Raw genomic sequence first — 72089 nt, forward strand, 5'->3', positions numbered from 1 at the left:
TGCAACCCGAAGTGGCCTGAGATTGAGTGGTATGTTGCACAACGTGGGCTTAAAGTAGAGGATAGACCCGATATTGTTTGTTGCGTGTTTAAGATGAAACTTGATGCTATGATTGAAGAGATCAAGACAGAAAAGCTATTTGGCGACATATGTGGATGTATTTGATTATCATACATACTTTAATGTGCCCTAATTAATTCTAAAATCCATGTAAAAAAATTAACTTTTTTAAAAAAATTTCATGCACAGTTATCTACACAATTGAATTTAAAAAAAAAAAAAAAAAAAAAAAAGATGAGGACTCCCTCATGCGTACATATTGTTATTTGCCAAAAGAATAAATCAGGCACATTCTGCACCGGAAATTGATGCCTCAATTTCTGCTGAGATTCCAAACCCAGATGCTGACAACGAGTACAATGACGCAGTTAGCGAATTTATGTTGCACGAACCGAGCGGACAACTCCGGATGAACTCGTCATGCATGGTAAATGGTAAATGGTAAATGGTAAATGGTAAATGGTAAATGTTCAAAGTATTTCCCGAAAAAATATGTTAGTTAGACGATTCTGGATAAAGATGGTTATCCAATCTACAGATGGCGTGATAATGGACGCACAATCAGTAGGAATGGAATCCAACTTGATAACCGTTACGTCGTCCCGCATAATAAACATCTGCTTCTAAAATATCACGCACATATTAACGTTGAATGGTGCAACCAGTCGAGATCGATCAAATATTTATTCAAATACGTCAATAAAGGAAATGATCGAGTCATGACAGAGTTCATGAGTAGTTCTACGAATGCAGCCGGTGGTGATGTGGTCGATGAGATTAACATGTACTACAATTGTCGCTATATATCAGCATGTGAAGCAACTTGGCGACTATTTGGGTACGTGATCCATTATCGCACGCCACCTGTGGAGAGGTTAAATTACCACTTAAAGCACCAACAGAACATTGTCTATGGGGAAAATCAAAGCCTCGACGAGATTGTCGAGAACCAAACGGTTAAGGAGAGCTAGTTCACAGCTTGGTTTGAGGCAAACAAAAAATACGAAGATGCTCGGTCGCTCACTTATGCAGAGTTCCCCAATAAGTTTGTTTGGAGACAAGACTTGCGTGAATGGCATCCAAGGAAGAGAGGATTCTCCATAGGACGATTGTTCTATGTTCCTCCAAGGTGTGGAGAATTATACTATCTAAGATGCCTTTTAAATATCATACGTGGACCTTCAAGCCACGAGGATATTCACACTGTTGGGGGGGTCATTCACAAATCATTTAGAGATGCGTGTTATGAATATGGATTATTAGATGATGACAAGGAGTACATCGACGGTATTACTGAATCTAGTTACTGGGCATCTGCGTCTACATTGCGAAGGTTGTTTGCTACGTTGCTCACTTCAAGTTCAATCACTAGACCCGATGTGCTGTGGAATGCCATTTGGCAATTTCTTGCTGAGGATGCACAGATTCATCGTCAACGTCTCATGCACAATCCAGGTAAAGCAACATGCAATCTATTTATTGAACATTATTATTTGCTTTTCATGATTAATACAAAAACCTATTCTTTGATTATGTTTTCGTTGCGTTTATAAACTATGTAGATTTAGTGTTATCGGAATACGATAAACAACAATTTACTTTGGTCGAGTTGGAGAAGTTACTGTCTTTGTGAGGGAAGAGCCTGAGTGACTATCTAGAAATGACGATTGCAGAAGAAAACAACATTGGATTGACGGAAAACATGTTGATATCCGAAGATGTGGCGTACGACAAGGTATCATTGAAGGCAGAGCATGAAACATTGGTAACTCAATTGACGGACGAACAGAAGGTGGTTTACAACTCTGTTATTAATGATATTGATTCTAATGATGCAGATTGTTTTTTGTATATGGTTACGGAGGAACAGGAAAGACGTTCGTCTGGAGACCATTATCTTCAAAGATAAGGAGCCGTGGAAATATTTTTCTGAACGTTACTTCAAGTGGAATAGCATCATTACTATTACCGGGTGGCAGGACAGCGCATTCTCGATTTTCTATAGCACTCTCAGTGAATGAAGATTCCACCTGCAATATCTCACAAGGCAGTGACCTTTGCGAACTTATAATTAAGTGCAAATTGATAATATGAGATGAAGCACCGTTGACACAAATACTATTTTGAGGCTTTACACAAAACCATGAGGGATATATTGAGATTCACCGTACCTTGTAGTGATCACAAAACATTTGGTGGAAAGACAGTAGTATTGGGCGGTGATTTTAGACAGATTCTTCCAGTTATTCCAAAAGCAACAAGACCAATGATTGTATGAGCCACTATTAATTCTTCATACCTCTGGAGGAATTGTAAGGTATTGAGGCTCACAAAGAACTTGAGACTACAGAGCTTAGCTTCAAACGAAGATAGACATACAATTGATTGGTTCTCAAGATGGATTTCAGACATCGGAGATGAGATTATAGGGTTTGTAAACAATGGTTTGTTTGAGATCGATATTCCACCAAGGTTTATGCTGAAGTGTGGACCTGATCCAATTGCAACTATAGTTGAAAGCATCTTCCCAACGGTGAAGTATGGAATGCTAGAAGAGTCGCACCTAGAAGGACGAGCGATCCTCTCACCGACTTTAGTAGTTGTTGATCAAATTAATTAGTATATGTGTGACATGAACACTGTAGAAGGTCGGATGTATTTAAGCTATGACGCTTTGTGTAAGGCAGAATCAGATGGTGATAATCTCTCACAAGTACATACTCCTTAATTTTTAAATAGCTTGCGATTGTCTAGACTTCCTAATCATTCATTGACAATAAAGGTTGGTGCACATGTTATGTTACTGTGGAACATAGACCACTCTCTTGGTCTTTGTAACGGTACACGCCTCATCGTTACAAGATTGGCGGATCATATTGTCGAAGCAAGAATAGCTAATGGAACGCAGCAAGGAACCAAAGTTCTTATACCACGAATATCTCTCACCCCTTCTGATACGAGATTGCCGTTCAAGTTACAGCGTAAACAATTCCCGTTAATGCTAGCATATGCAATGACTATCAACAAAAGCAAGGGTCAAACACTAACTCAGGTTGGCTTATTGTTGAAAAAACCAATCTTTAATCACGGTCAATTGTACGTGGCTTTTTCCCGAGTCCCTCATCCTGATGGCCTTAAGGTTTTAGCTCTAGACAAGGATAGACAAACTTCTGTTACTACTACTAATGTCGTCTACAAAGAGGTTTTCAACAATGTGTAATTCTAAACAGATATATTATCTATTCTGCATGCACCAATATAATAAAATTGTTACATATCTACATATTACGTAGATATTCCGTTACAAAAATTTCTAGAACTAACTTACTACACATAAAGATAATGACACCAATTAATTCAATTTCGAAACATTCATACAAACCTTAATTCAACGTCAAAATTTACACTATCGAATATGAAGCAAATTATAATTCATATATTATAACAAATCTATTCCGTGCATCGCACGGGTGCAAATACTAGTTGGTAATATAATAAAAATCATAAATGTGACCCGCCGACTTAATAGGTAATATAATAAATACCATAACCATAACCATAACCTACTTCTAATTGGTAATATAATTCTATATACAAAATCGCATATATAGAAAGCTAAAGAATTAATATTAAACCATGACCCGCCATTTTCTGCGACAATCCTGACCAAAAAATTAAAAATAAAATAATATAAAAAAATTCATACAATTAATAGTATTACTATTTTCTCACCTTTAATATATATATATATATATATATATATATATATATATATATATATATATATATATATATATATATATATATATATATATATATATATATATATATAAACACACACACACACAAATGAGAGAATAATTCTGTGAATCAATTAACTGAAGGATAACAATACAATAAAGATAATAGAAGAAGACCTATAAACTAGGCTAAGGAATAGACAACAGACTTAGACTAATGCAAAGACTAATAACAATTTAATATATCTAACACACCCCCTCAAGCACAAGGTTGGTGTGAAACAACATTGAGCTTGTCACGAAGAGTAGTGAATCGAGCAGCAGGTAGTAGCTTCGTAAAGATATCAACAAGCTGCTCCTTTGTAGATACAAAATTAACCTGGAAATCCCTGCCGGAAACTTTATCACGAACAAAGTGATAGTCGATTTCCACGTGTTTGGTCCTGGCATGAAAGATAGAGTTAGCGCAGAGATATGTGGCCCTAAGATTGTCACACCATAGAGTGGCCAGGCGACCCTAGTGCAGGCCTAACTCCTTTAGTAAGGACACAACCCACGTGACTTCAACAGCTACATCCATAAGGCCCTTGTACTCCGCTTCAGTCGAGGATCAAGCGACAGTCCGCTGTTTCCGAGATACCCATGAAACTAAGTTAACCCCCAGAAAAACAGCATACCCGCTGGTGGATTTGCGGTCAATTGGACACCCAGTCCAGTCCGAGTCGGAGTAGGCATGGATATCAGTGGATGATGACAGAGCCAACCGCAGACCGTAGTGCTTGGTGCCCTTAACGTACGGTAGAACCCGTTTCTGTAGACACCACTGCTCAACTGTAGGTGAGTGCATAAATTGACACAACCGGTTGACCAAGTATGAGAGATCAGGCCTGGTGATTGTTAAGTACTGTAGTGCACCTGCTAGACGCCGATACTGTGTAGGATTATCAAAGAGCTCATCGGAGGGAGTAACAACCTTTGAAACTGAAGCGTGTGTGGCAAGAGGTTTGCAGTCAGACATACCAGCGCGGTTTAGTAGATCAGTCATATACTTGCGCTGGGACAGCAAAAGATTCCCATCCACGGATAAAGTTTCAATACCAAGAAAGAAACTCGGTGTGCCGAGGTCTCGAATCTTGAATGCAGACGCAAGTCGGTGTAACAAAGTGTCTATCAGTCTGGATCATCACCAAGCATTATGATGTCGTCCACATATACTAGTAAGAAAACCCGAGATGAGCCTACAGTTTAGTGGAAAATGGAAACATCTGTCTTGGAAGCTGAAAAACCAGTAGTAAGAAGAAAGTCATGTAGACGCTTGAACAAGGCCCTCGGAGCCTGTTTCAAGCCATAGAACGACCGCTGTAGATGGCATATACGATCAGGATGGTCAGGGTCTTCATACCCGATGGTTGTCTCATGAAGACAGCCTCAGCTAGGCGTCCATTAAGGAAGGCGTTCTGGACATCCAGCTGACGAAGTGTCCAACCGCGAGAGACTGCAAAAGAAAAGAGTAAGCGTACCGTTGTTGGCTTAACAACGGGACTGAATGTGTCAAAGAAGTCTTCTCCGGCAACCTGGTTGAACCCTTTGGCTACAAGACGAGCCTTATGGCGTTCAATGGTACCGTCGCCCTTCCGTTTGGTACGGAACACCCATTTGCAGCCTATGATCTTCGTGCCCGGTTTCGGTGGCACTAGAGTCCAAGTGTTGTTATGCAATAGGGCATTGAACTCCTGGTCCATGGCATCCCGCCACTGAGGGTGTGCGACTGTCTGTGTGCAGTAGGTCGGGTCTGCGGGTATACTAGATGCAGTTAGAGCATGGAACTACTCGTCAGTGCCTCTAGTCATATGCCGAAAGTGCATAACGTGACCTCGCGGTTGTGGTTCTTCGCGCCTACGTCTCCTCATAGGCCCCTCTGTTGGTCCCTCAATGGCTAGTAATGGGCCGGGGTCCGGGAGCGGAGGTTCTATCGCAAGCGGTGTGGGCTCAACTACTGGAACAACGGGGCTTGAAGCCCACGATGTAGTGAACTGCTGTGGCGAATCTGTACCCTGCGAAGAAGTGGCAAAAGGGAATACAGTCTCATTAAACTGGACGTGGCGATAGATAAAGGTTTTCCTGGTATTGATATTTAAGCAACGATACCCTCGGAATGACGTAGGAAACCCTAGGAAGACGCATGGGGCAGACCGATACTCAATTTTGTGACGGTTATAAGGCCGGAGGTATGGGTAACATAGGCACCCAAAGACTCGTAGGAAATTATATGTGGGTGGAGATTTATGGAGGACGAAATAAGGTGATTTAAACTGCAAAACCGATGAAGGCAAACAGTTTATAAGACATGTGGCAGTTTCAAACGCGGTGTCCCAATATTTTAATGGAACCGACCATTGGGCTAGTAGTGCGAGGCCAGTTTCGAAAATGTGACGATGCCGGCGCTCGACACGACCGTTTTGCTCGTGCGTATAGGCACAAGATTGCCTGTGTACAATCCCGAGAGACTCAAACAGTAGACGGCGGAATTCACCCCCTAAATCGGACTGAATAGCCTTGATAAAATGGGAAAACAACCGTTCCACCATGACCCGGAAAACACTAAAGGCTTTATATATATCAGTTTTTACATGCAGTGGATAATACCAACAGAAATGGGAATGATCATCCACGAATAACGCAAAATATCTAAAACCATTTGCCGAAACAACGGGGGCAGGACCCCAAATATCTGAATACACAAGGTCTAAAATATTATTACTCGAGGAGTTTATTTTATCTAGGGGAAATCGACTAGATTTGCCTAATTGGCAAACAGAACAAAGACGCGGGAGGCTCGTTTTGTGTGGTTCAATGAGAGATGACTGTAAGACTTGCCGGAGGACTCGTGCATACGGGTGGCCTAGACGCTGATGCCAGATTTCAGACGACGCTCTAGCGGACATTAAGGGTTGGTGACACCGGGGAACCGTGAGTGTGTACAAGTCACCCAAAGCCGAACCTTTAAGGAGCACCGCCTTGGTGATGCAATCCTTCACAACGAAAAAATCAGGGTAAAACTTGAAAAAGATGTTATTATCAATTGTAAATCTATTAATAGATAATAACGAAACCGACAATTCGGGCGCATGTAAAATTTTAGAAAGATGCAAGTGTTTAGAAACTGAGGGTATTGAAGCATAACCAATTCGCGAGATACCCAAACCTGACCCATTTTCGACGCGAAGAACATCACTGCCCGAGTAGTTTTCGGACTGAGCCAACATGCCGGCGTCCGGCGTTGCATGGGATGAAGCCCCGGTGTCCGGGTACCACGCCGAGACCTCCGCGGCAGCTGCTTCTCCATTCACAGCGACGTGAGCTTGCGGCGGCAGCTGGTCGGGATAACGGCGGAAACAATAAACCGCCGTGTGGCCATGCGAACGGAAGATCTGGCAACGGGGTGATCCACTGCCACGGCCTCTGCCCAGATTGCCTCTGCCACGAGTTCCACCTCGGTTGTCGCCAAGGTTCTGTCATCCGCCGTGATCAGCACCATTCCAGTGTCCCCGGTTTGCCACCATCGCAGTCGCCGCACCACCAAGAGCCGACTGACCACCGAACGGATAATCGTCTGAGTAAATAAATTCTTACACCTGGAGGTAGTCCAACAGCTGCGGCAGGGACACTGGCGTTCCGGAGACGGTAAGCGAGCCGGCCATGGCTCGAAACTCACACGTACAAGTTCTATTCGTCTAACGAGATGGGGCGTCCGGCTTGAGCTAGATCTTCCACGATCAGTTGAGCCTCGCCGAGGTATTCTGCCGGAGTCATGTCACCTTGACGGAGCGCCTGGAACCTGCCGAGCAGATTCAAACAACGAGTGCGAGTGGAGGAGCCCAACGCCGACTCGATGGAGGTCCAAACATCACGGGCGGTGGTCCAGCTGACGGCGAGGTACATTACCTCCTCCGATAATGATGAGATCAGCAATGAAAGAATGCTTTGATCTTGTTGAATCCACACCCCGTATGCCAGATTGGTAGTGGTGGAGGTGGCTTCGTCCGATGGGGTGCCGGTGGTGCCGTGGTGGAAGCCGTGAGCACCGGCGGTGGACAGGGAGTTGTACCATCAACATAGCCAAGCAAACCCTAGCCACGGAGAAAGGGAATTAGCTGTGTCCGCCAAAACAAATAATTTCGTGTCGCTAATTTTATCGACACGAAATGGTGAGCGGAGTTGAGATGGTTAGGACCGGCGGCGGTTGCAGAAACAGTGTGTTCTGAGGAATTGTTGTTGGTTGTCATCGATAGAGAGGGAGAGTAAAGCGGGGGGGGGGGGGGGGGGGGGAAACCTATCACTATGATACCAAATGAGAGAACAATTATGTGAATCAATTAACTGAATGATAACAATACAATAAAGATAATAGAAGAAGACCTATAAACTAAGCTAAGGAATAGACAACAGACTTAGACTAATAACAATTTAATATATTTAACAACACACACATACACAATTGAACGAAAAAAGAAATGAATATATTCATATTTCACTGAAAATATAATCGACAATTATATAATTATAACTATATTAATTAATTATTTATTAAGGAAAAGGAAAATAAATATATTAATATTTCACTAGAAATATAATCTATAATTATATATATATATATATATATATATATATATATATATATATATATATATATATATATATTACTTATTAATTATATATAAATGAATATTAATTTTTTATGAATGAAAAAAGAAATGAATATTACACATACAAATTTGTTATTAATATTTTGTTATTAATTGACACAGAAATCAGACCAAATAAAAAAATTAATATTAAAAATTGACTCGAATTGAAAAAAAAATGTGCTTAATAAGTAAATAACTAACTAGCTAGATCGAAAATTAGGTTAAAGAAAAAAGGAAATGATTATTAAGAACGTACCATATTATTTTTATGATTGAAAATGAATATTACAAATGTACCAGATTGTTTTTATTACTAGAAATGAATATTAATTCTTTTTAAGAAGAAATATGAATGAAAATAAATATTAATTCTTTTTATGAAGGAAAAGGGAAATGAATATATTCATATTTCACTGGAAATATAATCTGCAATTATATTTTTCTAAAGGAAAAAGGATATTAATATAGTAATATTTCTTTAGAAATATAATCGTCAATTATATTTTTATAATTATATTAATTTTTAATTATATGGAAATGAATATTACTTTCTTTTATGAATGAAAAAAGGAAATGAATTTTACACACGGGAATCTATTATTAATATTTGTTACTAATAGGCACGGGAATCATGCCAAATGAAAAATGAATTTAATATTAAAAATTCATTGAAAATATAACACGGCTTTCCCACGAAAAAATTAGTAACCACCAAATGAAATATTAGGAAAAAATTATGAAGCAAAAAAAATGGAAATGAATATTAACTCTTTCTATGAATGAAAAAAAGAAATGAATATATCCATATTTCACTTAAAATATAATCGGCAATTATATTATTATAATTGTATTAATTATTTATGAAGGGAAAACGAAATTAATATATTAATATTTTACTGGAAATATAATCACAGTTTATGAAAAAGGAATAGAAATCAATATTAATTCTTTTTATGAAGGAAAAAATAAATGAATATATTCAAAAAGAAATTAAATATTAGATAAAACAAAAAATGAATATATTAATATATTAGTGGAAATATAACACAGTTTTTCCTACGAAAAAATTAGTAACCACCAAATGAAACATTAGGAAAAAAATTATGAAGGAAAAAAGAATGTAAATCAATATTAATTCTTTTTACGAAGGAAAAAGGAAATGAATATATTCGAAAAGAAATAAAATATTAGGAAAAACGAAATGAATATATTACTATTTCACTAAAAATATAGCACCGCTTTTCATACGAAAAAATTAGTAACCACCAAATGAAATATTAGTAAGAAAATTTGAAGGAAAAACGAATGCAAATCAATACTACTTTTTTATGACGAGAAAAAAGGAAATGAATATATTTAAAAGCAAATGAAATATTAGAAAAAACGAAATCAATATAATAATATTTCACTGGAAATATAACATAGCTTTCCCTACGAAAAAATTAGGAGTTAATGCCATTTTTGGTCCTAGACTTATTAGGCGTTGGACAGTTTTCGTCCTCCATAATAAAAATTGCCAATTTGTAGCCACACATATTGATCGTTGGACATTTTTAATCCTCCGTCACTTTAATCGTCTGTTGACCGTGAAAATGAAGGGCAATTCTGTCTTTTTATGACTTCTTCTTCTATTTTTTTTTCCATTTTTGCGTTTGCGGCTTTCTAATTATTCTTCTAATCCTTTCATTCCTTCATTAAGAGGTTGTCGACAAGAAGAACAAGTTTCAAGGCGTTCGAAGATGGCAGCTGTAGCGGTGTAGGCGGTGGTAGTACTGGACGTGGAGGTCTTCTCTGGCGGTGGTAGTCGGTGGCAGCTGCAACTATGAACAGCGGTAGCAGTAAGGAGATCCAGTTGAAGCAGTGAAGAGTAACAGGTGGTTGGCGTGCTGTGGAAGGCGGGAGTAGCGGAAGTGAATAAGCTTGACCGGCGAGATTGATGATGATGTTATTCCGGCGAGCAGCGACTCGACGATGGGCATGGGCAGATTGTGATTACCAGAAACAGATCAGAAAAAGATCCAATAGCTCTGGTCTTCGTTCTCTCTTTCTCTCCCTCGTCCACGAGCAGCAGCGGCCATCAGCACCGTCTACGGCACTACTGTGAACCCAAAGAAGGGAGATCTGGGCACAATTGAACCAATCACCTCTGGTTTCATTGTGGCGTTTTGCCTAATAAGTTTACCTACCCTTTTGTTCTTAAGGCATGTGCTGGCATTGGAGACTTGAGGCTAGGCGAAACGGTGCATGGGTTAGTGGTGAAGTTGGGGTTCGGTGATGATAGAAATGTTTTGAACACTCTGGTTCATATATACTGTTGCTATAGCGGTGGGGTGAGTATGGGAAAAAGGTGTTCGATAAAATGCTTAAGTGGGACTCGGTTGATTGGTGTGGGTCTTCAAATCAGATAACAATTGCTTCGAATTTGGTATGAAACACTTCGAATTAGCTAAATATTTACTTCGAACAGGGTTCTTCGAGTCTTTGGAGACCTTGTTCGCCATTCTCCGACGGCGGCGATGTTACGGAGTTCGTCGTGGGGTTCATCAGGCTGGTGATTGGCAGCGGCGGCGACCCCGGGAATGAGGAGGTGAAGCTCCACCATTCGATGTTGTGGATCTCCGTGCTGCCCTGAATGAAATCGTTAGCGTACTGGGCGAGATTGAACGGGATGGATAAGAATGGAAGCTTTGGTTGGAGATTGTCAAGATTTGGAGAAGAAGACATCAAAATACAGCAATACCCTTCAATTTCACGGTCAACTAACGGCACTCGTAACGGATGACTAAAAGTGTCCAACGACCAATAAGCGTGGCTACAAATTGACAATTTTTATTATGGAGGATGAAAAGTGTCAATGCTCTAATAAGTCTAGGACCAAAAATGGCATTAACTCAAAAAATTAGTAACCACCAAATGAAATATTAGAATAAAATTATGAAGGAAAAAGGAATGGAAATCAATATTAATTCTTTTTATGAAGAAAAAAGGAAATGAATATATTAATATTGCACTGGAAATATAACACAGCTTTCCCTACAAAAAAATTAGTAACCAGCAAATAAAATATTAGAAAAAAATTATGAAAGAAAAATGAATAGCAATCTATACTATAATTAAAAACAAAATCATATTTATTTGATTTCCCGCCCAAACAATAGTAAATAGTAAATGTAAATTAAAAAATGAATGAAAAATAAATATTCCACAATAATATTCTACATCATCAATTAAAAACGGAATGAAATTAGGTAAATTGGAAAAATAAATGAATATTAATAATTGACTGAAAATTAAAAATGGAAAAATGAACATAAATTAGGTTAATTGAAAAAGGAAATGAATATTAATACTTGATTGAAAAAAATGATCGATAATTGACTAAAATGTAAAAGGAAATGGTCACATCATTGCATTTTAATTTTTCACAATAATATTACATAGCATAATATATCAAATCACAATTATGTCATAAATCTGTCACAATTTTAAACAGTGGAATGAAAATTAAAAATGGAACGAAAATATTTCAATAATAATATTTTACATCATCAATAGTAAATGCATATTTTAAACAATAGTGAAGGTAAATTAAAAATGCGGCGACACATAAAAATGGAACAGAAATATTTCAATAATAATATTCTACATTATCAATTAAAAGTGGAACAAAATTGGGTAAAAATATCACTGCATCTGATATTCTAATTGGCTAATGAACTAATTGACTGAAAATAATAAAAAAAATAATTGGCTGAAAATGAATATGATATTACTAATTGACTGAAAATATAAAAAGAAATGAATATTAATAGTTGACTGCAAATAAAAAATATCCATAATTGACTAATATGAAAAAAAAATGGTTATATCATTACATTTTAATTAAAAATGGAACGGAAACTAAAATTGGACGGAAATATTTTAATAATAATTTTCTACATCATAAATAGTAAATGCATATTTTAAACAATAGTAAAGGTAAATTAAAAATTGAATGGAAATATTTCAATAATAATATTATACATCATCAATCGTTGATATTATATTTTTTTTTAAATGACAAAATTGTTATATATCTAGACTAAAAAAATATATATCTTCCATATAAATGAATTAAGATAGCAATTCATTCATATAACTGAGTTGCTAGAGAACGAGCACATTTGCCTAATTTATAAAAAAAAATACTAAACAATGATAAATAAAAGGCAAAAGTGTCAAATCGCACCACGAACCAATTGCGATTCTTCATCCCGCACCCTGCACTTTCATTACTGCCTATTCGATGCACAAACCGTCTATTTTTTTCCAATTAGTCATTTTTACAGGTTTCCCTGTAAACTTGATGACATGGAGCAGGTCTTAATCCGACGTGGAGGCTATGTTTAGCATTTTAGGCGAAGTTGTTGAATTTATGCCTCATTCTCGTCTTCTCCCTTTCGCACAACCACTGGGCAGTGTTTTTTGACAGCTTAATCAACCACAGCGATCTCCTTCGACGAACTAGAGGTGTCCGACGAAGATGTCATCTTCCTCCAATTCATCGCGAGTGAGAGTTAACATGGAGTACGAACCCAGTGTTTATTGTACGTGTGGATTGAAAGCTCCTATTTGCACGAGTAGAGAGTCGGGAAAGCAATTCTTCGGGTGTCAAAGGTGGAAGGTACGTAGTTGTTGAGCCAATTTTGAATGAATTTTGGGTTTAGGGTTTTTTTTTGGTTTCTTCGTAGGATAAGCAATTCCTGCTCTGGTTTTTTGGTTTTTTTTTTTGTTAATAATGATTCTATATGCTATAATAATGATTCCAGCAATTGTTAGGGTTTTGGATTCAATTTGCTTTGGATTTAAGTTAATTATAATTTAATTTGTTTGGCTTAAAATTTTTAGCTTTGGATTTATTAAAATTGTATTGTTTGTATAGGATGGAAATGGCTGTGGCTTCTTCCGTTGGAAGGACGATAGTGCAAGGAGGGGCGAAGGTGACCATGAACAACTAAAGAAGCTGGTGGTGTCTATGAAGGGTGAACTAGAAGGGTTGAGAGAACTAATTGTAAAAGAATATAGTGCTCTGAAAAAAGAAAACGAATTGTTAAGGATACTTCTCTTAGTTGTAATTGTTGTTCTTGTAGCAAGAATGTTAAGTTAAAAAGTATTGGTGTAGCAAGATTGTAGTGAGAATTGTGGTTGTAATTGTGGTTGTTGTAATGAAAATTTGCCAGCAGTTTCCAGTGAAGCCTTAATTGTTTAAATTTGTCTATGTATGGGTACATTTGTTTACTGCCAAAAATGGCTAAGTATGGCTAAGTTAATTGCTTGAATTTGGCTAAGTATGGAGAAATTTGTGTACTGCCAAAACTGAGTAAGTAAACTGCCAAACAACAATGTTTCCATTCACTGTCTAGTAAACTCACCAAAATACAAATGCAATTCACAAACATAAATTTTCAAAGGAGCTAAAATACACAAAAGCAAGTCTTTAAAATGGCTAAAATTAGTAGCCAAAATACATTCACCATAATATACCAAATGGACATTGTCAGTAGTCAAAATGCCTAAAAAGTAGCCAAAATACATTCACCAAATCTTCTTAAATAGTAGCCAAAATACATTCACCAAATCTGTTTAAAGAGTAGCCAACATACATTCACCAAATCAGCCTAAACTGCCATTCATTGTTAATTAAACTGCCAAAATACACTTCCACCAAAACAAAAGATAAACCCTTTCAATTGTTGCCAAAATACAGTTTGACCAAAGCTGCAACTCTTCACTGATTTGTGCAATCTACAAATATAAACAAAATATTAATATCATAATGGAATACAGTTTCTATGCTCAACATTAGATAAACCCTACAAACACAGTTACTTTAATGTAATTACCTGAGATTGCAAGATAACAGTCCAACACCATCAGTTTGAGCAGCCCTCCCTCTTCCTCTTTGAGCACTAGTAGGCCTTCCTCTTCCTCTTTCAGCACTAGAAGCCCTTCCTCTTCCTCTTTCAGCACTAGAAGCCCTTCCTCTTCCTCTTCCTCTTTCAGCACTAGAAGCCATAGAGGTACCAGCAGCAGTTGCTTCTTGTTGTTGGCTTGACAAACTAGGACAGAATCTTTTGTTGTGGCCTTTACCCTTGCATAGTTGACAGGTCATGATCCTTCCTTTCCTTGACAACTTTCTAACCTCTGAACTTAATTTGTTTTTGTCCTTGTTCTTTTCATCATCTTCAACCTTTTTTTTTTTTTTGGGCCTGCCAGTCATCTTCCTAGGAACTGGAGCTTGTATCTCATCTCCTTCTGTTCTTGGCCAGAATTGCTCTCCATTTATAGGCTGTATTACATGCCCATAGGTCTTCAAGTAGACTTCCTTGGTGTACCATTCATGGATGTACTGATCCGGTTGATGGCCCCTGTGAAATATGGCACAAATTGAATGAGGACATGGCACCCCAGTCAATTGCCAAAGCCTACAAGAACATGTCCTCAACTCCAAGTTTATCTTGAATTGAAATCTACCCCTTTTGACCTCATATCCATCAACTCCATTGAAGATGACTTCCCAATCTACACTGCCAAGTATATTTTCATTCAACTTCTTGAGGACATTTGTGCCAAAATTCCCACTCCATCTCTCTGCAATAGCTTTCTTCTTAGCAATCCTCTTCATCACTGCAACTCTAATATCTTCAAGCATTGGAATAATTTTCTTTGACCTTGCTGCCAATAATGTCCTATTGTATGCCTCACTTAGATTGTTGTCAACCATGTCACATTTCACTTCTTCCTTGAAGTAAGCTTTGCACCAGTTCTGCATTGGGTACCTCTTCAGGTCATGAAGTGCCCCAACATCTACTTTCTCTAGATCTTTTAACTTCTCAGCTAGTAGTGCTTCAGTTGGAGTCTTTGCAATATGCCAAAAATGAGCTTTTAGGACCTTCCCTTTGTGCTTCTTACTCCAATTGGCATGCACATGCCTAGCACAGTTTCTATGCTCAACCCCAGGGAATACTTCTTGTATGACATGGTTGTTTGAATCTTCACTGTACTGCCTGGATTGGAATTCAAACACTTTTGAGCGTAGTCCTTAAGCTTTTTGAATTGACTCTCATAACCAATATCCAACTTTTTCAGAATCCCATTCACTGCCCTTCTACACATACTGACACTCACATTAATGTTCATCTCAGACTTAATGTCTCTGCTTAACTCAGAGTATCCAATTGTTGGATTTTGCCTCGCTTTTTCTTCAAACTTCCACTCTAACCACTTTTGATTAACTATCCCTAATGTGAATTGGTTGTTGCATTTATGGTCCACCATAATTGATTTAACTTGAAAACACTTGGTTCTTTCTTCCCACCCTGCACTTACATGAAATGCACAACCCTTTCCAAGACACTCAACCCTCACATACCTTAGCTGATTTTTTTTTTCCAAAATAAATCTCTCTTGGTGTGAACTGCATAACTTATCATAGCAAGCTTGAATTGGACATTATCATCAAAGTACATACATAATTCCAGAAATGGAGGATCAGATTTTGGGTTGTACTTAGGGTAGTTGTCATTGTACTTTGATTGAACTTCAACACCTTCCTGATTCTCCAAATCTGCCTCAACTGTTGGTGGATCTTGGGAATCATAGTACACAGAATCTCCCTCTGCTTCTAAGGGATTTATAGGTGTTGGAATATACTGTGGTATAGGGTCAGGATCTAGTTTAACTTTTCTCTTTCTCTTCACCCTTGTAGTCTGCTCACTGACCTCTGAGTCATGTTCACTGCCACTATTAGTATCATAGTCACTGCCAAATCCATAGTCTTCACCCACACTTACATCCTCACCTTCAGATGCAGCCCCACCCCCTAACTCTGCCTCAGATTCAGCTCCCCTTTCCTCACCTTCAGATGCAGCCCCACCCCATAACTCTGCCTCAACTGTAGCCCCCCCTTCCTCAGCTCCTAATTGACCCTCAACTTCATATGCAGCCCCCCCCCCCCCTTCCTCAGCTCCTAATTCACCCTCAACTTCATATGCAGCCCCCCCTTCCTCAGCTCCTAACTCTGCCTCAAGTTGAACTCCAGTCTCAGGTAAACATAAACCAACTACTCCAGGCTCATCAACCCCATGCTCCACATATATCTCAACCCTTTTATTTTCAATAGCAATCTTAGCTAAGTGTAGACTACTAGCATCATTATTTAATAGTTTTAAAGCTGTAAAGGGTTCCTTGGTAAACTTATAGGTCAGAGATGTTATTTTCCCATATCTTTGGTTTGTTATATACTTGACTAAGTGTGGATAGCATATAACATCAGGGTCCACCCTCACTACCTCTGTCTCCCCATTCAAATATTTCAACCTAGGCTTTTGCACGAAATTCCCACCATGATGTATAATTAATTCCATAGTTTCATTCATTCTGACAACACAAATGCAATGCACATTTAACATAAAAGCATTGCCACACTTTAAACAGACAAAAGCTTTTAACAAATGCCTTTCAACTGTGATAAATAAGAGTAAAGTAATGCAGCTGCCAACACTGTCCTGCCACTTTATCGAAAAGGAGTAAACAAATGCAACACCACACTTTATCAAAGCATATACATACAAAAATGCAATATTCATGGACCCCACTACATCAAAAATAATAATGAATTAAAGCAAAGCCAACAACAACATGGACCACACCGCATTCAAAGCATATTAAACCCCAATCAAAGCAAATTCAAAGCATATTCAGAGCATATTCGCATAAGATAACATTATAACAGTGTACATTGTTCTACATATACAGCTACTTCGAATTACCTTAGTCTTCCTTCGCAAATATTGCCTTTCTTCCTTCGCAAATATTGGCTTCGAATTCCAGAAACTTTTCCTTCGTCGTCCAATGGTAGTTGCGATGTATGGGAAGTCGTCTACGTGTCGTCAGGCTTAGAGATTTTTGGTTTGTGTAGTAGAACGGAAGATTGAATGGTTTCACAACTCTGCTTGCGTCGTAGATTTCAGATTAGGGTTAGGGATTTAGGTTTCAATTTGGGTTAAATTTAGAGAACTGCTAAATCGGCTGCCACCTATACAAAATAAAACACGTCAATAGCATAACACTTCCACATCAGCAACGCATTACCTATAACTTGCATTCAACCTGTAAAAATGACTAATTGGAAAAAAATAGACGGTTTGTGCATCGAATAGGCAGTAATGAAAGTGCAGGGTGCGGGATGAAGAATCGCAATTGGTTCGTGGTGCGATTTGACACTTTTGCCTAAATAAAATCTTCAAAATTACAGCAACACATGCATACATCTACACATTAGCTATTAATTTGAGAAATTATTTGCTCAAATTCAAGCCATGATAACATCAAAACACACAAATGATCCAAACCACATTTTCAATTGCATTATATAATATAGAGTATTTGATGTTCTAATTTAAATAATTATATATGGATCCAAATATTCTTAATATATTACAATAAATCCATTCCGTGTAACACATGTGCGGAAATACTAGTTATGCTAAAACGTTCAAAACATTGAATTTCAAATACCTCTTCGAATTTCATATTTTAGTAAATTTCTCTTGTAAAAGTTATACTAAAACTATGCTCAAAACATTGAATTTCAATAAATACTTACATTTTGGCGTTTCGATTAACCCAGATAACCTTCTACTAGTCATTGTAAATTAAACAACGAACTTCTACCTTTGAGTTTTTAAATTTCTTGTACATAGAGGTTGTTTGAGAGCAAAGGAAAGAGTTAGGGTTGTTGCAAAAGCGTATGTTAAAAAGGAGAAGAAAATTAAATAGTTGAAAGAAATAAATTATTAAAAATAATTCTAATTATATAACATGAGGGACCAAATGTGGCATATTATTCACAATTAAAGGATTATGTTTGTTCAAATCAATTGACAGAGATTAAATTTTTTAATAGTAAAAATATTATAAACAATTGAGGGACCAAAAATGCTATTTTCCTTATGCAAAATTCTCAACCAATGGATTCTCAATCTTTAACAAAAGTTATGCAGGCAAGTAGGCAACTTTGGCCTGGTCTGGTGTTCCAAATATATAATTGAAATATTTTAATTTTATTTAAATGTCTAAAAAATTAAAATCCTCGTGCGTTTAAAATTTGGAATATTTTAAGGCATGCTTGCTGGTAGTTGTGTCTGAGCGTTGACTCCGTAGTGTCAGGGGCGAAATTGGGTAAACAAATTAGACGTGGAAAGTGCTTATTGGTGGGTCGCAGCGGTACTGACTGTGCTGTTCCGCATGCAAATATAGCCAGATAAAATTTTAAACGGATAATGCCACGTCGGCCAAGAATTAGGACGTGGCAAAGCGAGAGGCACCGGATGAGTCTGCCGACGACCGCACCGGAATATGCCTCTTTGGCGAGTGACCTCAATCAACTCTCGTCATTTTCCCGAAAAGTATAAATATCTCTCATTCAGACTCCCCATTCTCGTGCCCTAGCCGTCCGTTACTCCTTTCCAGCCGCAACCTGCTAAAAACATCCTCAATTCCTGCTCAAAATCCCAATTATTTCTTACATTTTTCACCAAATCCAGCTCAACACAGCTGAGGCTTCAATTTTTTGTTAGGTAATTTGTTTGTGTATTTGGAATATATGAATGGGGTTTCCGTTTAAGGCTAGTTGGTGGTGAGGGTTCCTTCGGTGGCTGTCGGTGCGGTGATGGGAGCGGAGGAAGGGGTTTGGTTTGTCTAGGAGTTTGAGCGAGCTTATGGGATCAGAAAGTTTCAGCGGCGGTGTTCGAGCTGGGGCCTCGGCGGAGGAAGCTGAGGTTCAGAAATTGGATGGTGTTTCTTCTGCTGGAATTAAGCGCCCCTTTGATAAGTGGACCTCCATGGCCAGCCGGAAAGGTGGTATTTCAGATTCAATTTGTCTGTTTTTACAAGCTATTCTTTCAATTTGGGTTTGTTGTTTGAGAAGGTCGAGGCTTTTGCTCACTTCGTTGAAATTTGAAACAGTTATTCAGATTCGGTTATCTAGTTTACTTCTAAGTATTTATGGAGGTTTTTGTTGTTGTTAGCTTTTCTTACTATGGCGTTATTGTAGCTGTAAAATTTATTTTACTGAACTAGCAGATATGGGTTAAAGGCCATTAATCTTAGGTTAAGGTGCTGAATTCTACTAAATGATGTCTTTTACTCTTGAACCTTTCTGTCTGGATGAAATTCTTTGATGATAAGCAAACGGGTTCAGCCTGCTCCTATGAGCTTTATAGTATTTGATTATTACAGTACTTGGAGATGGATATATTAATTCAAATAATGTACTCTATAGAAAAGATAAGTGAACTTGTTTCTGATTTTTTTTTTTTTTTTTTTTTTTTTTTTTTTTTGTTGGGGGTAGATCTGTTGTTCTTTTTAGCTTACCTGATAAGACCCAGGTTCAATTGACTTGGAATTTCCCATACTGCACTGTGCTTGAATAGTTTTCTGGTCATGGATCAACTTCTTTTTATTTTGATTGACATTTGATTTTATATTTGCAAAAAATATGTAGTCTGTTTGTTCCATATTTTGAAGCTTATATTCTTCATGAATGTGTGATCATGACAGATGAGAGTTGTGCTGTTAATTCTTCTGCAATTGCTTCTTGGAGCAATGTTACAGAGAACGAACTTAATAGGAATGCTGGTCAACAGTCAAGCCTCAGGGGCAAGGAAGCTTTTGAAGGTCACAACTTCGGTAGCACAGATGCTAATCTTGCAAGGACAGCTGGGGTCGAGGCTAGATTAATGCTTAAACCTCGGAAAATGGGAAGGAATACTGCTGGTAGTTCTAAGGTTTTGAGGATGTTACAAGTGGATGGTTCTATAAGTAAAACTGGTGAAGATGATGCAAGAAGTGTTTCTATAGAGCTTTCATCAAATCTGGCAAGTTGCAATAATGGAGGTAATACATTTTATAAGAGTAAACATTTCCATATGCTTCTGGATGGGTTGGACAAGAAAAACAGTGTGATGCAGGAAATTTCTTAACCACAATCTGACATTAAAGGGACATAATATTATGAGACTTCATATTCTCCCTTATATAAACACATATACATGGAGGCCAGCAGAGAATCAGAACCAAATCTGAGTTACCATCCAGTGGTTATGCGTAACGGAAATTTTGGAGTTGCATAATGGTTATGTGGTTATATGATGTGAGACAGGAAATTAGTGCAAATGATCAAAGGAAAATCAGGAGAATGATTTATTCTAAAATATCTTTGATTGATTGCTATTTGAATTTGATTTATTTAGCTTTACAAATGTCTAATAATTTTGGTAAGGAACCTTGATGATTCTTCTTTCCTTTTTATGTTTTATTGAGTCTATGTAATCCTCCTATACAAAGGGGTTTTCTATGTTAATGAAATTACAGCAGAATTAAGTCAAAATTAAGGAGAAGGAAAACTCCCAAATTCCATATTATTTCCTTGTTCTTCCTTCACCCTTTCAGTCCCTTAAAATAGGCAAACCACACAATGCTTCCAACAGTCTCCATCGCTTGTTTTTTGTCATCAGAAGTGGACGGTGGTTTACCTATTTGTGAGACTGAAAAGGGTGAGGAAGAACGGAAAATAATTTGAAAAATTTTGGGAGTTTTTCTTCTCCTTAATTTTGACTTAATTCTGTAACTTTATTAGCACATATATCCCCTTTATATAGGAGGATTGCACAGACTCTAAAATATAAAATAGAAAGATGAATCCTTACCAAAACTATTAGTCATTTGTAAAGCAAATAAATCGAATTCAAATAACAATCAGCCAAAAATATTCTAAAATAAATCAATCTCCTGATTTTCCTTGATCATCTGCACTGATTTCCTGTCTCACATCATTATGATATTTCTGTTTTTGGTATTTGTAAATACCATCTTAGTGCATATTTAGTAATCTATACGTAAATAAATATAAGATGTTTTCTTGTTTAACCCATTAGTAATAGTCCCCCTATGAATGCTATTATAGAGGCCTGTACCTCTGGTGGAATTTTTATTGGATGTTGTTAAGTGTTGAAATAGAAGAATAGTGTATGTGTTCATATATTGCTGTACAAGAAGAAGCCCTATTTATACATACTAACAGCCACAGAATTTAAAATTAAATAAAAGGCATAGAGAATAACTCTAACAACCCCCTTATTCATCTAACACTCCCCCTCAAGCTGGAGCATAGATGTCAATCGTGCCGAGCTTGTTAGAAATACACTCAACCCTGGCTCTACTAAGACCTTTTGTAAGCAGATCTGCCAGCTGATCACTAGTTCGAACATGAACAGTAGAAAGTAGCCCTTGTTGAATCTTGTCGCGCACAAAGTGACAATCTACTTCAATATGTTTAGTGCGCTCATGAAACACATGATTATTCCTAATGTGTATCGCAGCTTTATTGTCACACCACAAAGGAACTGGTTTATTCACCTCTACACTGATCTCCTCAAGAACATTACACAACCACGTCACCTCATAGGCCGCATGGGCCATTGCTCTATACTCAGATTCTGCACTAGAGCGGGACACAATACCCTGCTTCTTACTTTTTCACGACACTAGAGTGCCACCAAGGAACGCACAATATCCAGTTGTTGACCTCCTGTCACTTGGTGACCCAGCCCAATCAGCGTCAGAGAAGGCCTCAACACTCACATGCCCATGATTGGCATACAAAATTCCTTCCCCAAGAGCACCCTTCAGATACTTTACAACTCGAACTGCAGCTTCCCAATGAGATTTTGTAGAGGATGCCATGAACTGACTCACCACACTTACCGGAAGGCAATATCCGGACGAGTGATAGTAAGATAATTTAACCTTCCTACTAGTCGCCTATATCGCTCTGGATCTTCAAGAGGCTTCCCCCTCACCAGCTACAAGCTTAACACTATGGTCCATAGGAGTTTCACAAGGCTTCGACCTCAAGAGTCCAAATTCTTCAAGTAAATCCAGCACATATTTCCGTTGTGAAAGAAATATGCCTCTTTTAGAACGTACAACCTCAATCCCAAGGAAGTACTTCAATACTCCCAATCCTTATGGAACTTCTCTTTAAGAAAAGATTTGAGCGCCTCGATTCCCCTTGGATGATCACCTGTGATCACTATACAATGTATGTGTCCGTATATTGTTGTACAAGAAGAAGCCCTATTTATACATAGGCTAAAAGACTACCGGCCACAGAATTCAATAATTAAATTGTTAGAAGAGGTAGATTTGGTTGAGAGAATTACTCTCAACCTTTGGGGTTTGAATTTGAAATGGGTGGTTTCAAGCCTTCCCTAGTTTGTATAAATAGTCTATTTCCTTCTGTACATGAATAGCAATATACAGAGAATACAGATTACTTTTTTGGTATACACTTTGTCACATAAATAAAATGCATAGAGAATAACTCTAACAACCCCCTTATTCATCTAACAGATGTCATAAGACCGTTTGGATCCAGTTAGCTACATACCCACTAGACTTCACTTTGGTTTTACTGTTATCAAAGATTGAGTTTGGCAATAATCTTTTGTTTTGTTTTGTTTTGTTTTTTGTTTTTTTGTTTTGTTTTTTTGGAAGTCAGAAGTTTTCCCCTTTAAATTTAAATTAAGGAGATTTTAGTGTTTTCAGATATTTTTGCGAAAATAGTTATTTAGGTTTGGAGTTCATTTAGCATATCTAATATTCTGGTCCTTGATGTTCAGCAATACTGTGATGTGAACCTTTACCAAGCTCTTAAGTATATATTTTATGAATATTTTTCTTCAGTCTCTCAATTACTTTTAAGCTAAGAAGATATTACTTTTCACTAAAGAATGGCATTTGACATTACCATTGTGATAATAAGATTTTCAAAATAACCGTCAAAGAAGGAAAATGGCTGCCACAAAAGGAAAGTTTAACAGTTCATCAGGAGAAAAATTTTGATAGCTATAATGTTTAGTGGCTTACCATCTAGAATTGCTAAATTGGAGAAGGCCTAGTCATCAAATGTGAGTTCTGCAAGTATTTTTAATCTTCTTGATGTAGTTGGGAATACTTATAAAATATACATAAAGGCTTGGTATTTAAAATTGGATTGACTTAGGACATTTTGGGAGTGTTTGGAGCAGGTAAGAGGTGTTTTGGATGAACCTCCCCAAATGCAATGCTCCAATGCCAAATGGGTCCAATTGGGGTGTTTGGGAGAAAAAGTAACTTTATGCCCTTTTTTAACACAAGCCATCTGCCCCCACCCCACCCCTCGCCCCTCCTTTTTTTTTTTTTTTTTTTTTGAAATTTCTCAAAACAAATAATTTTTTAAAAAACTTATGTGGCTGAACCCAATCGGTGGAACGCTTGGGTTTCCACCACAGTTTTATTTTTTATTTTTGAATTTTTTTAATTAAAAAAATGAGAATAAAATAAATTAAAAATTAAAAATTAAAATTAAAATCATTATAGTATTAAATCAAAATAGAGCTATATCATATAAAAAATTATTATTTATATATTGTCATGGGAATGTCCTTTATGGTCATTTACCATTCTAACCACCACCGCTCCAATTTCATCACCACCACTCTCTCAAAAGGAGCATTACTGCATTAGAGCAACACCATCAGCTAAAGTTTTTGCAGAATTTTTTTGCCACACGGAGGAAGGGAGAGACAAAGAAGGAAAAAAAAAAAAAAAAAAAAAAAAAAAAAAAAAAGGAAAACCAGTGTGTCAGGAAAAAAAGAAGAAGGAATTTATGTGCCCAGATGGTGCGTGCCGTGCACGCGCCAACTAGGCGCGCCTGGTGCACTCAACGCGCACCAGGCAGCTGCTTTTTTTTTTTCTTTTCTTTTCTTTTTCTCTCTCCGCGCGAGCCCCACAAAAAAATCTATTTATGCAAATTTGTTTTCTTCTCTTTCCTCTACCCTCTCTCCATCTCACCATCTCTCTCCTCTATCAAAGCAAAAAAAAAACCCTAAAAAACTACTATTGCTGATGCTCTTTGTATTTTTCCTTGTTCTATAATGGAAATGAGAATGCATACAAGTGCGCTTGTTGATGAGCGGAAAGGATTAGTTAAAAATGGGGAAGTATTTTTGTCTTTTTGTTTATCCAATTCTGTTAACTTCTTCTGTCCTACTTGGAGGTGAATGTTGGCTATCTGTAAAGTAGATTTGGATGGAATTTGTACTGTCTTAAACGGGCATACTTTACCATATAAGTTAAACCGTGTCTTGCCTCTTTACCTATTTCATTTCTGTAAAAATGATGAATATACCACAGAAAAGATTTCCATTTTCTATTAGACAAAAGTGCGTCAGAACTAAATTACACTTAGTTGACCATTGTAGATCTAGACTAGAAATAATAGGATCTGTAATCTGCTTCTGGATACCTGTAATTGGTTACCGTTTATTGATTTATTTCAAAACTTTCCCCATTTTATGCTCAACAATACTTTTGATATCTGTATCTATTTAGTAGTTCTTCTGTATTGTTACTTACTTTTCTTGTACCATACAATAGCCTAAACATTAGTGATCATATTGGAGTACTGATGATATTTTTGTCACCATTCTTATTTGTTGTAGAGAGAACTCAGATGTCTAAGCAAAGGATCAACTCAAGTGGCAAGCGAGGGGACAAACGAAATGGAAAAGTCCCTAAGGGTAATTTCTCTCTAAAGAATGGCTTGATTAGCTTCTCTTCAGCAGCTGGAGGACACAACTTTCTTGGTACGAGTGCATTTGATAATATTTTTATCTCTTTTGATAATTCTCAGTGAATAGCATCTTGCCTTTGATTTGGTTATGTACATGATTAAAATATTTAATTGAGCCTGAACTTGAATATTACTCTTGCTCCACACCCTCTCTGGTGAATGTTGGTTCTGGTGTTTTACTATATGGCATAAACCTTAATCGCTTTGCTTCAGCCCATTCCTTATGGCCACCTCATCTCTGGCCCCTAGTCCATTCTGCCTGGAAAAAAATATTTTGTGGGCTTCATTGACCTGGTGGTAGTTTTGTCTTTCCTATTTTCTTCTTTGAACCCTGGGGAAGAGGGGTTTCAAAAATAAAATTTTATTGTCAGGTACAGCAATTAACATATTCTGTTTGCTAGCAGTTAATAAACAATTAAATGTCTGTAAGAATCCCACATATATATGACTGTTGGTCATCATACTTGATTAGTTCATTGAGAGGAGGCACTCTGACATTTCCTTTTGTGGTTATAAATTCAAGAACAGTAATGTTCAAGATAAAACTTGAGGCCAAGTAGGGGACCATGAACTTTTACATGAGTCGCTTTTATAGAATGTGTATATTTAGTGTCATAATAACACATACTGATAGATAAAGGAAAAGAAAAATCTACAAATGTGATTTCATTTGGATGGCTGAACCTGGTTAGGTTTGATCAGAAAAAGGTTCACTCAAAAACAGGCAGCTCCCATAATGGGGTGAAAAACAATTTCTTTTTTAAGGCTTTTGAAATGAAGAAGTTTATAACTTCTGGTTTAGTTAAGTAGAAATAATATTTACAAGAGAATTCACAATGGATAAGTTATTCTCCTTTTGAAGAAGGTCTCTATTTTGCGTTCCCCAAAGAAGAAAAGTGGATATTTCGTTGCTTAAAGATTTGTCTGCAACAATATCTTCTTTCACGCTAGTTTTTAGCAATTGGCTCCTTTTTATTGTGTGTTCAATTGGTGGAACAAAGATCTACCTCATTGAGTATGTTCAACTTGACAATTTTTACATGAACTTTGCATTGATGGTAAACATGATGCCCTATGGAGTGTATTTCTATACCAATTTTAGTAATGAAAAATAATAGCCAATAGGCTTGAGCTCTTAAGTTTAGGGATGAGGTTCTTAGTATAAGATGTATCATCCCAATTCTGCATTTCTCAGCTGTATTAGGTATCGTCTTTCAAATATGAATTCACAGTGTTGATCAGATTGTCTTGAACTCTGGTGAAGAATACATAATTGGACTGTATTAATGTGAATCTACCATATGATCTCACATAATAAGTGTAATTCAGGACTTTATGGTTTGAAATCTGACGCTTTGGATGTTGCTGAAACTGTGGAGGACATACCTTTGAATGAACTCCTTGATGGCAGTTATAAGAGTCCTCTTTTCACCAAAGACAAGGAAAAGAAGACCTTGAACTCAAATGAAAGTCTTCTGCATGTGGTTCGAAATGCTTGCTCTCTACTTCAGAGGCCTGTACAGGCTAGGAGTTGCTCAGATGATGATGATAAGATTACTGAGCCCAAGCATACTGGGTCTTCTTCAGCAATTGAAACTGATGGTAGAAAAGGAGATGCCAGCACTTCAAATTTATCTTCCAATGATAAGGTCAGTTTTACTACCCAGCTGAGACATCTTTACTTTTATATGAGAAGCAGTTACAGGAAAGAATGCTTTTTTAGTTTTCTGAAAACAGGGGAGAGGTTTATATGACCCACTTTGTTCAAGATAAGTTATCCAACCTTCTTGCTTGTATACTAGCTATGCTATTGTGTATATTTTAGCATGTTAACTGCTTCTTTAACTGGTGGTGTAATAAGATCCACTAGGTTACTTCTGAATAAGAAATTTACCAACCACCATTTGGGCACCCCTGCTACAGTACTGTGCATCTTTTGGAATATTCACCGCCTAAATAACTGGTGTTGCAATAAGATTCAGGTTATAATTCTCATTGCTCTGTATTATGGTTTCACTGGAATTTTAGAGAGCTGTGTGACATGTTAGAAGTGGAACTAAATTTTAGAGTTCTATGAAATGTTAGAAGTACACGCTAACATAATTCATATTCTTAGTGTGACCTTCATTGGATACGTGGCTGCTTGTGCAACTATGTTGCAGTAGTCTGGCACCAAATTTATTACCCAATACCCTCATCTGCAATTTGTTTAACTACATTCTTAATTTTTGGGGTAATTCTCTAATTATCATGTGCAAGTGTTTGTATCTGACATTATTTTCTTTGGTTAAAGTTACCTATCATTAGTTATCATACCTGCAAATTCTCTATTACAGGAAGCTGGTGGTGAGCTTAAAACAGCTGAAACAAGTGATGATCCTCCGCTATACAAACCCGTGGATATTTTGAAACGCATTGCACTTCCTCCATCAAAGGATTTGGATGCTTTGCTTCTCGATGCAACCAAGCCTACATCTTCAAGAAACACCCCCGATCCTCGTTTGGGCAAGCCAGCGTCTCAGCGAACTGGATTGGTACCTTTTCCTTGGTCACATGGGTGTTCTGGGAACCACAAATCTGGGCCTGATGCTGCTAAACTAGCTACAAGTAGGACAACTTGCCAAGCTAAATGGGCAAGGATGAAAAACACCTCTACTCAAGAAGGGTGCCCTAGTTTTGCGGTGGACTTGCAATCTCTCACTTATGATCATAGTCTAGTTCCATCAGGAAGTCAACCGTCTGGGCATCCAGAAAGTGGAAACCAGATCCTACATTCTTCTGGAGGTCAAAATATGGGGCCTACAGAAAGTGGAAATCAGAGTCTAGTTCCTTCTGGAGGTCAAACATCTTGCCCTTCGGATAAAGGAAATGCCCCACTGATCCCAGATAGCTCCACTTCCTGTAAAAGAGTTTTTTCATCAATTGCAGCTTGTTCTACTTCCCAAGTTTCTTCAGGTATATTTCTAGGTGCTAAACCTCGTGAGTTAAATCTTTCCTATAAATCTTTAAAAATCAAGATAGCTTAGCAACATTGGTTTTTAGTTACTTAGATGTTTAATGGAGCATTCATTCTATCACATCTCTTGCTGTATGCCATTGATTCATTGAGTAGTTAATTCTTGTATAGGTTACATTTCATTGCTGCATTGCGCGTCGGCCAACAAGCTTCATTTGTTCTTCCTTATAAAAGATTCTTTAGGTTGTGTTTGCTGTGCATGAATTGCAACATGTTGGAACCAAGTAAACCATGGAAATGAACAAAGTAATTGATATCATTGAATTGAACTTTGATCTTAAGAACATACATTTTGATTCCTTCTTCAAAAGGGAGTCACTATACCTTCCATGTAGGGATGGAAAACAATGGTATGGATATGACTTCCTCCTTAGAAGCCATAACTAAATCATGTATACAATGGACAAGCCAAATGCAGGAAAGGAATCAGAGGATGAAATCGTGATTCCTCTCTATTCCAATTTCTGCGTACTAAATGGGGCTTTAGATCATCACAAGTAGTCATAAAATGTTAGCTTTGCGAATTTTATTTAATTTTTACTGACAGAGTACACTGGATGTTAACAGATGAACCGTCTCCAAGGTGTTTGACTGCTGCACGGACACTCTGTGAAATTGCAACTCAATCAGTGAAGCACAACACAAACGGAACTGTGAAATGTATAAAGAAACCTACTCAGAAGTCCTCGAGAGCTCCAAAGCTGAAGTTGAATGAGAAATCTGAAAAACCATTTGCAGCACCAAAAGTTGTGGGATCGGACAATATGATCAGAGTTTCTGATGGCACACTTCCCTCAAAAAAGCCTAAGCTATCATTGGGCACAGAGAGAAATGGAATCGTTCCTAGAAACTTTGATAGAAAGGGACCACCGCATTGGTCAGCTCCGCGATCAGTTAGATCATCTCCTAGCAAATTCTTTAAAGACGCAACTGCAGAAACTAAAGGTCACAATAGCAACTTTGTAGATAAACTTTATATGATGCCCCCACCTGCAAGGATGAAGGACAAGGGTTCTAGCAGTCAACAAAAACCGAGGAAGGTTTTATCAGGGGAGTGGAACCATTCAAGTAGCAAGATGGAGTGAAGACACACCAGGGTACATGAACATCTAGTTTGTTGTTGCACAAGTGATTTGTTCAGTTTAACTTTTAGATCACCAAAACTGGTAGGGTTCTGTATATTCTGTTGTGTGAAGGGGGGAGTTGGTAGCTTTCTTGATTTCAGGAGAACAGGCCTGTTGTATCAATATTTGTTAACTGGTGTCAGATCAGAATAGAAATTTCCTGCACTAGAGATAAAATTGTATTCCCATATTCCCTCTTTCCTGTCATCTTCTGTGTGTTACCATTTTATTATTATTAGGGAAAACATCATGAATTGTTACATTTTGAAAATTTAGCCCTGGTTAGTTGATTTAATTAGATTTGGTACTTTAATTATCCATTAAGTTGCATTTTCAATCCTTGGTGTTATATAATTGCATGTTAGCAAATTCTTTTTTATGAGGTTATTTTGTCATTTAAAATCATATATCCATGTTAATTTCATTCTCTTTATATGAATGCAATTTTTAACCGTGAATATTAATTTTAAATGACAAAAATAACTTCATATGTTAATAGGGTTTGATAATTATATAATATTAGGGATTAAAAGTGCAATGGATATTTATGTGGCTAAAAATGAACCAATTCATGAATAAAAGCGTCGTTTTCTCTACTACATGGACTCTCAAATCTTACTTCCTAAATTTTACTCCATGATGTGTTGAGTACCAAGTTACTTTTTCATGTGTGTCCAATACACATGTCTACATCAAGATTTTTGGTGTGGAAGTAAAAGTTAGGAGTAGAAAATATGGTACATATAGTATTTTTCCATATTTATATTGGTAGGGGACTGGGCAAATAATTTGCTCTATTTACATGAATGGGAATTGAATCCCCAATTTCATGCTTGATAAGAGACAAAGTGTTGAACTACCACGCCAACCATGTTGATTATGAATTTTAGTAATCTGTTAAACTGCATAGGTATTTTCTGACAACAGCTGTTGCCATGTCATTCTCGGATTCCTGTTAGAGTATCCACAATGGTTGGGAAGAATAGGGGGATAATGTAAGAGTGATTAGGAGAGAGAATGTGGGAAGGGGAGGAAAAAAAAAAAACAAAAAAATCAAAATCAAAAATTAAAAAACAAAAAAAAATTAAAAAAAAAAAAAGAGTCAGGCGCGCCGTTTGGCGCGCCTGACACGCCCACGGGCGCGTGCCTTGCACGCGCCCGTGTAGGCGGGCTGCTGTGCGCGAAACGCGCACAGCAGCCTCCTTTTTCTTCTCTTTCTTTTTCTTCTTTTTCTGCATTCTCCTTGAATTTGCAGGAGAAATATTTCAACCAATAACTCCACTCCACACTTGTTATTATCCCCACCCGAGATAATTCATCTAACATTATCTCCATAATATCCACTGATGTGGATGCTCTTAAAGCATTGTCATTAATTGTAGCATTGAAGTTTTTGTTTTTATTTTTTATGTTTTTGAAAGAAATTGTAGCATTGTAGTTGATACAATTGACAAGACTCGTTAACGTTGTTAAAAAGTTGTGAAGTTTGATTTTTTTTTTTTTTATATGGGTAATTTGTACACTTATTTAATTCAGTCCTTATTTAATGAAGTAAAAATAAAAATGACTATTTATTTAATTTCTTAAATTCATTTTCGAAACTCAATTTTCAAACATTAAAGCACAAATTTAAATGAAAGAAAGTCAGAGACTGATGAGAATTGTTGGAGTTAGATGCAAAGTTGCAAACCATTTTCCCACTTTAAAATGGCAAGTAAATGTATTCCATTAAACTTATTACCACAAAATAAATTTATAAATTTCTTTACTAACAGTTACATAGTGCAGTGTTCGAATCCTACTAATAACAAAAAAAAATGTATAGATTTGATTTTATTGTAAACACTAATGTACAACCATTACGGAACTTGTTGGTTGACAAATTAAATCCCACATTTTTCTCTTTCATTCATTTTTGACCGAGCAATGAAAATTCTTAAGTTTAAAATTCAAACTTATAAAATTTATTACATTCTTTTTAAAGTACGTGATTATTTCTTTAATTAGTAACCATGCCATTAGTTTTGAAGTGATAAAATAATCCTCCGTACTAATCTATAGTCGTAATTGCGATATGTTTGAATTCTTAATTCTTAACCATTTACCGACAAGCCAAGGTTGTCTCCTCTCTTTATAGATTAGTCAAATAAAAACCAATCAATCAACCAAGAAAAGCAATCTAGAAAGAAGAGAGAAAATGAAATCAATTAAGAAAACATCTGATCCAACAGCAAAACCATAGCCATGGCAAACCCAGAATCAAACCCCTGCCTAACAACCAAAACAAAAACCTCTAAACCAAAAGAAACGCACACGCCGCCATGGCTAACCGTGGATTGCTTCTTCTTTATCTCAGCCACCACCATCCTTCTCGACTCGTCAAACACCTTACACGATCGGTGCACGTATGACCCTTCGATCACGTACACCAGCCTCCTGTCAGATATCCCCCCTCTGTACACGTGTGCCAGAACCTTGAGATTACCCTGCAACATTTTCTTCTGCTTCCTCACACAAAAAATGGGCTTCTTTGATGATATCTTCGCTGCACTGTGCCCTTCAATGTCCCCTTCATATATTAGCCAGTTGTCTACCAGTCTCAGCTTCTCCTGATGTCACAAATTAATCAGATTATTGACCTGGTAACTACAAGGTTACAACTTGAGCTCTAGTGTCATAGTCTTTTTTAGCGGGTCTAGACAACTTAAACTAATTTATGTCTTTGCGATATTTTGTAAGCTAGGGTCATATGGTAGGATTTACCTAGCACATAACATCAAATTATGAATGCGGGTTTCTCTCGTCACTTATTTAAACACAACCAAAAAGTTGCTATAAGTGAGAACAGCTAGCTTAAGACAATTGATAAACAAACTGTTAATGGAATTGCAAAGTTTAAAGATTGACTCTTATAGAAATTTATAAGTTGGGTTAAACTTTTTTCGAGTAAGAGTTAAACTCAGGTGTAACCCGGATCTAATCCGACTAATGGGAATATCATATGCTATATATAGAGAGAGAGGGGGGGTGGATATAATGGTTAATTACCTTATGGCGGCAGATGGTGAGAATGGGGTTTCCATGGCCATCCATGAGGATGATCTGATGGGGGTGGCCGGAATAGTTATCCACCCTAAAGACCAAGCTGCCGTCGGAGCCAATCACCGTGAAACCATTACAGCTAAACACCAGAGATTTTCTCCAAACCGTAAGAGAAGTACTAGTAGATGATGATGATGCAGTAGCAACTTCCTTATTATTCTGCAGGTCATCATCAATATCCTGCACCTTCTCATTTTTGACCCGTTTCGAACTAGATTTCAAGAAAAGAAGCATTTTTCTATTCCTCTGATCTCTCTCTCTCTCTTCTTTGTTTCTGCTGAGATTTTGATTGATTGTCAGTGCTTTGTAGGAGTAAGAAAAGGTATGGTGAAGATGGAGGGGATGGATATTTATAGGACTAATATTCTACCACTTTGTTCCTTGAAACTGCGACAAGGGGTACACGAAGCACAACCATAAACAACATGGGCATGCCCCACTGCACAAGCCTAACTATATATATATTATAATATGTAGGATATGTACAATTTGTTTGTTATTTAATCACATTTTTGTAAATCAAAAAGTGTTAAATGGATAAGTGCAGAATGATTTGTTATTCATGTTTTCATATATGGACATGTTTGGTTCGCAATAATTTATATTCTTTTCCTTAATTAACAATTCTTTGAAATTGTGAATTTGAATGTTTTGTTGGTGAGCGAATATTTTCTTAGCGTTTCAATTTTTAGTGATACTATATATAATTAGATTGGGGTCATATACACTACATAGCTAGCATTTAAAGTAGTATATAAGAGCAAGACTATCAGTTAATCGTGACAGTATTAAACAATGATGTTTAATTTTGATTGAGATAATGGTGGCGGGAGTACCCAACTTTATACGATGTATGGTCACTGTAACCGGTTTCCTGCCTCAAAGATCATGATGTGCCCAAAGCTAGCTGGCCGTTATGTTATAGTACCAATACACTTATTAGAAATTTAAGTTTCTGCTAGCACGAGCAGCTGAGTTGGTTCATGAGTATTAGGTTATGGGCAAGGACACATGATCGAGACCTAACAATATAATTACACTGTGCGAGTTACACCTAATATAATGGACTCCTTGTGGATACAAAGTATTAGTCACCCCCACCTACTAAGTCACTAAATCACCATGATTTACCTCTTCACTATCACATTGAGCCAGTCAGTCACTAAATCACTGTGATTTACCTCTTCACTATCACATTGAGCCAGGCCTTAGAGGCAAGGAGTTTTGTCTTTGTGGACATGGGCAAGAAATTTAAATTTATTTTAAATGAAATACTTTGTTGTTTTTACCCAAAAAAAAAAAAAAAAAAACAATGGAATATAAATTCTTCATTTTTCTTTTCTCATGAAATTTAAATTCATTGTATATTTCTTTTCGCGAACCAATAAACTATAGAAAAATTTCTTATGAGACTATCTCACAAATCTTCATCTGTGAGATGAGTCTGTTTTTTATAAGTATTACATTTTTCTATGTAAGTATACCAATTTTCATCATAAGTAACTTTATTATTATTATTATTATTATTATTATTATTTTGAAGAACCATCATAAGTAACTTTTAAACTCATAATATTACATTTTGATTTTAAAGTAAAATGTATTACATTTTTTTTTTATCAAAAGTATCACATTTTCCCTCATAAGTGATACATTTTCTCTCGTAAGTAAAACTTAAACAATTTATCAATGATTAGTATTACATTTTATTTTTCATAAGTAACTTTTCAACCTCTAAATATTATATTTTGATTTTAAAATATTACATTTTTTCATATAAGTAACAAACATTTATTCTTGACCAATATTACATTTTATTACATTTCTATTATGACTTGACCCTATCATAAATAAAAATCCATGAAGCAAACTCACATGAGACTCGTAATTTTAAACCAGAGGTATATCAATTTAGTGCAGGCTAGGGATGGCAATGGGTCGAGTGTGGGTCGGGGAGGGCTACATCAATCACTCGACCCACTTTATATTTTCTCCACTCACCCCACCTCCAGGCTCCAACCCGCATCAAGTGGACTTTTTCAAAACCTATCCCTACCCCACCGGGTGCGAGTACCCACTATGGGTACCCACAACTTATAATCTTATTATTTTTTTTCAAAAAATAATATTTAAATTACTTACACATAATAAAATAATAAAATTTATGCCAAGCATCTTGTGCACAGATGGCACTCGGGTTGAACTCCCATATGGGAGGTTGTGAGTTCGAGCATTCAAAAAAAAAAAAAAACAATTCATTAGTGATGCTAAAATAATTAAATTGTTAATTTTTAAAGATAAACTTAGTAGTTTAGATTTAAATATGTAAAAAGATACGCGAAGTTATATAAATTTTTATAAATAACTACATACTAGTACTTATTTTACTATATATAAATATATATATATATATATATATATATATATATATATATATATATATATACACACACACACACACATGGTGGGTCGTCGAATGAGGTTCTAGGCGGATTTTGTACATAGAAATTGAATTCAACCTGATCCATCACGAGTTAATTTTTTTTTTTTTAAAGACCACCCCGACCCATCACCCAAAAAAATCCGATCCATGTGGGGTAAATTCAGGTGGATATCCGTGTGGCAGATTGAAATTGCCATCCCTAGAGGCTATAGATCAACAATATAACTTTAGGAAACATAATAAGTCAAATTGGCCATGTATATAAATTATTTTAGAGAAGATGAGTAAAATCAAACTCGTAACTTTTAAGTATAAGAATTATATTTCACTCATTTAATCATCTCTTTCAAATATCTCTTTAATATATTAAATTTTGATATATATATATATATATATATATATGTGTGTGAACATAAAATAAATCAAATCAAATAGTAATTTAACATTTAGATACAAAAATCAAATTTCATCCATTTAATCACTCCTCTCATACGTTTCTTTAATATTTTAAACTTTGATATATGTGCGAAGATGGATCGGATCGGATCGCCTACTGCGTACAACCATTACCTAACTTGGACATCCCAAAAAATAAAACTTTGTGAAAGACGTTAATCACTCAACTCAAACAACGTTGGAAAATGTGCCACGTCACCACCAACGTTAATTGAACTCTTAAGATTCGATTTTGTTTGTCATTATATGTAATTATTATAATTAATTATTATTGGGTTATGGTTCTTTGTTGGGAATCATGAGATCATTGAGATGCTCGAAATGACCACAACTTCTGTAATTACGGAAGGTGATGACTTATGAGTTCCTATGCATTTTTTTTTTTTTTTTTAAATTCCAATTATCCATGCTCAGTGCTTCATTTTTCCTTCTTTTTAAAAATAAATTCTTTTAAGAGAGAATTTATAATATTATACATTGTGAAATTATAGCATAGGTTTTATTAATAATGTAGGTGTTTAGTAAATAGTTTATCAGACCATTTTTAGCTATTTTACTTGGTGAAATTTTTAATATGAATGTTTGGTAAACAATTTTTTTGACTTAATTTATTGATACTAATAAATGAAAAATAAAAATGTTATTTATGTAGTATTATTATTATTATTATTATTATTATTATTATTATTATTATTATTATTATTATTATTTTGGTATCATGTGATTGCATTTTCTTTCTAAAAAGTATAATTTATACCCTTTAACATTTGTTGATTAATGTAATGTTTGTGTTTATTCATTCTTTCCTCAAATTTACATTTTTAATATTAAATTATTTTTATTTAATACAAACAAAAAATAGTTAAAATAACAAATAATAACAATGGTGGAGATCATAACAAAAACAACAATAATAATTTTAAAAATAAATTTAATTAAAATTTATGCCTAAAACTAAATTAATTTACAAATAATTTAATAAATAACATAATGTATTCATATCCTTCCGTAAACATCTAATTTGCAGAATACTTTTCTACGAACTGCAAATACTTTCAGTTAATAAAAAATTAACTCAATCAATTATAAACTATTAGCTAATATAATTAATTACCATTATTTAACAATTAATTACCAACAATATGTATAACTTTATCAAATATATATATATAAGTTACACTTCTCCCAGTATATAAGTTACACTTGTGATATGGTTAGAGGCTTGTGACTTTTAATTTTCAACACCGAAAATTAATAATAAATTGATGCAGTAGTTTGAGGAGAAATAGGACACTTATCTTAAAACAGTGATTGTGTACTTTATAGTCAAACATGGATGGAGCCACCGATAGTTGACGTTTCTAATGCCATTATTCCATCTAGAATGCTATGCTACTTCTACCTAACTAACCATTTGTTATTATTAGGGGAAAATTTAATACCGCGAGTGTTATTGAGCCTTATCAATCAAGTTATATATATATATACAACTTCATCCATTTCATTTTTATGTGTTTGATTCGTTTAACGAAACATGACTGAAGTTATTTTTAATTCAATTTTTTTTTTATAATATTAAGTTTAGTATTAGTATACAAAATTTATATATTTAGGAACTACAATAAAAGTACTATTATTAAACACAAAAATTAAATTTAAAAATAAGTAAAAATACTAACAAAGAAGAAATGGTTAGTTTGACTAATAAACAGTGTGTAGGACAGATAAATAAGACAGAAGGAGTAGTATTTTCTAAGCACGATGTACAAAAATAAATGCTCAATAATATTAATATTTTATATTAACATCTTAGATTTATTTAGATTTTAGATATTTATATTATTGTAAATAATAATAATAATAATAATAATAATAATAATAATAATAATAATAATAATAATAATAATAATAATAATAATAATAATAATGTAAAACATTTTTATAAATTTGATATTTATATTTTAGGAAATAACTAACATATAACTTTAAATACAATTTGTTTATTATTATTATTATTATTATTATTATTATTATTATTATTATTATTATTATTATTATTATTATTATTTAAGAATATAAGAAAATATATTGTGGATGAATGTGCATAGTAACAATAGTGAAAAAGATAACGAAAATTATAATGGTAAATGTATATTTGTCTAAAATAGTCTATAGTACAACTATTATAACATAATGTACTAAAAAAAATGCTAAGGATTTTATAGTCTAGTGACACAAAATTACTCTCTCACATGGGAGATGGTAAGTTTGAGCTGGAGGTGAAAAAATGTTAATTATCCGAATTTTCGTCCCTAATGTTTGCGGCAATAGTACCTCTAATTAGTCCCTAAGGCGTAGTATTTAATCATTATTTTAGATGAAAACATAGACAATTAATATATAAAAAGGACAAAATTGTATTTTCAATATGATTTTTTTGGATTAAAGCTTAAACAATGCCCAAAAAGTTAATGCAGCAACTTGTGTGAGACCGTCTCACGGATCTTTATTTATAAGATGGGGTCAGGTCAAGATAAAATATAATACTTATATTAGCAAACGTAATACTAAATCATGAATAAAATGTTTATTACTTATATGAAAAAAAATATAATATTTTTAAAGGAAAATGTAATACTTTTACATTTTGATGTAAAAGTATTAATTTTTTTAATCAAAAATATTATACTTTTACGTTTTCTCTTATAAGTAACAAATACTTTATTCATAATTAGTATTTCATTTGCTAGTATAAGTATTACATTTACATATTGACCCGACCCGTCTTACGAATGAGCTAAGGATACATGAGACGGTTTCACACAAATTTGACCCGTCCTTATACTACACATTGGAGCTGATATTTGTAAATGATTTAATCCATTTTGGATGGATCGGAGAAGAGATGATTTATTTGGGTTAGGGTATTTGTAATACGAGAATTAGAATTACTAATAGTTACAAGAAATATTATTTTTTTTTGAAAGAAGTGACAAGAAATATTATTATTTGTGATATTTATAAGTTACTAAATTGTATGGAGTACTTAATATATAATAACTCATGCTAGCTGATAGCATTAATTGATTGTAGAAAAATGTTTGATAAATTAATTATATGCAAAATGATTTTATCAAAAAATTGATCGAAATAATTATTCAAAATTTTAGCTTTTTAAAGCAATAAATTGTTACAAAAAGTTAATTATAAGCTAACTATGTTATCAGCCAAGCACCTCGTGTTTAGATGGCATGTAGTGACAGACATGGTGGACTCTGTGTGCTTTTCAAAGAAAAAATGTTACCAAACATGTTAAAAACAATCTTGGATTCGTTTCAAATTTTGAATTCTTTCTTTTTCGATCGTAAGAATTGAATGAAAACGTAGTACTCTATTTGTGATGGAAAACTGAGAAAAACTAACGTAACCTGGATTTGGTGAAATAATCTAGAGATGGAAAACTAAAACACACTTCAAAGTTTTGGCATCACCTGTCGCCGCCCCTACAGAGATATTTGTAGGGTGCGGTGCTAGTTAAATGCACCCTCCCTCCCGGCTATATATCCTTCAAATTCAACATATAATAATCCAATCAGAGCTAGCTAGCGTGGACGACGTACGTTACGTTGCTGTCTGTAAAATGTAAATTATATTCTCCGACCGCCGCTATACAAGTCTTATGTTTTCCACTTTTCCTCAAACACGTCTCTCCTACACGTACAGGCCGGGTATCGGAGAGCCACAGAAATGTCGGCCGTTCTTTTATTAACACCACAACAAAACAACTTCAATTCTCGTCGGTACTACTCTGAGATATATGATTAATGATACCTATTTAGGGTGTGTTTGGTTGGTGGGTTTTGCCCATAAGAATGGGTATGAAAGTGATTGTTATTGTTTGGTTGATAGGTTTTTAGAACACTACTATGAGTTTCGAATACCCCATCAATCGAAAAACACATACCCAAATAAAATAAGGGTTTCATTTCCTTATCCATGTTAAATACTTTCACCAAAACCCATTACCATTACCAAGTATTTGATACACATTCCGATTCCGATTCTTATATGCAAACCAAACACACCCTAAGTTAGATCATTATCTATTCAATTAAGTTGATCGAACACTTATCGATCTTAGTACGTAACTATAATGTTTTAAGGGTGTGTTTGGTTGGTGGGTTTTGCACATAGGAATGAGTATGAAAGTGATTGTTGTTGTTTGGTTGATAGGTTTTTAGAACACTACTATGGGTTTCGAATACCCCAACAATTGAAAAACTCATATCGAAATAAAATAAGGGTTTCATTCCCTTATTCATTCTCAAGCACTACTATTACTAACAATTCTCATTCCACCCTACTACCAAACATGTTAAATACTTTCACCAAAACCCATTACTATTACCAAGTATTTGATACTCATTCCGATTCCGATTCCTATGTGCGAACCAAACACACCCTAAGTTTAATTCTCAGTGAAAGGTGTCTCTATTGATATTTTTTATTTAAGCCGATAAGTCCAAAGCGTACATTATATTCATATACTAGTTATATATTTTGCCTTCAATCAAATTAAATTTACAAAGCATTTGATCAATGTCCAAATCTATCAAGAAACCATTATAATAATTTAGATGATGAGATTTTTTCATTTGTTAATTAATTATAACATATCTTACATTTAACGTTTTGCGTAAAAGGGAAAACAAAAGTAAAACAGAATACGGAATTCCGACATCATGGATCACGACTTCACAGCAACTTATTTTACAATCCCTATATCTATTTCATATACATACGTAAATCAGTGACAATAATTATAGTTTCCTATTATAGTTCATATGTATGAGACTATTGAGTAGCAGTGCCGCCCACGCTGTCGGGAAAAAGAGATCTTTACCCTTTTCTGCATGGTTTTGCATGAGCTTAAGATGTACAACTTTATTAGTGCACTTCCTTAATATTTATTACGGGCAACTCGGTCAAATCGTTAATATAGTAATCACAAGTTTCAAGTTTGGTTCTCAATATAATCTATTAAGGTGTGTTTGGAAAGAAGGGAAATGACTTCTAAAAAATGAGTCATTTTTTCAGAAAATATTTTTCTTTCCAGTGTTTGATTGCATTCCAGAAAACTGTCTTGATATGTTTGGTTCATTTTCTGGAAAATAAGCATAATTATTTTTAATTTTAAATATTTAAAATATACAGTGGTGGTGGTGGTGGCGGCGGCGGTGGCGGTGGCGATGGTGGTGGTGGTGGTGGGTGATTGGGTGCTCCACTGCTACAAACAGAAAATGACTTTACAAATAAAGAAGAAGTTATTTTCCAGAAAATCTCCTCTATTTTTCATTGACCATACCCCTATTTTTCATCGACTTTCGTTTTCCACCTCTAGCCAAACGGAACCCGGAAAATGATTTCCAGAAATCATTTTTTGAGTTTCAAAACTCACCCTTAGTCATTTTTGTTTGAATAAGTCAGCAATGAGCAATATAATGTAGGTTAGTTGATTTTATTAGTTTGAGCCGAACAGTTATAAGCAACCTAAGTCAGTTGATCTTCTTGGTTTGAGTTGGTCAACTATGAGTAATCTAAGATGGTTTATCTGATTATTCTAATACATTAATGACTAGAGTCATAAGCTGTGATTTACCTAATGCACATTTTCCAATAGTGGTCATAGGTTTCCTTGTCACCAAAAAAAAAAAAAAAAAGGAAAATATTTACCCTTTTCTGCATGGATTTGCATGAGCTTACGCTATACAACTTTAAATTATTACTGCACTTAAAACTTATAAACAAAGTAAATCCATCTAAATCAATGATGTGGCAACGCTGTTTCACGGTCAACAAAGAGCACAGATGAAATGGACCATTTCTCATCTACCAATGGGGACTAAACACGAACGATAGTCGATAATAATGGTGGTTGGACTTTAAGGCTTCAGTAGATTTTGTCGGTCTTCAACATTTAAAACAGAAAAATGCTTTATTCGTGACGTGGTAGCGTTAAGATTTCGCATCAATAATGTTCCAGCAAACAAAGCGATTAAATTGTTTTTTTTTTTTTTTTTTTTTTTTTTTTTTTTTTTTTTTTTAAATAAAAGATGTTCATCAACTATAGAAAAGATTCTTATCGTCAAAGATTTTAGGGCCGAGATTTAATTAATTGACGTGAAAAGTTAGGGTAACAGCACTTATAATACGGGTCAGTATTTTTTTGGATTAAATAATTTTGTATGGTTTAATGTAATATTTCCGACAAAATTGATTAATTTAGTATAAATAATAACTTAGAATAGTGGTTGTATATGCTTGCTATAATTAACATTCAACTCCCTCCCTTAATAATTGAGGATATTTCAATTTGTTCATTTTTTTTTTTAAAGTACATAACAGGAAATTAAGGGCGTAGATCACTTAGATTCTAATTCATCGTATTTGGGCTTCTGAAGCATCTAGCTATAGTTGGTCCATCAATATGTTTGACAGTCAAGCATAGTAGTACACTGGTACCCAATCAAAATTTTGGCCGAAATTAGCCAATCGTTATACCCTACACCACGGCGTACATAGCACTATGCGCCGCGCCCCTCCCAAAACGACGTCATTTTGGGGTCGTTTTGGGAGGCGTGGTAAGAAGTTGCTAGGATTATGTGTATTTGTTCACACAATTATGTGCATTCGTTCATACAATTATGTGTATTTGTTCATACAGTTATGTACATTTTTATACAATTATGTACATTCTTTTTATACAATTATGTACATCCGAATCAGAAAATTTGTGTGTATTATGTTAAGAGTTGATGTATATTATGTTAAAAGTTTATGTTTATTATGTATTATGTTAGATTATGTGTATTATCTTTTAAAAAGAGTATGTATATTTTGTTATATAATGTTATAATAATAATAATAATATTATTATTATTAGTAATATTAAACCAAGTAGTTAGTTAATTGGTTAAAAATAATGGGAGTAATTATAGGTGCAGTACATGGCCATGATGTTAGCTTTACATGGAGCATTAATTCCTTAATTTTAGCATTTGAGTTATCTTATCTAGTATAAATAGTCTTTGTATTCAAGCTTTTATTATCAATCAAGTTATCTATTCCCATCTCTCTCTCTCTCCTCAATATATATAAATATAATATATATACATATTATATTTAATATATATTATAGATATATTATATTATATTTAATATATATTATATTAAATATATTATATTTAATATATCTAACATTTGGTATCAGAGCCAGTCAACCTTTCAACCCCGAGATATTTCCCGTAGTGAAATATGGCTACAAATTTCAATATTGTATGGACGGGTCCCAAATTGGACGGGAAACTCGATTACAATTATTGGCAAATTATGATGTCCACACATTTGCAAGCTCAAAATCTTTGGAGCTTTGTTGATCCCAGTCTACCCGAAGGAGCTGAAGCAGCCGCTATACGGCGAGATAAATTGGCCTTGGGTCAGATTCACCAAGGTGTTCATTATTCCATTTTTGGGCAATTAGCTCATGCTCAAACAGCAAAACAAGCTTGGGACATCTTAAAGGTGTCACACAAAGGAGTCGATCGGGCACAGAAGTCTAAGTTGCAGTCGTTGAGAAGGTTGTACGATAATTGTGAGATGACCTCTACAGAAACAGTAGATATGTATTTCACTCGTCTTATTGATATGGTGAATAAGATGAGGTTATACGGAGATACAATTGAAGATGGTGCAGTGGTTGAAAAAGTTCTTCGAACTATGCCGATGAAGTATGACCATGTGGTGGCTTCAATAACAGAGTCACACAAAACCGAGCTCTTATCAATTGCAGAGCTGAAAGGCATGGTAGAAAGTCATATTGACAGGACTGCGTCAAAATCGGAACCACTAGCAGAAGAAGCTTTGAAGAGCCAAGTCACCCTTAATGTGACTGGCACTAATCAAAGAGGTGGAAGATCTGGTAGAGGTCGTGGAAGAGGAAGAGGAGGTTCTGGTGGAAGAGGTCGTGGTAACTTCAACCAAGGAGGAGGACGTGGTAACTCCAACCAAGGAAGAGGTGGAGGTAATACCAAACAAGGTAAATTTCCATTTCATTGCTACAATTGTGGCAAGTATGGGCACAAGATTGCAGATTGTTGGTATAATGAGGACAACAATCGTGGAAATCAAGCAAACATTGCTGAAAACACTGCTGAAAAGTCTGGTGAGAGTTCTGAAACTTTACTTTTAGCCAGCGATAGTTTTTCTGCAGATAAGAACATATGGTTCTTGGATACTGGGTGTAGTAACCATATGTGTGGGAAGAAAGAATTGTTTTCTGAACTGGATGAATCAATCCGGTCTGAAGTGACATTTGGCAATAAGTCAAAGGTGCCAATTTTGGGAAAAGGTAAAATCTCTATTCAGTTGAAGGATGGTACTCAAAATTTTATATCCGATGTGTTCTATGTTCCTGAACAAGACCAAAATTTGTTGAGTATGGGTCAGCTGTCAGAAAAAGGATATAAGATACATATTGCTCAGGGGTGTTGTACCATTGGAGATGCTAAAGGAGTTTTGATTGCAAAGGTAAATATGTCCCATAATCGACTATTTCCTTTGAAAATTAAGCATACTCTCCTTGATTGCTTTAATTCTGAAGTTTGTGATGATAATTGGTTATGGCATATGCGGTTTGGGCATTTTCATTTCTCTGGATTAAACTATCTTGCGAGAAAGGAACTTGTTTCTGATTTACCTGTTGTGAATGTCCCTGATCGTATATGTGAAATTTGTGTGATTGGGAAGAAGCATAGAGATCCCTTTCTCGCGGGCAAGTCAAGGAGAGCTATAAAACAGTTGGAGATTGTTCAGTCAGACCTGTGTTCGTTGGAGGTTCCCTCACATGGAGGTTGTAAGTACTTTATTACTTTCATTGATGATTTCAGTAGAAAAACATGGGTTTACTTTCTGAAGCAAAAGTCTGAAGCATGTGATGTTTTCAAACAATTTAAGGCTTTTGTTGAAAAGCAGAGTGGTTATGAAATTAAAATCTTGAGAACTGATAGAGGTACAGAATATATTGCCTGTGATGATTTTCTGAAGAAGAAGGGTATTCAACATCAGATGACAGCTAGATACACTCCACAACAAAATGGAGTGGCTGAGAGGAAGAATAAGTCTATCATGGATATGGTAAGGTGCATGTTGAAATCCAAGGATCTGCCTAAACCTTTTTGGGCAGAAGCTGTTGCTTGTGCTGTCTATGTGTTGAATAGGTGTCCAACTAAAAGTGTCCGTGATAAGACACCCGAAGAAGCTTGGAGTGGGAGAAAACCCTCTATCAAATATCTCAAGGTTTTTGGATGTTTGGCATATGCACATGTGCCAGATCCATTGAGAAAGAAGTTGGATGATAAAGGTGAGAAATGCATATTCATTGGTTATAGTGACGCTTCAAAGGCTTATAAACTATACAATCCTGAAACTAAAAAGGTTGTTATAAGTCGTGATGTCACTTTTGATGAATATGGAGCTTGGGATTGGTTAGCTAAAGATGAAAGTTCAGTTGTTATTCATGTTGTTGAAAATATTGTTGATAAGCAACCGATTCCAGATCATGTCCAGTCTCCTTCATAGCCAGAATCGTCAGTTCGACGATCTCAGCGCGAGCGCCACTTACCAGCTCGCTTGCAAGATTATGTTTTGGGTCATGATAATGACCTGTCTGATGAAGAGATTATTCAATTTGCTCTCTTTGCAGATTGTGATCCTTTAACTTTTGAGGAGGCTGCTACAGAAACTCATTGGCTTAAGGCGATGGATGAGGACATACGTGTCATTGAAAAGAATGGTACCTGGGAGTTCACAGATTTACCTCCTGGGAAGAAGCCAATTGGAGTAAAGTGGGTTTACAGAACGAAATACAAGTCAGTATATCCAACTTGAAGACAGAGACATTTCTTAAATTGAAGAAGGAGATATTGGGATGACCAATACATCCAACTTGGTTTAAAGGAGGCAATGTTATAATAATAATAATAATAATATTATTATTAGTAATATTAAACCAAGTAGTTAGTTAATTGGTTAAAAATAATGGGAGTAATTATAGGTGCAGTACATGGCCATGATGTTAGCTTTACATGGAGCATTAATTCCTTAATTTTAGCATTTGAGTTATCTTATCTAGTATAAATAGTCTTTGTATTCAAGCTTTTATTATCAATCAAGTTATCTATTCCCATCTCTCTCTCTCCTCAATATATATAAATATAATATATATACATATTATATTTAATATATATTATAGATATATTATATTATATTTAATATATATTATATTAAATATATTATATTTAATATATCTAACATATAATTATGTACATTCATGTATACAATTATGTGTATTCTAATATAACATTATGTACATTTTTGAACAACGGGTTTTTTTTAAGAAAAAATTGCTGTCATTCACTGGGGCGGGAAATTTCAAAAATAAAATAAAATTAAAACGACATCGTTTTGCATCTGGACGCACAGTGCAACACGCGCCGTGGTGTAGGATATAAATTGCCGAAATTAGCAAGAAAGTTAATACTACAATACATTTGTTACCTTCTCTAAGACTATCCACCACAATGCACTTTTCCAGGTTTTTGAAACAATAACAAATCAACCGTTGATTTTTTGGTTGATGAAAAGCATAGTTGTCTGCCAAAATTTTCTCCTGCAAAACAAGATTTTTGTAGGAGAAAAAAAAAATTACGCGTTTGGAGCACACTTCGCACCCCAACAAACGCGTTATATTTGCCACCAGCTATTAGTAGACCATTGCTCCCCGGCTCCCCCCCCCCCCCCCTCCCCCTCCTTTTTTTTTTTTTTTTTAATTGTTAGATTCTTTTTTTTTTCTTTTCTTTTTCTCTTTCATTTTTCTATCTCCTACATGGCTTCCTAAAAAAATTGTGAAAAAACTCAACAGATGTGGATGCTCTAAGGACATGGGAGACTTTGGAAGTCCCCCAACTCGACAAGATCCTTTGCAATCAACCAAAAGGGAAGAGTCCCTATATGTCAGATTTGAGTAATTCTGGATAACTTTAATATATAGTTATACACAATTTAATCCTTTATTGCTAATGATGGATCATTTTTTCAAAATTTAAAAGTTAAAAGATAAAATATTATCTTGTGAATAGTGGAGTCATTAAATTAAAATATGCATGCAAATAAATGATTTTTATATAACAACATGATTCATGAAAACTAAATAAAGAACTAAAGAGGTATCACCATAATCAAAAGCTAAATTAGTATTTAACTCTTAAAATTAATTAAATTTAGTTTTTTTATATAGTTTTTAGTTTTTTGTGTGTGGGGGGGGGGGGGGGGGGATAAAACTGTAATAGATTTTAGCTAGTCTCTTTCTAAGAGATTATATGGATCTAGGACGTATCTTTTGGGTGGAAACATTGGCTTTTCCCAAGGACATGATACATCTATCCTACAAGGACACGAATTAATGTTTCTTCCTAAACATAATATATTTATATATTTGTATCTGCCACTTTGTGATGATTTAAAAGTATAAAGCATCACACTTTACGGAGTAATTTATTTGTTTGTAGGTATTGTTGTCAACCACGTGCTGAATTGTTGGTATTAGTTCTAGATGAGATGGATGGATGGATGATTGTGATCTGGTCAAATGTTGGTCGCTCGTACATATATAATTCTAGCTGTCAGATCAACCTACCATGATTTGGGAATAAGCAATCTCTAAAAGTTATGAATTAATCAAATTAAAGTAATATATCATTCAATTTGTTCTCCGTTAGTTCATGCATGTAATCTTCGAGTGAAGTTTTTAGCTTGCATTGCAATGAGATCATGATTAGTCACATTATTACTTAAAATAGAGTGTTTTTACCATAGGAAAGAGAAGAATCACAACATTGGTATGCCCTTACAAGAATTGAACCTCTAATACATTATTAAAAATTAAAAAAATTTATCATAAAAAAGTGAGTGAGAATTTAAGGTTTAATTTTTTTTATCTTTTTTAACGGGTCAAAATTTTCAACCACTTTTATTTATAGTGTAATAAATTCTGATTGTCATCAAATGGTGGTCGAAACTTTAGCAAACCCTGAAGATCTTATTGTTAGATTAGCAACACGATTTACCCCTTCACCTAATGGGTCATTGCTGAGTCACCATGATTTATATTTCTACTATCTTGTCTGACGGGTGTGTAAGGGCGAGGGAATGTAGCATTGTCCTCTGAATAATACTTTGTCTGCATGGGCAACTCAATTAGTTTCTAGATGGTAGATTGTGGGCAAGAACACAAGTTTGAGCATTGACAACCGTAATGTGTGAGTTTCATTCAATGTGGTGGACTCCTTGGGGGTATTTCCACGTAATAGGCTGCTGAATCACAATAATTTACTCCTCTATTATTATTTAAACCAGAGTGTCGAGGCCTTGAAAGTGAGAAAATTTTACCTTTTATAGATAAGATTAGTAGTTAACTTTCCATTTGTTTCAAATGGCTGGTTTGCATGACTTTGTTTTTTGAAGTATTCATGATATGGTTTATATAGGAAAGCCATATATATATATATATATATATATATATATATATATATATATATATATATATATATATATATATATATATATATATCTGTGTGTGTGTGTGATTTAAATTTTGGAGAATGAAAAATATTGGGTTTGGTAAATAGTGGTAATTTATATCATAGACCAAGGTTCACTTATAGACTTTGAATCGAAACGATGAAATACATAATATCATAACACAAGACACATAAAATCACAACACAAGACACATACATATGTTGTATTTATTTATTTTTCAAATTTCATTTAGGTGCATAATTTGTGTTTATAGGCACATAATTTTACAACATAAGACACAAAAAATTCATAACGTAATACACAACTACTAATTTGTTTCAAATACAAAATTTTATAATATTACACAACTACACAAAATACAAAAACTTACAACATAAGACACATGCATATACACCACGATCTATATTGTAATGTGAACCCTGGTCCATTACCTAAGGATTGGTAAATACTAAATAGTACTCTAATACTCTATTATGAATTCGTAGAATGTCCCAATATTAACAGTCATAGTTCATCAAACGCAAATTATGCTGTGGACTTGTGTCCACAATGCATTGTAGACACAAGTCCAAAACGACGTCGGTTTTAGGAAAAACGCACCATTTCAGTTAATTTTTTTTTTTTTGATTTTGTCTCGCCATTAACGGTGTTAACGGCGTTATTCATTTGTGGAGTTATGGAATTATGAATGTACATTTATGGAATTATGAACACAGAGCTCTGACATTATGAACTTACAATTATGAACATATAGTGATAAAATTATGAACATAGAGCTTCAAAAATTATGAATTTACAGTTATTGAATTATGAATGTACGGTTACGGAATTATGATGTACAGTTATGTAAGTATGAATTACAGTTATGCAATTATGAATGTACAGTTATGAAATTATGAACACAGAGCTCTGACATCATGAACTTACAATTATAAGCATATAGTAAAAAATTATGAACATAGACCAAGGTTCACTAACGACACCGTTACCGTCTCCACAATGCATGCTGGACACGGATCCATAGCATGACGATTGTTCATCAAAACCTATAGCCCAAAAGGTTGGTCACTGTCTAACTCCCTAAGAATGACCCAATATTCATGGGCCTAGCGGCCTAGGTGGATATGCCTATGTTCATTCCTTCTGAGATTATGAACTCCTACTTAATATCATTACTATTAACTTTTTTCTTTTGCGTTTGGTTTGAATATTAATGAGTTTTGAGGGATCGTATATATCGAAATTTGATTTTAATTTTTGTATTTGTTAAGTGAAATATTTATGTGTATAGCACCAATATCTTTATTATGTGAAACAAATCACAATTTTGACTCGTGTCTTGGTTGAACCTTGCAAGCACATTAATAATCATTTACAACTGGTACATATTATTAGGGATAACAATTTTAATTCGTCTCGCAAATAAACACTTAAATCTATAACGCATTGATTGAGTTGTTTTTGGTGATAATGGGTGATAAGTCAGGGTGAATCTTAAAAACTTAAGCACGCAGTGAGTCAGGTTTGAATTTTGATTTTAATTTTTTACATACAAATCTCACATAGAACTCCACTTCATATTTACCATGTTATATATAATTTATTAATTTGTAAAATAAGTACCATGTTATAATTAATTAATTAATTTGTAAAATAAGTACTATATAATTAATTCTAAAAGTTTTAGCTGTTAACATTTTACTAATTTCAGTTCCAAACTAATATGTATATTTTTGTAAAATAAAAAATTATATATTATATTTGAATATTTTATGTTTTAATAGAATTAGTAAAATTTATTGTGTGCAAATAAATTTAAATATTTTTTTTACAAAATAATAATAAGATAATAAGTGGTGGGGTACTACATTCGATGGAGCCGGGTGGGTTTTAAAAAAGTCCACGCACTCGTTACAGTTTAGGACTTAGGAGCACGGTGAATGGAAAAAAGACAATCATTATTCTATGAATGTGTATACCATAAATAAAATGTACATTTTAAATATACTAAAGGTACATTATTTATATACTCAGGATACATTATTTGTTATTTGAGTACTGAAGATACATTATTTTGTATACTATCAAATAATGTATATTCAGTATATAAATAATGTATCTTCAATATATTAAAAATATACCTTTGTTGATGGTCCACAAAAAATTCCCGAAAATAAAAATAAAGTGTCAGATAATAATCATTCTTCCAAAGGCTGAACCCCAACCCTAAGGGCCCCCCACACCCCGACCCGACAGAACATTTGGGAGGATATAAATTATGGTAATTCAACTGAACATGAGCCACAGAGGCTAGACCTGTGCTCACTGCGCACAAGAAACCCCCCTCACTTTGAGAGATTGGTCCCACACTACCGCTGGTCAAATAATAATCATAATCACCCAATCCATTGTCATCCCTAATCTATATATATATAAAAGTAAAATCCTCCTATTTCATTTTCCCGCCCAAACTTTTGTAGTAAAACTTATTTGGTAATCAAATGTAAAATAGAAATTAAATAAAATCAATATTGTTTCCATAATCACGTATTAACCTAATTGGTAAATCTATTAATTGGTAATATTTTTTCCTTATATTCATTTACTCATTTATTTATATTGAGTAATTATATATAGAGATATAGATATGTATATTAACATATAATTGTTACGACTCCAATGTTTATCATTGCCCAGGATATTTCTCCATTGAAAACTTGCAGAGCTATTAGACTGCATTTGGTGCGCACCTGGCCTATATGAAGTCCCATAGAGAAAGGGGAGTGATTCCATAAAATCTAGAGAGTGCATGTTTCATGATCAAGAGGTATTTTTTTTTTTCAATTTTGCTTTTTTCTACAATTGCAATATTTATCATTGCCCTGAATATTTCTCCATTGAAGACTTTCAGAGCTATTAGATGGTGATTGGTGTGCACCTATATGAAGTCCCATGGAGAAAGGGGGTGATTCCATAAAATCTAGAGAGTGCATATTTCACGACTAAATGGTATTTTTTTTATTTTGCTTTTTTCTAGAACTCGTGTTGTATATGAAATTTGGAAAAAGATGCATTCCAAAGCTGCTTCCTATACTGCAAAAATAAATTGCAAAATAACACTTTTCTTTTTTACTCCATTGTAGGGAACTTCATGCTCATATACCAAGGGAGCATGTTGGTAAGTACTGTAAGCTTTTCAAAGAATGAAAAGTGTATGCCATTAAAAAATGTACGGTGATAAGTAATTTCTATACTTACAAAAAATGCACTCATTATTTTATGTTGTAATTCAACTATGCTACTTTATTTAAAGAAAAAAAAATGACAACTTTCCTAGACAAATTTATTTATTAAAATCATTTTCATCTTTGAAGTCTGTAGATGATAAACAGTTCGTTGGTAAGTTTCATTTACAATTGTAATCTACATCTGAATTCTCTCTCTCTCTTTTTTTTTATTAACATGTTTGACGTTATTGGTAGGGTCGTTGAGATATACTCCCCATTGAATAAGATCATTGCAGGGAAGTCCTCTTAACTTATTGATTTTCTAATTGTACGTGGATACAAAGTAAATTATCTAATTTTGTTATGTATTTTTTATTAAGTAGTTTATTTGTTTATAGGGACAATCAATTGAAGGCTACAGTGTGAGATCAACATATACCAAGAGTTGAAATTTTTTTTTTTTTTTTTTTTTTTTTTTTAAATTCTGACCTTCCAAATCCTATGGTTGTTCTTATGCAATTGTGTAGAGTTAAGAATGATACAAAGAGTTAATCTAAACACAAGTGTTTTAACTTTTCTTTATATTTGAAAGTGTATGAATAAGGACAAGTAATGAATGTTCTTTTTTATTAGCCGGTTATAAGATATGTAACTCTTGATACACAGCTCCTTTTCAATTAGGATTTCCAGAGTTTTGTGATTTTCTGGAAAAGTAAATTTATTATGTCTTAATCATTATCATAATGTTTTTATCATTTATTTTTGTACATATTTTGTTTATGATTGTCATTTTTTTTTTTGTTTTAAGTTTACGTGTTGATTAGACCCCTCTAAGAAACATTATTGTTATTTATGAGATGATTGAGATAAACAGTAGCAATAAAACATTTTTTTTTTTAAATTGATGCAGTGGCATCAAATTTTCTAATCATCTTTTGCCACTTTTTAAAATGATTTATTAGTATAAATTGTCACAATTTAAAATGTATTTTTTTAATGTTAATAAATAAATTAGCTTAAAATAATACATAAAAATTCAAAGGATAAGCAAAGTATAATCTAAAGTATAAAACAAAGTCAAAGTTGTACATGTTTGCAAAGTGATGGAGCATTGTAATAGTCTCAGTGCATCCAAATAAAGGCATCATGTAACTGATTATTCTTTCTTATCTCACATTAAAGGTTCAATACTGCAGATATATATAAAGTATTAGTAATAACATTGGTACTGCTAAATGTGTATATAACTAATTATTTATTGATTTAAGATCAAAGAGTGCCCTATATGATCTTAGACCTCAAATTTTACTTCCAAATATATTATAAATAATCAACCTACATAAGTACTATCTTATCTTCATATGAACAAAACTCATCATCCTTATGCGTGCATGTGTACATACAAAACTATAAACTGTCATTTTTAGATTGAATTCATCTTTCATGCGTAGCTGTATTTTCACCAACTAATTTACTAAAGCTTATTTTGTAAGCAAATGTAAAATGGATATTAACTAAAATCTTGGTAATATTGTTTACATATTTACGTATTAACGTAATAACATAATACCATATATAAAAGATATATTAGTTATATTCTATAATATAATAATATTTTTGGTAACATTATTGTTTGCAAATTCTCCATATATTTTTTTACGTATTTATAATATAATACCGTATAGAAAAGATATTAATTAATTAGGTAATAACATATTAGCACAATTGGTAATATTATGTATGGTATTACCGTGTATAGTTTTTGGATGTTTATCACCAACTAATTTAATACAACTTATTTTGTAAGCAAATGTAAAATAGAAATTAACTAAAATCTTGGTAATATTATTTCCATATTCAATGCTCTCACGTACTAACATAATACCTTATATAATCAATTTAAACAATTTATAATATAACTAATTCATATATATATATATATATATATATATATATATATATATATATATATATATATATATATATATATATATATATATATATATATATATATATATATATATGTTACAACCTCACGGTCAAATCTATACTATATAATTAAAAACAAAATCCTATTTACATGATTTCCTGCCCAAACAATAGTAAATAGTAAAGGTAAATTAAAAAAAAAAGAATGAAAAAAGAAACATAAATATTTCACAATAATATTCTACATCATCAATTAAAAATATAATGGAAATTAGGTAAATTGAAAAAAGAAATGAATATTAATAATTCACTGAAAATTAAAAATGAAAAAAAGGAATTGAAGTTAGGTTAATTAAAAAAGTAAATGAATATTAATAATTGACTGAAAATAAAAATGATCCATAATTGACTAGAATGGAAAAGGAAATGGTCAGATCATTGCATTTTAATTTTTCACAATAATATTATACAGTATAATACATCAAATCACAATTATGTCATAAATCTTTCACAATTTTAAACAACAAAATGGAAATTAAAAATGGAACAAAAATATTTTAATAATAATATTCTACATCATCAAGTAAAAGTAAATTAAAAATGAAAAGAAAATATTTAAATAATAATATTCTACATCATCAATAGTAAAGATAAATTAAAAATGCAACGAAAATTAAAAATGAAACTGAAATATTTCAACAATAATATTGTACATCATCAATTTAAAATGGAACAAAAATTGAGTAAAAATATCACTGCATCTGATATCCTAATTGGCTAATTGACTGAAAATAAAAAAGAATAATTGGTTGAAAATGAATATGACATTACAAATTGACTGAAAATATAAAAAGAAATGAATACTAATAGTTGACTGCAAATAAAAAATGATCCATAATTGATTAATATGAAAAAAAAATAAATGGTTAGATCATTGCATTTTAATTAAAAATGGAACGAAAACTAAAATTTGACCGAAATATTTCAATAATAATTCTACATCATAAATAGTAAATGCATATTTTAAACAATATTAAAGATAAATTAAAAATGAAACGGAAATATTTCAATAATAATATTATACATCATCAATTAAAAATGAAACGAAAATTAGGTAAAAATATCACATTCTAATTGACTAATTGACTAATTGACTAGAAATATAAAAGAATAATTTGCTGAAAATGAATTTGATATTACTAATTGACTTAAAATATAAAAAAGATCGCTAATTGACTAATACTCTACCATTATATATTTTTACTCGAGTCACCTATCCTGATGGACTGAAGGTGTTAGCTCTATACGATGATGGACATGATTGCGTTGTTACTACCAATGTCTACAAAGAGATTTCAATAATGTGTAAATACAATCGTTGATATTATATTTTTTTAAATGACAAAATTGCTATATATATGGACAAAAAAATATATATTCTATACAAATGAATTAAGACAGCAATTCATTCATATAACTGAGTTGCTAGAGAACGAACACATTTGTCTAATTTATATAAAAAAAAAATACTAAACAATGTTAAATAAAATCTCCAAATTACAGCACAACATGCGTACATCTACACATTAGCTATTAATTTGAATAATTATTTGCTCAAATTCAAACAATGATAACAACAAAACACATAAATAATCCAAACCATATATATCTTCAACTGCACTATATAATATTTGATGTTCTAATTTATATAACTATATATCAATCCAAATATTTTTAATATATTATAACAATTCATTCCGTGCATCGCACGGGCGCAAATACTAGTTTAAATAAACAGTTTTGGATATGTATCTCTCATTATATTTCTCCAAATAGAATTCATCTCATTCCAAATTATTTCTCATATTGTAATTATTGGGGAATGCATCTTTATAACATCATTATAAATAAATTATATTCCCCGCCCACCACCCCACCCCCCCCCCCCCCGCCAAAAAAAAAAAAAAAAAAAAAAAGAAGTGCTATCCTATGATTCTATCGCCGGATGCATGTCTGCCATTTTGAACTAGGAGCCTCATCACCAACCAAATGTCTCTAGTTATTATTTGTACTTAATTTCTTATCAGATCACAAAGGAAAAAACAATGGGGAAAAGTCTACACCATAATATGTATCAGACAATAGTGCATGGATTAGGTCTATGGTGCACCTTATCTTGAAAGAAAAAAAATAAAATTGAGTGGCCTTACGGGCATTTTGAAAGTAATTTTTTTTTTTTTAAAAGAAAAAAAAAAAAAAAGAAAGAAAGAAAAAGAAGGCGCATCTTTACCATATTACGTGTACATATATTAAAAGAATTATTTATACAACATTAATTTATATTAAACATTAAATTAAAGTGGTGAATGCTCTGTACCTTTTCACATTATTTCCTTTTCGAACCATTTGAATATAAAATGGCATTTCCTTTTCAATGATTCATACTAATTCAACCATATATTAAACAATCAACATGCATGAACGCATGCATTATTATTATTTGAATACGCATTATTATTATTATTATTATTATTATTATTATTATTATTATTATTATTATTATTATTATTATTATTATTATTATTATTATTATTATTATTATTATTATTATTATTTGAGAATATAATTAATGAAGCTCACGCTGTTTTTGTTTTTGTTTTTTTTTTTTTTTTGTTTTTTGTTTTTATTTTTTTTTTATTACTATTGGCTTGATAAACTAAAGTTTAAGTTTAATACCTCAAGATATCTATTAACATTGTTGGCTCGAGCAAGATCGTTATTAGCAACTTAAGTTGATTTATCTCTTTATGAATTTTTATCGGTTAAGATCTCAGAACAGATTTCACCTAAAGCATATATATTTGAGTAGTGGCTGTGAAATTTGTTGTAAATGAAAGTTTAGTGATCAAAATTTGTATGTAGAATGCGCGTGAAAAATACCAAGTTGGTTTAGTAGTGATAGGGACTAAAAGCTAAGCTACTCCAAGACGCGTTGTCTTCGAGATGAATGTGCGATGCAGGTCTTCTCTATCTGAAGGTGATGTGGCCGAATATAACATAAATAATGTTAATTTTCATATCAAATTTATGAGTCCATATGATTTAATTTATGTTTGGTATTAGACATATGCATGCACGGAATGTTAGAATTAAAAACTTAATCTAGATACTAACTGACCTATTAAATGTTTATATAAATAGGATAAGATTGAAATAATTCCCCGCCGGTAAGGGCTATGCATGTGATTGTATTATTATATATATGCAAAGAATGGGATACAAATTGGCAGAACAATAGTGCAAGTGTTGAAAGAGCGTTCATATCCTCTATCTTAATTTACATGTTAGTTACTTGTCTAGTAGCTCTAGGGCAGCTCGTGGTTAGATTATTTGGCAAATGCTATTTTTAAGTGTTTAAGAGGATGAGATATTGAAATAAAATGTTCCCAATAACTGTTGGTGATGCATCTTACAATGATTCTTGTGTAAGAAGTTTGAAAGAAAACATGTCATTGAGTAGTAAGTTGGTACTTGGTGGACAACTATTTCATGTTAGATGTTGTGTTCACATTCTGAACTTGTTGGTGCAACTGTGCAAGATGGCCTTAGCACTATTAAAGATGTCATTCACAATGTTTGTGAAAGTGTCAAATTTATAAATTCTTCAGACACAAAGCTAATGTCATTTCATGAAGTTGTTGAATTAAAAGGATTAAAAGAAAGGAAACTTATTCTTGATTGTTCAACAAGATGGAACTCCACATTAATTCTTGATGTTGTGTACTGCAATGAAATTTAAGCATGGCTTTTCAGATTACAATTTAAAAGAGCCACATTATAAGTATGCACCATCATTTGAGGGATTGAGACAAGATTGAGAAGGTTTGTCAACTTTTGGAGGTTTTTAATGATGTCACTCATGTTATCTCAGGTGATTACCCTACTTCTAACTTGCATTGTATCTTACTGAAATTCAAAGGGAGAAAATGGTTATTGATAATGCATATGAGTCTTTTGACATGTTCATGAGTGAGATGGCAAAACCTATGAAAGCAAAATTTGATAAATATTGGGGGGAATGTAATTTGTTAACAGTTATTACATGTGTTTTAGATCCAAGGATGAAATTAAATGGTATTAAGATAAGTTTTCCCTTATTGTATAAATACAAAGTGATGTTGAAAAGAATGTGGAAAAAGGTGAAAAGGGCATTAGAAGAATTATCTCTTGATTATGTGAACTTAGCTTGTATAGTCAAGATGCTTCCTCTACTAGTGAACATAGTGAATTCAATGTTGAAAGCACCACTGTGGGTGATGGTGTACGACAAATGGATAAAGGGATGCAAGAGTTATTGAGTATGGTATACCAAAGTCAATCAATTCTTCTTACGAAATCAAAGTTGGAGACTTATCTTGAGGAAAATATTTTTATTCCTACTTCTTCTTCATCTTTTTGTGTCTTGGAGTGGTGGAATGATAATAGTGTAAAGTTTAAAGTTTTATAAAAAATGGTTGTTGATATACTAGTTGTACCTGTTTCAAGTGTGGCATCTGAATCCACATTTAGTGCTAGGGGAAGGGTGATTTATGAATATCGTGCTAGTTTAAATGAACTATATATTGAAGCTCTTATTTGTGGTGGGAATTGACTTCGTAACAAGTATGGGTTGAAGAAAAAATAAACGGTAAGAATCTTATTTTATATTACTACTTGAACTTGTAAATTTATAATGGACTTAGTTATTTATTCTCAATTTTTTCATTGTATAGTTAGATTCTGAACAAGAGGAGATTATGTTGAAGCTATGACTTGTTTCATTTTATGTTTGAATACTATTACGTTTACATTGTTGTTATTAAGTTTGTATTGTGGACTTTGTTTTGTTGTTGTTGTTAAACTTGTGTTGGACTTTTGTATTATAAACTTGTGGTATTAAACTTGTATTGTTGAATTTTGTATTATGAACTTCTACTTATTAAACTTGTTGGAGTGATGAGCATATTTTATACCTTGATTTAAATAAGATTTTATAGGCTAATTTTACTATTTATATTTTATATTTTATCAATTTAGTTTATTTTGTTATATTAGGATTAAAGAACTTAGTTAATGAATTTATATCTAATTAAACTTATTTGTCATTATAACTTATATAAATATAAGTTGAGTGGGTTATTAGGTAATTAAATAAAATATTTGTTAAGTTAAAATTGTAATCTGCAGTACTCTATGCTTTGCTACTTTATTTTATTTTTATTTTTCTTTGTTTACTTACAGTTTGCAGATGCGAGACGGAGAAGGCGCAAGGAAGGTTTCGGTCAACGGCTTCGAGCGGTTCGTTCGCGAAGGATCTGTAATCAATCTTTTGAATTTGAAGATGAATTTGTTGGAGGAGTTAGCTATTGATGCGGTAAGAGCCTGAATTCTGGGGAAACTTGTGTTGGAAAAATAGCATTAAAATGGCATTTTAAGTGGCTATTTTGTGGTACAATTATCAGTGGGGTCCACTTTCGATTTGGGTCGGGCTAAAGTGGATTCGGGTTCTTCGTAGTGAGACGAAGAGATTGATATATTGTACGCTCAAAACGGATAATGGGTGAATGAGATATTGATTCTCAAAGTAGACCCATTGAGTTGGAAAAATGAAAGGAAAAAGTAAGCTTTTGTCCCACATTGGTTTGGAAAGAGGATTTGACCCACCCCCCCCCCCCCCCCCTTTTATACAAGAGTTTTTTTTAGAGCTTGTAGAATTGTATAGCATAGAAGAAATTGGCTGGCCGAACTGAACCACCATGGGAGGCCGAAACCTGGATTGGATAGTTTCGGCCAGATCGAAACAGAACGCAGCAATGTTTGAAACCATGGTGCCATGGTGGTTCAGTTCGGCCAGCCAATTTCTGGACGACATTCGTGCCCGCAGGTCTGTTTCGGTCTGGCCGAAACCATGGTGGTTCAGTTCGGCTAGCCAATTTCTGGACGCCATTCGTGCCCACAGGTATGTTTAGGCCAGGTCTGTTTCGGTCTTGGCCGAAACTATCCAGATTTCAGCCTCGGGAGGTCGAAACCATGGTGGTTCAGTTCGGCAGCCAATTTCTGGACGACATACACGAGCTCGGGCTTGAATCAAGCCTGTTCGATCTCGTTTCTAAACTATCCAGATTTCAGCCTCGGGAGGTCGAAACCATGGTGGTTCAGTTCGGCAGCCAATTTCTGGACGACATACACGAGCTCGGGCTTGAATCAAGCCTGTTCGATCTCGTTTCTAGTTGGAATTCGTTTCTAGTGTCATGGTGGTTCAGTTCGGCCAGCCAATTTCTGGACGACATTCGTGCCCGCAGGTCTGTTTCGGTCTGGCCGAAACCATGGTGGTTCAGTTCGGCTAGCCAATTTCTGGACGCCATTCGTGCCCACAGGTATGTTTAGGCCAGGTCTGTTTCGGTCTTGGCCGAAACTATCCAGATTTCAGCCTCGGGAGGTCGAAACCATGGTGGTTCAGTTCGGCCAATTTCTGGACGACATACACGAGCTCGGGCTTGAATCAAGCCTGTTCGATCTCGTTTCTAGTTGGAATTTGATTTGCACCCCCCCCCCCCCCCCCCCGCGCGCGAGAGAGAGAGCGTCTATGCTATACAATTCTACAAGCTCTAAAAAACTCTTGTATAAAAGGGGGGTCAAATCCTCTTTCCAAACCAATGTGGGACAAAAGCTCACTTTTTCCCTTCATTTTTTCAACTCAATCGGTCTACTTTGAGAATCAATATCTCATTCACCCATTATCCGTTTTGAGCGTACAATATATCAATCTCTTCGTCTCACTACGAAGAACCCGAATCCACTTTAACCCGACCCAAATCGGAAGTGGATCCCAAAGATAATTGTACCACAAAATAGCCACTTAAAATGTCATTTTAATGCTATTTTTCCAACAATCCCCCACATGAATGAAAAATTGATTTTTGGGGTATTTTGAAATCGAAAACAACTGTGTTGAACCGGTCGATCCCTGCATAGGATAGGTAGGGAGTCACTATACCCTTTGAACCTTCCCTTGTGAAGAAATGTTTACTCTACTGGCTGTTCGGTAGAACCCGATGTCTTTGAACCGACTGCCGTTTGTATAGACGATGACATATCTCACACAGGAACCTCCAACCATGCTCTGTTCTCATGATTGTGCCCATTTTGGTCGTGGGTCACCGTCCCTGGTTCTGCGAGAGTTTCTAAAGAATTGTGCCCAACAATTCTCCTTTGAAGCGACCCTCGCTTCTCTCTTACATAGGTGATTCTTTCTCGAGTATCCCGCATACTCAAGAATCATTAAAGCATCAACATGCTAGCCTCGTGCCAGAGTCACTGTTTCTAACGAGGAGTGGTAGGGAGTCCGAGACCCCCACAGTGACACGCTCCGTTCCATAATTTAGTTGTCCCATTGAACCTAGGTGCCATCTAGGTTGGGTATCCACTATACAACTTTTAGTCCAAGGGTTTTAGACCCATTCCTCGTTCCAACTTCTCAACAACCATTTGCTTACCCTCGGGTTAGCGAGTTAGCGGCCGCTACGTTATCTTTTGACATCACGTAGTCAATAGAGATAACCCCTGTTGTGAGAAATTGTTTAATGGTATTATGTCAACGACTTATAAGTCTAGACTTACCATTCCACATCTAACTCTGTACATAACCAATTTTGACTTGACTATCGCAATGCACACAAATTGAAGGTACGAGTTTACCACTAGGAACATTCTCGAAATAATGGCATAGCCATTCGGCCTACTCGCTCGCGATACGAGTCTAAGGCTCTCAGCATAGGTCCCGTCATGGATCTTAGCTATCACAAATCGTTTTGAGAATTTCCATAAAACCAACTGCACTGGCCTACGTAAACACGTAGCCTATAATGAACTTAACGTCCTTTGATATCCATGCTATACTTTCCAAGTACAGCTAGATATCCTACGTAGTGCAGTCCAAAGTCACGAGCATACCTTAAGTATCTCATAACTCTCACTATTGCCTTCTAGTGCGTAACACTAAGGTTACTCGTATGTTTACCGAGTTCGTTAACCACAAAGGCAATATCCGGCCTAGTGCAACCCATTAGATACAATTAAACTACCAATAATCTGAATGTATTCTCCGTGAGTAATACAATCTCCGTGATTATCGGCTAGTTATACGTTAGTATCTAACGGTGTCCAAGCCACTTGATTATCATCCTTAGTAAGGATTCAATCAACACAATGAGATTGGCTTACCTCGAGAGCAAACGGTCTTCTCATGGATTTTAATCTCGAAGATTAAACTTGCCAATACTCACACCTTTCATGTCTCAAATTTAACATGATCATGGTAGAATTGATCATTTGATCATTACTACTCACGTTGAGTTTATCGTGTATAAACAAATAGTGATATCACCGTCTATCGTACGCAAAACGTAGACACACTTTCACTTTCGTTTATACCAAACTCGTTGGTCATTATTGTATGATCAAACTCACATGCCAAACACTAAGGCAATTGTTTGAACTAGACAATGATCTCACCACATCGTGGAACCACAAACCCTCAGGTCGTTCCATGTCTACTAAGAAAGCGACACATCCATTTTGATGAACTTCCAAGCCTCGCTAAACGGCTTTGGCAAGTATCATTCTAATGGATTCCATTCTCATCACACGAGAATGTATATCGAAGTAACCGTGGCACTCGCGTTACATGTAATCTACAATTACAAGCTTGGCCATTTTACTTCAATATAACCAACCGATTTTTTTCTTCCGACTAGTGATCCACTCAGGATCCCGAGGTTTTACAACCTGGAGGAAGAACAACCACTTCCAAGTATGATTCTTTAAGATAGAATCTACTTCACTCTCGATAGCCTCTCCCGGGTTGGTCCACCTGTAGAAGTCAACGCTTCTACATACGTTCGAGGCTCATTTTCTAACAACCATGTCAGAAAATCCAATTTATTTCCTAGTAAACAAGTTAGATTTTGCGCATCACATTCTACCATGTACGTTAGAAAATCTGAACCAATGGATTTTTCAATCCTAGCTCTCTTGCTACGTCTAGCTTTAAGCTCGGGTTCTCTTTCACACCCTTCAACCATAGCTACGCCGAAAGTTCCTTTCAACGTGCTAGGTCCTTCATTGAACCTCCACAAAAATACATCTTCAAAGAACGATGAATTTCTAGATTCAATTTATCGTGTTCTTATGTACATCCAACCTATAAGACTCGTGTACTAAGAACCGATACACGCCTTTGGCAAGACACCCCCACATTTCAGGCATTGGTAGGAAAACCTTCTACGTATCCACAATTCGTAAGAATTCCATACGGGTAACCTTATTTAAAAGGTACTTACTTGTCCAAAGTATTGTCTCACCCCACATACTTTGAGGTAGACCCGAACATATCAACATCTTGATATTTATGTTCGGCAACAACGTTTGATTGAGATGAATACTGTGTCGTACGCTCGAGTACGATACCAACGCTTGCGCAGAAATCACCACTAGGTGTTTCATATTCACTACATCGATCGTTCGCAACCACATTAATCCACGATTAATTTGGTTTTTCTCTTTTTATTCTTATAAAGAATAACCATGTGCTACACGTTAGCACATCTCGTAGAAGCTAACAGATTAGCCTTTACAAATCCATTCGGTTTTGACCGAAAGGCCACAAACCCAAATCAGTGTTTCCGAAATTGAAGCACGAATCAGTGCTTAGTAGTGAAGCACGCAACATGCTATACTAAGCACGAATCATTGCTTCTAAACTAACCCACCGATTCCAAAGCAATCTCTATTGCTTTAAATTATAACCTCACAGCAACATTCGGTTGCTTAATTTATAATTCCAGTGCTACTTAGCACTAGGATTATTAGTTAATTACACAATTAACCAAACCTCCTTTCATGCTAATCACATAACACTTTTTATAATGCTAAATTTAATTAGCCACATACGAAAGGTTTAAGCTAAGTAGATTAGCATTACGACCAATCATAATCTAGCACCTTTATTGCTATTACCAAAGCACCAAATGCTTAAGTTTTCAACACCTAAAGGTGCAGCCACCAAGTGGCTGAAAGTGCCTAATTAAGCACTCTACCTAGTGCTTAATAGCACTATTACAGTGTTTTTATTTGCACTTCAAAGTGCCAAATTAAATTGCACTTTCCATTAGTGTTACAAAAGCACTATTAACCAAAACACAGTTTGTCTCAAATTAAATATACTAGTATAATTTGGAATTTTTGATCAAGTTAATTATAACACAATTAACGAGAACGAATCAACCAAATTTTCTGACTAGTTGAATCAAGATTATATAATCGTTCTCAGAATATTAACTAAAATATTCAATACTTGAGCTGTGATGCTCACGATTATATAGCTATCCCAATTTTTGACAAATTGATCCTTGAAATCCTTATGGTTCTACAGGAGCTAGAACTGAAGTTTTCTACGGGATTTCAACATGTAACAGACTTGTTACATTTTGTTCCGGCCTTTAAGCCATTTTAGCATTTTCCAAATAATGCTACTTCATGCACTAGGCATCCATATTGAACCATTTCATACATTCAACATTATTTCATCAAATAATTCGTATGTACTATGATTCAATAGCTCAATGAAACAATTCATTTTTTATTCAACAATAAAAAATGTATCACAAGGATACTACAACATTTATTTAACAAATAAATAAATAGGAAAAATTACATTGGAAACCAATTTCCATTATTCCTATGTAGTAGTCCTTCGAACCCGTGTGCCTTGTTCCATTCTCAACCGTCCACTCCACAAAGGGTGGTCCATAGCGCACATCGGGGGTACCTCGGTTGTGACCTCACTCGTCCAACCATCCACATGTTTTAAACATAGCGAAATTGTCCTCAACCTTTTCACCAGGATGACGGTTCGCTTCATAATGACATTTCTCCTTCTTCTCATAATCTTCTTGGAAGTTAAGCTTCTGCTTGCCTTTCCTTTGATTATCGTTGAAGACATTGGTCACACTACAATAGTCCTCGAACCATGTAGTGATTACACCATCATAGGATCCTTCGTGGCTTTTAGCCAATCCACTAGGCAACACAATAGGTACCAATTGTGTGCCACGAGCCACAGGTCTACCGGTTCGTGAACTAACGTTCTCCGGAGCACCATCGTGTGTCTTTGCAACTCCCATGGAAATATCATTTCCAACGTTGCTGCCATCAACTGACATTTTAGGCTTAGTTATTTTCCGTTAAAGTGTAATGATGTTAATGGGTGAATATGGAACGCTATCGTCCCCAATTTATTCAATAACAGTTGTTGGTTTGAATGCTTGGTTTGAATCAATTAATTCAGGGAGATCAAAGGCTAGTTATGGCTATCCTAATTAGTCTTTGGCTAAGTACTTGAATCTGAACTTTACTTGTAAGAGCCAATGATCTTAGTCACATCTTTAAAATTCATTTTCCCTTGAATCAGAATTCAACATCTCTGAACTCGCTATTAATTATTGTTTATTTTATTTATTCTTCTCAAATACCCCAACTTTCCCTACTTTGAGTCATTTTATTTTAATTAAAGAAACGAAACTCAGTTCTCTTGGGATTCGACCTGGTCTTACCGCTACTACAAATTAGTGGAGTGAGTCAGTATTAAATTTGTAGGGCTTCGACAACCCTGCCAAATTTTGGGGCCGTTACCGGGGAACTAAAATCATTTCTTGAATTTTTCTTTGTGATTGTTTCTGTTGTCCTTAGTGTTGCATGACTCGTTCCTCTCATTCAGGAGAATTGCAATATATCCCTGAGATTGAGAAAGTCGCAAGGCAACTAAGGAAAGAAACAAAGCAAAGAAATAGCTTCTCGAGTTCTGAAGAGGTAAATTCAACCTGTAATCCAATAAACGAGGAGGTTGTAAGTAAAATGGTTGAACCAAATAATAGAACACTTAGGGAGTTAGCTGCACCGAATCTAAACCAACAACCTCTATGTATAACAATACCAAATCTTGAGGTTGATTTTGCTTTAAAATCTGGTTTGATTCATTTACTCCCTATTTTTCGAGGTTTGGCTGGTGAAGGCCCACATAAACACTTTAAAGAGTTTCAAGTAGTTTGTGCAAGTATGAAACCACGTGGGGTGACTGATGAGCATATAAGTCTTAGAGCCTTTCCATTTTCATTAAAAGATAAAGCAAAGGATTGGCTTTATAATCTTCCCCCCGATTCAGTTAACACGTGGAATGATGTGAAAAAACTATTTATAGAAAAATTCATCCCTGCATCTAGGGCAACTAATATTAGGAAGGAAATATATGGGATAAGGCAATGTACAGGTGAAACATTGTATGAGTATTGGGAAAGATTCAAGGAGTTGTGTTCTAGCTGCCCACACCATCAAATATCAGACCAACACTTGATACAATACTTTTATGAAGGGCTGTTACCTACAGATAGAAGTATGGTAGATGCAGCTAGTGGTGGTTCTTTGGCTGACAAGACACCCACGGATGCTAGACAATTAATATCAACCATGGCAGAAAATTCTCAACAATATGGGACACGTGCGGATGGGTCTATTCGTAGAGTTAACGAGGTAAGTACTTCTCAACTTGAAAATAAAATTTCAGATTTGACTACTCTTGTGCGTCAAATGGCTGTAGGACAAATGCAATCTACGAGAGCATGTGGAATATGTTCATTTGTAGGGCATCCCACAGATATGTGCCCAACATTGCAAAATTCGAATTAAGAGTTGAATGCAATAGGGGGATTTCCTGGTCAACCTAACCGAAAATATGACCCCTTTTCAAACCAGTATAATCTCGGATGGAGAGATCATCCAAACTTGAGCTATGGGAATCAAGAGGCGCAACCAAGGTTTCAAAATCAGAATTTTAGACAATTCCAAACACCTCAGCAATCTCAACCCCAAGCTTCAAATTCAGGTATATCTTTAGATTTAATTGTTAAAGCACTTGCTAATAACACTCAACAGTTTCAACAAGAAACAAGAGCTGGTATTCATCAATTGGACAATCAAATTTCTCAATTAGCCACATCTGTTAGTAAGTTGGAAGCACAGGCTTCGGGGAAACTACCATCACAAACGGAGGTGAACCCTAAAGAAAATGTGAATGCAATCACATTGAGAAGTGGTAAGCAACTTCAGCCTGAATCTCCATTATCAGTGGAAGAGGAAAAAGAAGAAAAATCAAAGGAGGAAAGTGAGTCTATCGCCAATGAAAAATCCAAGGTAATTTTTGAATCCTCTTTTGGTCAATATGATTCATCTCTACCCCCTTTTCCTTCAAGGTTAGCAAAATCAAAAGAAGAACATGAAAATCAGATTTTGGAAACCTTTAGAAAGGTAGAAATCAACATCCCCTTACTGGAAGCCATAAAGCAAATTCCTAAGTATGCAAAGTTTCTAAAAGAACTTTGTACCAATAAGAGGAAGTTGAAGAGCAAGGAGACCATCATATTGGGTAAGAATGTTTCATCCATGATAAGTAATGATCTACCTAAGAAGTGCAAGGATCCAGGTATGTTCACCCTACCCTGTATAATTGGTAATAAAGAGATTAAGCGTGCCATGTTAGATTTAGGTGCATCAATAAATGTCATGTCATTTTCCATTTATCAAGCTTTAAATATAAATTCTTTGCAAGAAACTAGAATAGTTGTTCAATTAGCCGATTGTTCTTGTGTGCATCCAGTTGGAGTCGTAGAGGATGTTTTAGTGAAAGTTAATCGGCTGGTTTTTCCTGTTGATTTTTATGTTTTGAAAATGAATGATGATGCAATAGATCAATCAACTCCAATTTTGTTAGGTAGACCATTTATGAAAACGGCTAAAACAAAGATAGATGTTGATAAGGGTATTCTTTCTGTTGAGTTTAATGGAGAAATTGCTAAATTTAATATTTCTGATGCAATGAAGTACCCGGATGATTATCATTCTCTTTATCATGTGGATTCACTAGTGCAGGATGCTTTTGGGAGCCATTCAGGGTTACGTCGAGCATAACGACGTTAAACAAATGCGCTCTTGGGAGGCAACCCAATTCAATAATCCGTTTTTTTTTTCTCGTTATTTTTTTTATTTATTTTTATTTTTCAAATAAGTCTTCTTAGAATATGCTCAAATTCTTTGTGAATATGTGAAGTTTTTATGTGTGCATTCATTGAGGACAATGCATGGATTAAGTGTGGGGGAGAGTGTTGCACACTGATAATGGGTAAACCATGGTAGTATTGGACTTGATGACTTGTTTTGATTACTTTCTTGATATTTAGGGATATGTCTTGAGTTAGGATATATTTTTGGTTTAGAGTTTTAACACCTGAGAGAAGCAATCATGATTTTATTTAATTTTTCTTTTTATTTTATACAAAAAACCTATATTTTTAATCCTTGATAGTTTTATTGAATGAAAATGTGCAATACTTGACGCAATTTGACCCTTTTGGTGAGCTTTTGAGCCTAAAGAGCAACACTTTGCTCAATTTTATTTGTTGTGTATATCAAGCATGGCTTGTGTATGCTAGAACTTGCTCTTAAATACATTTTAAGACCACATTCAAGTGGGTTAGAACATGAGGATGAAAATGGCACTTAGGTTGAGTCACTTTTAGCCAAAAAGCTTACCTTGCATTTTAACTCCTAGTTAGCCACTTTGAGCTTTTAGCCTTTCTTTTCTTTTAATTACCACATTACAAGCTATTTTTCCCTTTCTTTGTTAATTTCTCCAAATGAATTTTGAACCCTTGAATTGAAGGAATCATATTGGTCTATCTACACAAAGTTTTGCTTGTTCTTATTGTCAATAATTGTTTACTGTGAGTTCAAGATGCAATTGGAAACTGAACATTGTAGTTCTTATTGGAAGTTGAATTAGTTTATCCAAGTGATGATTCTTTTTATGTGAAGTAATGTTCCTTCTTTGAGAAATGAAGTTGGGAAGTTTGCAAAAAGGGAAAGAATGAGGAGGAAAAAGTGTTGAGAGAAAAAAAAAAAAAAAAAAAAAAGTGAAAAGAAGAGTTGAATAAAGCTGTATAATAAAGGCAGCAAAATGGTATGAAGAAAGTAAAAAACATGAAAATGAAATGGGAAGGCAATGGAGGAATGACGGTTTGTTCAGAGCTTTGTGATTTGCTTAGGGTGAAATTTTGTGTTAAAAGGCTTATGTGATTCCTTCAACTTGAAAAGCCAAAAAATTCCTTTTACCATATCCCTTTGCCTTAGCCAAGTTATAACCTTTAATGAAAGACCCTTTGATTCATGGTGGTGGAGATTTGATTTACTTGCAAGCTTATACTTGCTATGTTTTGATTGGAGAGTTTGATATACTACACCATAAACACTATGAGTGCAATGAGCGAAATTTGAATCCTTGTAAGGGTGTTAAGTCTTATTCATTGACTTTTGATAAAACTAGTGAGTTGTTTTATTTTATTTATTTATTTTCAAGTGTTATCAATAAACCATGCTTGTTGTCTTGAGTGTGTTTCACCTCTAGTCCTTAAATATATAATAATTTTTGAGATATTTCTAGATAGCTTTGAAAGGAGTTGGAGAAATTTATGTTAGAAGGATGAGGATATGCTTGAGGGCAAGCATAGTTTTAGTGTGGGGAAATTCTGATGAGCATATTTTATACCTTGATTTAAATAAGATTTTATAGGTTAATTTTACTATTTATATTTTATATTTTATCAATTTAGTTTATTTTGTTATATTAGGATTAAAGAACTTAGTTAATGAATTTATATCTAATTAAGCTTATTTGTCATTATAACTTATATAAATATAAGTTGAGTGGGTCATTAGGTAATTAAATAAAATATTTGCTAAGTTAAAATTGTAATCTGCAGTACTCTACGCTTTGCTACTTTATTTTATTTTTATTTTTCTTTGTTTACTTACAGTTTGTAGATGCGAGACGGAGAAGGCGCAAGGCAGGTTTCGGTCAGCGGCTTCGAGCGGTTCGTTCGCGGAGGATCTGTAATAAATCTTTTGAATTTGAAGATGAATTTGTTGGAGGAGTTAGCTATTGATGTGGTAAGAGCCTGAATTCTAGGGAAACTTGTTGATTTGGAACCCTATAAAAGGAGAGCTATTTGATGTATTTTAGGGAGATTGTTCCTTTCATATTTTTAGTATTTTAGAATAGTTTGCTCTATGTCTAGCTAATTCTCTAAAATCTGATTTAAGAGATTTGAAGTTTTAGTTGTGAATTTAGGGAGGTTTTATTTGAATTAATTTGTTTGATCCATGTACTTCCTGTCCTTTCAGAGTTAATTTTTTTGGGAGATTAATAATAAATTAAATTGACGACTTAGTTTATTATTGTTCATCCTATTGCTATCTATGAGTTTATGATCCGTAATTGTCATAAATGATTAGACCGAGTAGCTTGTATTAATTATATTGATGTGATTAGTGCACAAAGGATGGGAAGACTAAGTTACAGGTTGTAGCTATCTCAATCTGTGATTTAGGCTTAGTTATTTTCCATTAAAGTGTAATGATGTTAGTGGGTGAATATGGAACGCTATCGTACCCAGTTTATTCAATAACAGTTGTCGGTTCGGATGTTTGGTTTGAATCAATTAATTCAGTGAGATCAAAGGCTAGTTATGGCTATCCTAATTAGTCTTTGACTAAGTACTCGAATCTGAACTTTACTTGTAAGAGCCAATGATCTGAGTCACATCTTTAAAATTCATTTTCCCTTGAATCAGAATTCAACATCTCTGAACTCGTTATTAATTATTGTTTATTTTATTTACTCTTCTCAAATCCCCCAATTTTCCCTACTTTGAGTCATTTTATTTTAATTAAAGAAGGGAAACTCATTAGTTCTCTTGGGATTCGACCTGGTCTTGCCACTACTACAAATTAGTGGAGTGAGCCAGTATTAAATTTGTAGGGCTTCGACAACCCTCCCATGGAGCCAGTCAATAACGTTGATTGTTTTGCATTTTAAGTAACAAGAGGGTCTTATTCTTTTTCATATTTTCTCTTTGTTACCTATTTATTAGGCATGTCATTATATAAATTTGTGCTTCTTGTATTCAGAATCTGTGAGCTTTTGCTGTAAATAAAACTACATTCTTTATTTTTCTTTTTGTGTGCTGCAGTATGTAGGAGATTGGTTTAGCTAAGGAGGACAAAGGGTTGTATCGTTTTTTTTTTTCGAATAAAAGGGCGATGCATGCAAATTATCCACACTCCTTTGTTACTTTTTCTACACAAGGTTTTGATATTTGGCACTATCGCTTGGGACATGCTTCCTTTCGTCGAATAAAACAATTGCATAATGAGTCCATAAATAGTGATTCCAATTTTGGTTGTGAGATTTGTCATTTGGCTAAACAAAAATGACTAGCCTTTCAAGTTAGTGACAGTCTTACTAGTCAATTAATGTTAGTGACATCCCTTTGATTTATGGGCATCCCGATTTTTTCTTACTATAGTAGATGATCACATTCGTATGACCTGGGTATGTCTCATGAAAACTAAGGCAGAAGCATGCACATGTTTGCAGAATTTTATTCAATATGTTGCTACACAATTTTCAATACGTTTGCGTTGTATTCAAACTGATAATGGGTTAGAATTCAATATGAAAGAATTTTATGCTTCAAAAGGAATTGAACATCAAACGTTTTGTGTTGAAACTCCACAACAAAATAGTGTGTTTGAATGCAAGCACCAGCACATTTTAAATGTAGCAAGAGTGCTACGGTTTCAAGCTTCTTTACTTGAAAGTTTTTGGACTGATTGTATTGCGCATGTTGTGTATTTGATTAATAGGCTTCCTTCTCCTATGATTGCTAACCAAACTACTTTTGAAATTCTTTTTGGTAAAACGACAAATTATGTAACTTACGGGTTTTTGGGTGTTTGGCATATGACTCTACCAAATGTGTGAACCGGCACAAGTTTGCGCCCCGAGCTCGATCTTGTGTGTTTCTTGGTTTTGAAAGAGGGATGAAGGGATATAAGCTTTATGATTTGCAGAATAGGAACATATTTGTATCTCGGGATGATTTTATGAAACTCGATTTCCTTTTACCACAACCAATCCTAATTAGGACTCCATAGAGTGTAAATCCACTCAAATTGTTTCTCTGCTTATAGCTAGTTTCTCTAGAAGCTCAAATTTTCCTTCATCAGATGATATGACTCAACCTTCTATTCTTTTTTATTTTTCAGCACATAGTGAGCCAAGTCCAGTGGGTAGAATACAACAAGAAGCACCTGATATTGCAGTTTCTAAAAATCTAGTTGAACATGAGGTCGCAAATAATGAAAGTGGTGATACTTTGATAGACAATGAAAGTGATGATATTTCTATAAATTCTCATACTAACCAGCTTGTTTTGCAAGATGACCACCCAAATAATGAAAATTGTGATACTTTGATAGGCAATGAATGTGATGATATTTCTGCAAATTTTCATACTGACCAACTTGTCTTGCATGATGACCATTCTAGTGCTTCTACAAGCCAAACAAATATTCTTGATCAAAGTACAACAGACATTGGTACTTCTGATCCTCCCATTTCCAAGTTGCACCGGTCAACACGTACTTGAACTACACCATCATATTTGAGGGATTACCACTGCTACTTGGTGCGAAATGGTTTGCCTGCTTATTGTGTCCAACTCTAAAACACACCACACTTGTTGCAGCATGTTATTTCTTATGACAAGCTTTCTCTTGTACACAAACGGTTTGTGTTAGCTACTTCCAGTGTAGTTGAAATAAAGAATTACAATAAAGCTATTCATTTCAAATGTTGGCGGGATGCCATGAAAGCCGAGTTGGATGCCTTTCATGCGAACAATACTTGCGTGTTAACCACTTTGCAGCAACATAAACGACCTA

The 72089-nt window shown here is 34.5% G+C and overlaps 2 protein-coding genes and 2 long non-coding RNA genes across 5 annotated transcripts; 3 read left to right on the top strand and 1 right to left on the bottom strand.

Annotated features, from left to right (window-relative positions):
• Positions 1-10337: 10337 nt before the first annotated feature.
• On the top strand, positions 10338-30387 carry LOC109148201. Its single transcript, XR_002048769.1, has 3 exons — positions 10338-10348; positions 16569-16574; positions 30305-30387. It is a non-coding gene; the product is annotated as an uncharacterized LOC109148201 (long non-coding RNA).
• LOC109148200 lies at positions 18949-29611 on the top strand. The gene is made up of 6 exons (XM_019296056.1): positions 18949-19387; positions 20090-20425; positions 25075-25218; positions 26535-26854; positions 27542-28160; positions 28789-29611. The coding sequence occupies exons 1-6, from the start codon at positions 19249-19251 to the stop codon at positions 29304-29306; spliced, it is 2076 nt and encodes a 691-aa protein (XP_019151601.1). The 5' UTR covers positions 18949-19248; the 3' UTR covers positions 29307-29611.
• A 1128-nt stretch (positions 30388-31515) lies between the features above and the next one.
• LOC109147883 (protein LURP-one-related 17) lies at positions 31516-32840 on the bottom strand. Its single transcript, XM_019295538.1, has 2 exons — positions 32394-32840; positions 31516-31954 (listed from the first exon to the last, which is right to left on the bottom strand). The coding sequence occupies exons 1-2, from the start codon at positions 32679-32681 to the stop codon at positions 31553-31555; spliced, it is 690 nt and encodes a 229-aa protein (XP_019151083.1). The 5' UTR covers positions 32682-32840; the 3' UTR covers positions 31516-31552.
• A 14325-nt stretch (positions 32841-47165) lies between these two features.
• Positions 47166-58021, top strand: LOC109147905. Of its 2 annotated transcripts, none has more exons than XR_002048724.1 (2): positions 47166-47175; positions 57444-58021. It is a non-coding gene; the product is annotated as an uncharacterized LOC109147905 (long non-coding RNA). The 2 variants fall into 2 exon arrangements; XR_002048725.1 differs by lacking the exon at positions 47166-47175 and adding an exon at positions 57028-57090.
• The last annotated feature ends 14068 nt before the right edge of the window (positions 58022-72089 follow it).

This window comes from Ipomoea nil, unplaced genomic scaffold (genome assembly GCF_001879475.1).
Source record: "Ipomoea nil cultivar Tokyo-kokei standard unplaced genomic scaffold, Asagao_1.1 scaffold2036, whole genome shotgun sequence".
NCBI classification, from domain to species: Eukaryota; Viridiplantae; Streptophyta; class Magnoliopsida; order Solanales; family Convolvulaceae; genus Ipomoea; species Ipomoea nil.

Bases quoted from the DNA above. Each gene is read 5' to 3' on its own strand.
- LOC109148200 (XM_019296056.1), top strand. From the start codon at position 19,249: ATGGGATCAGAAAGTTTCAGCGGCGGTGTTCGAGCTGGGGCCTCGGCG. The intron at 19,388-20,089 runs GTGGTATTTCAG...TGATCATGACAG, and splicing joins CTCCATGGCCAGCCGGAAAG to ATGAGAGTTGTGCTGTTAAT. The intron at 28,161-28,788 runs GTATATTTCTAG...GGATGTTAACAG, and splicing joins TACTTCCCAAGTTTCTTCAG to ATGAACCGTCTCCAAGGTGT.
- LOC109147883 (XM_019295538.1), bottom strand. From the start codon at position 32,681: ATGCTTCTTTTCTTGAAATCTAGTTCGAAACGGGTCAAAAATGAGAAG. The intron at 31,955-32,393 runs GTAATTAACCAT...TTGTGACATCAG, and splicing joins TCACCATCTGCCGCCATAAG to GAGAAGCTGAGACTGGTAGA.